Source organism: Amblyraja radiata, chromosome 10, assembly GCF_010909765.2.
Source record: "Amblyraja radiata isolate CabotCenter1 chromosome 10, sAmbRad1.1.pri, whole genome shotgun sequence".
NCBI lineage: Eukaryota > Metazoa > Chordata > Chondrichthyes > Rajiformes > Rajidae > Amblyraja > Amblyraja radiata.
The window spans coordinates 36,343,844-36,408,169 of record NC_045965.1 but is presented as its reverse complement, the minus strand read 5'-3'; the positions used below and the strand labels follow the sequence as shown (position 1 = coordinate 36,408,169).

The 64,326-nt window shown below is 41.4% G+C and overlaps 1 protein-coding gene and 2 long non-coding RNA genes across 3 annotated transcripts; 1 reads left to right on the top strand and 2 right to left on the bottom strand.

The window, feature by feature from the left end:
* The first annotated feature begins 10,934 nt into the window (after positions 1–10,934).
* LOC116977790 lies at positions 10,935–16,326 on the top strand. The gene is made up of 2 exons (XR_004413303.1): positions 10,935–11,292; positions 15,795–16,326. It is a non-coding gene; the product is annotated as an uncharacterized LOC116977790 (long non-coding RNA).
* A 7,092-nt stretch (positions 16,327–23,418) lies between these two features.
* On the bottom strand, positions 23,419–25,923 carry LOC116977788 (forkhead box protein D2-like). The gene has a single exon (XM_033028555.1). It carries the CDS (start codon positions 25,370–25,372, stop codon positions 24,314–24,316), a length of 1,059 nt encoding a protein of 352 aa, XP_032884446.1. The 5' UTR covers positions 25,373–25,923; the 3' UTR covers positions 23,419–24,313.
* Positions 25,924–28,270: 2,347 nt separating this feature from the next.
* LOC116977789 lies at positions 28,271–29,668 on the bottom strand. Its single transcript, XR_004413302.1, has 2 exons — positions 29,409–29,668; positions 28,271–28,704 (listed from the first exon to the last, which is right to left on the bottom strand). It is a non-coding gene; the product is annotated as an uncharacterized LOC116977789 (long non-coding RNA).
* Between the last annotated feature and the right edge of the window lie 34,658 nt (positions 29,669–64,326).

The window sequence follows — 64,326 nt, the reverse complement described above, 5'->3', positions numbered from 1 at the left end:
ACATACAGAGGTCACCTGTAGGAACATGTGGGAAGGTCACAGGAAGTACATACAGAGAGCACCTGTAGTCCGGATCAGACCTGGGTCTCTGGCGCTGTTAGGCAGCAGCCCTACTGCTGCGCCACTGTACAGCCTACAGTGAACTTTAAGTATAAGCCTCCATGGGATGCCCCAGATTGAGAATGATGCATTCTTTTACTTATTCATTTATATAATGTGAATATCATTACAAACCATCATTGATGGTTCAACCATATTTGCCCTTCTTGAACTGCTACAGTCCTTCTAGTGAAGGCTTTCCTATATGATGCAATTGCATAGGGAATTCCAGGGACTGTAGACCCAGCAATGATAAATAGACTCCAATATATTTTCAGGATGGGAAGTATGTCTTAGTCCTTCTATTTGGAGGAAATGGAAATATACAATAATTTGTATGCGTTACTAAGTACATCAACTGCTGAGTTAATTAGACAGTTGTACAGGTGGCAATAATCAGATTTTATTTAGCATGTGCTATACAAAACCATAACATAAGTAGAGTATTGCAACCAGGAAAAAGGACTGGCTTTATTTGCAAAAGGAAGCATTGGAAATGCACAGCAGGTAATGATTTTTTTAATTACGTTTTTCATGTTTTCTGAAGAAATCAAGCCACCCAGCTTTTCTGCTGTCAATGAACTATGTCAGTGTTGGAGCATTATTCATTTTACTGGACATGTTCTTGTGTGGTCTACTTCTTGGCAAATGTTTGCAGTCAAATGATACTAAAATGATTACTAAACCGTCTTCTTTTTTAGTCTTCTCTCAAACTAAAATGTTCTAACTTGTAAACTGACTGTAACTTCACGGGCAAGTTAACGCTATTACTTTACAACGATGCATACTATTAATGCTGCAATTTTGCCAATGCCAATAGAATTCATGCCACTTTTTCTTATATTCTAATCCTCATGTCTCAAAATTCAAAGGTCAGTTGTGACATGGTTGTTTCAGTTCCATAGCTTTTTTAGTCCAAAGTTACCTTTACTTTTTACACAATGTAAACTTTCTCCTCACTCTGGGAGAACAGAACACCTAGGGCTTACTAAATCCTCCATCCATAAATGTACTTTAAGCTTTGCAGTTTCATATGTTAGCTAAAATCAAAGCTGGCTTTATTGAAGCCATATACTTCCCGAACAGAAGCCTTTGTAGGATGGTGCAAGGATCTGGTAAAAGACTACAAAATTATCTTCTCAACATTATTTACCTTCATTTGACCCCCAATCTTCATCTGCTCAATCTTCATTTCTACTAATTCCAGGAGAAATTAAAATCAGTTTATTTTAGAATGGGCAAATGATCCACAATACCAGTGTTACATTGCATGGCAAGTTGATAAAATATCCCTTTAGAATTATTATCGTTGTTTCCTGAGCTATTCATTCAACTGCTAGAGGATACATCAAAAGATTAACAGGGTTGAATTAATTATGATAATTTATTGGTGTCTGCAACATTTGTGTTCTTTTTGCAAATCGAAATTACAGCCAAATCTACTGAAAATAACATCAAATGTATGTCAACTACTTGAGAAAAGAAAGTGAATGGAATTTAACATGTGGATGACACGTAAGTTTGTGTTGTGTTTAGAGAGAAAGGTTTTCTAAATCTACAGCTGGATATATAGATAGAACATTGAGCGATGTTGACAGATAGAATATAATCCTAACAAGTATGGGGTGATACATTTTGATAAATTCAACAGGGGTTGGACAAATACAAAAACTGTGAGAATGCTAAGAAATGGAGAAGACCAGAGAGACCCTGGGTTTAAATCCACAGTTAGACAGTTGTGGAAAAGTCCTATAGTATATATATGTTCATATCAGGCACATAATATAAAGAACCCACAGAGTGCTGGTCAGGCAGCATCTCATGAGAACAAGGATATGCAATGTTTCCAGTCGAGACCCTTCAGACTTATTTTAGAGGGGGTGGGGAGCTAGAAAAGAGGAGGCACGAAAGGCTAAGACAGATGAGGAGGATTATTGGATAGGCAGATGGCTGGACGGAGATGAAAAGACAGAAGGTAGAGGATGAAAGGATTGAAGAGTTGCAAATTGTGAAGCTAGAGGATGGAATGTAGGTGGAAAGGGAGGGGAGCGGAGAAATATGTGGGAGTCCAGGTGGAGCACAGGTGGGTCACAGGGGAGTGGAACAGGGGGAAAGAAGGCGGGGTGTACATAGGAGAACATAGGGGTATACCTTCTGTCTTTTCATCTCCGTCCAGCCATCTGCCTATCCAATAATCCTCCGCACCTGTACATAGGAGAAGAAGGGAGATGGGGCGAGTTAAATAGTTACCTCAAATTGGAGAATTCAATATTGATACCGTTGGGTTGAACCACCCCATCCTTTCTACCCTGTGTCCCACCTGTGCAATGCTCCCCCATGGTGCTTCACAGAAAAGATTTCAAGCACAAAGCCGACCCACAGTTATGTAAAAAAATATTAGGGCAGAAAACCAAAGGCTTGATTTATGGGACTTCTTAAAGAAGTAAAGAGACGTAGAGAGGTTGTTGACGTCAAGACAACACTTGACAACGTGTACTGCCAAGGAACCTTATTAAAACTCAGCAACGGGCATTGAGGAAAACTATCCCATTGTTGGAGTTATATCTTGCACAAAGGAAGATATTTTGTGTATGTTGGTGCTAATTATCTGGCAACAGAATATCACTGCAGGAATTCATTAAGGCACTAACCCTGCGTCAATCATCTACAGCCTCTTTATCAATGTCCGTCCTTCCCTCATGAAGACAGAGGTGGGGTATTCACTAATGATTCCAGAATGTTAAATTTAACTTGCAGCTCCTCATAAAATTAAACAATTCATGCCTACATGTCAACAGATCTTGCATGAAGGCAATGGTTGTTCTGTGGTCAGTTAATAATAATTAGTCATGTCCATCTCCAACAAGAGTAAATCTAACCATGCACCTTTGACAGCCAATGACATTAGTATCACCAAGTGTACCACACCGACATCTGAACACACTGAACAGAAACTCAAATGGACCAACACATATAATAATATGAATATTGATCTCTCTAACTTCAAGTAACCTCTGAATTCCCTCTCTCTCCATCCCTCCCCCACCCAAGTCACACCAGCTTCTTGTTCTCACCTAGCAAACACTTATAATGGCCAGTTTCCTTTATCATCATTACTTTTTGGCATATCTTTCATTCATCTGTTCTATATCTGTCTACATCACCGTTTATATCTCTCGTTTCGCTTTCCCGTGACCCTCAGTCTGAAGAAGCGTCACCCGTTCCTTCTCTGCAGAGATGCTGCCTGTCCCGCTGAGTTACTCCAGCATTTTGTACCTATCTTTGGTTTAAACCAGCACCTGTAGTTCCTTCCAACACATATATATTGTGGCTACAGGAGCTGAATGCCAGTCCTCTGGTATCTTACAACATATTACCCATCTCCTGATTCCGCCAAGGCATTGCACCATCTTTAAGGCACAAACTAGACTGTAATTGAATGTTTCCAGTTGTCCAGATGAGTAAAACATCAACAATACTCAAGAACCACAATATCATCCATGACAAAACAAGAGGGCATAATTGGCATACATTCCACCACCCTCAATAATCAATCTATCTACCATTGGTTGTGGAATGTGCATCATCCATAAAGTGTACTGCAATTATATGCTTTGCAACTCCAACATCTACGACCTCAACCAGCAGGATGAATAGGAGAAGCAAGCATATAGGAAGGCTACAACTATGCAGGTTCCCCTTTAATTCGTACGCCACCCTGAATAAGAAATAAATCATAACCCCTTCATCTTCACAGAATCTAAATCCAATGTGCTACCCAACAACAGTGGCTTGCAGTTGTTGAAAAAGATAGTTCATCAAGAAGCCATCTTGTTGAATGGCTACAGTTCTTCTGGTGAAAGTGTTCCCACAGTGTCGTTGGCAGAGAGCAAAGCCAAGTCATCTGAGCAGATATACACCCAATATTGGGGGAATACATTCACCAGGGGTTTCACCAGGGAACTGAAGCCATTCTCTTGATTGAGCCACCTTCTAGAAATGGCCCAATGTTGTTGGATAAATGCTTGCAGGATTTGACCCTGCATTGTTGAAGATGTGTTAATTTATTTCCAAAGGAAGTTAGAGATAGGTATTAAATCATTGGCTTCCCAGCCTATGGCCACATCTTAAGAAAATTAATTAAAACAAAGCAATGCATTTTTGACAGATTAATAAATGGCCATTAAATTTGGTGAACTCAAAAGCATAAAAGTTAAGGACTGTAATTTACCCTGACGTGGAACCAGAGGAATAAACCAGGGAGAGATTCAAAAATAAGAGGAATAGGATTTAGAGGTCTGTTCTACGAATGTTGAGGTGGAATGTAGGGACTTCCAGAAATCTATACTGAAGCCTTAACTTTTAGATGGGTATATTAATTACAAGTGAAGGAATAGAAATATGAATTTCCAAATTCCCCAACAAAACTTAAGTTCGGAGACATGATAGGTTGTTTGGATGAAAGGTGCAAAGTGACCGTTCCAGACTAAATAAGCTGCACATATTTATGCAGATAGATTCAATATGGAAATTTGTGATGTTAAATATTCTGGATCTGCGAAACATAAGTAAGACTTTGAAAATAAGAACGATAATGCAGTAAGTAATTCCACTTAGATTAATAAATTGCCAAATGCTAGAAGACAGACACAAAAATTCCATGTGAGGAATGGATGTTTAAGTTGTTTAAGGAATTGGTTTCACATTATCTATTGATTTAGACTTAGTTCTGGTCATTAAATTATGTGAAAAGTATACTACTCTTGGTAAATTAGACTGCTTGTAAAGGGGGTTAAAGGCAGGGAAGATAGAAATGTCTTCTTGTGGGTGAATCAGAGCAAGGGCCAAAACAATTTTAGAGTTGTCATCAAGAGGGAAAATCAAGGTAGCACAGTGTCGCCGCGGTATAGTTGCTGCCTCACCACGCCAGAGATCCGGGTTCAATCCTGACTACGGGTGCCGTCTGTGTGGAGTTCATACATTTTCACTGTAACCATGTGGGTTTTCTCTGCGTTCTCTGGTTTCCTCCCACATTCCAAAGATTTGTGCAGGTTTGTAGGTTAATTGGCTTCTGTAAACTGCACCCAATATGGAGGATGCGAAAGTGGGATAACAGAGGTCTAATGTACAGGTGATTGAGGGACAGCGTAGACTCGGTGGGCCAAAAGGCCAGTTTCCACTCTGTATCTCCAAAGCTAAAACTGAAACCAAAACTAAAACTAAACTTCTTTATACTTGCGAATTTGTTTTTATAAAGCTCATAATGAAAACACAGCGAAACGTAGTGATTACTTCGATTAAAAACTTTTTACAAAGGGAAATTTCGGATAATTTTTTGGACAATTAATGTTTGTACCACAAAGCCCAGCTAGTTCAAAAACAGAAATAAAAAAGCTGGAGGCAGATTCTGGAAATCTGGAATAAAAGCTGGAATGTTGGAAACACTCAGCAGGTCAGGCTGTCTCTTCGGAAAGAGAAACACGGTTTGAGGTTTCAGTACCAGTGCCTTTCATCAAAAGTTGCGATGAAGGGTTCCAGGTTTGAAGTGATAATTGTTTATCTTTCCACACAGTAATGAGTGAAGGTGAAAGCAAAGTGAAAATTATTAGACAATAGACAATAGACAATAGGTGCAGGAGTAGGTGATTCGGCCCTTCGAGCCTGCACCACCATTCACTGTGATCATGGCTGATCATCCACAATCAGCACCCCGTTCCTGCCTTCTCCCCATATCCTTTGACTCCGCTATCTTTAAGAGCTCTATCTAACTCTCTCTTGAAAGTATCCAGAGAAATTACAGTCCCGCCATCCAGGGAATTAACTCAATAGCAAGAATGTCCTTCCTCAAATTCTGAGCCCAAACCTGCACACAATACTCCAGGTGTGGTCTCACTAGAGCCCTGTACAACTGCAGAAGGACCTCTTTGCTCCTATACTTAACTCCTCTTGTTATGAATGCCAACATGCCATTCATTAGCTTTCTTCACTGCCTGCTGTGAGCTGCATGCTTACTTTCAGAAATGTTTTATGTCCACATATTTGTCCTTTTTTGCACAATATCAAAGTGAACTCTGGTGTAAGGCAAATTGCTTTGGATTGAGGAATCAACAACATTTTAAGGCTATTGATTTATATTTTTTATTTTATACAGTGTATTCCAGTTTCCATAACCTTTCTAACCTGGGATTTTACCTCTGTAATTTTTTAAGCACTTCAAAGGTACAAAGGAGAGTGTTTTATATATACTAGATTGAATGTTTTATTTGACTGATTAGTCTTCGGTGTGTAATTATAGTCTGAAATCCTGCAGATTTCACACGTTTCAGATATAATGTGGAGACTCATGTGCTATTAGGCTAATAATGCACAGCAGCTCTGTCTAGCATGCGTTGTCCCAATTCAGATTTTCAATTACTTCACCCTGTTATTAACTACAAAATAAAAGAACCTGTACTTGAATAGTTCCTATAGGTCCTTAAATCTGCCGAATTTCAAGAGGTTGTATCATTGGCGGAGCAAACTAAATTCAAATTGTGCAGCCCGGGTTCCCTCACATTATACTCTTTAAATGTTCTCAGACAAAAGAAAGCTTAAGCCTTCTCATCAAATACCATACAATGCATCGTGCCAATCATTGTGGGATAAGCGGATCTTTAGAGTTTCATTTTATTCAAAGTTCAAACATAGTCTTGCAGAAGAACATTTCACTGCCATTTACTTGCACGTGGAATACGATCAAGGTAAAAAGAAAAGGATTTTCAATATTAATTGTTGGGCTTCTATTGATTTGTTTATATTTAAACAGAGCATAAGGCAGGATACCTTGCCCCTTTTCTTGGGCAAAATCTATATCCAAGAGAAGATTAGATCATCTCAGCATTAATCGCCAACATTTCCTAAAATATTCCTAAATATCAAATCTAGTCAAATATTTCTTCAGAAGCCATTGTAGTACCTAAAGGTGTTCCTATGTTGATTAACTACAGGTGATAATTACTGTTCCTTTACTTTAACCAGTGATAAGACAAAATCAAAATGAGAACATTGTATTTCTGTTTCAGTTTACTTTGAAGAGAATGTACATGATATGTGTATATAAAACTGTGGGAAGTTACCTATTTAATAATGTTACATGCTGTCTCTTTTTGTGCATACGTGGATGAGAATTTTGTTCTACAAAAAAAACACCAGCTAAATAATTTGAACACTTGTACTCTTTACAATAGACAAAATAGTGTGCTGTTTCCCAGTTAATATTCCCAGTGTGGCTTTTGTAAAGAGCTGATAAATTACCAATAAGATGAAAGGCTGAACTAGATGCTAAGTGAAATTGTACTGATGAATATGCTTTAATAGGACAGATGCCTGGTCAGGTTGTTAGGTTATATAAATTGTAATATAAGATGAATATAAGTAATATATATTTTAACTGTAGTGAAATTTTGTTTTTGTTAACCTCATTCAGAAATATTGATGGAGGTTTCAAAGTTGCTGCTGCATAAATAATTATATGAGTTAACTGTTCATTTTGCTCATCACCCAAATTTCCCATTGATTAAATGAAAAGAGCAAATTGGGCAACTGTTCTAATTTCACAAATTTTTACACTAAGTGTGGGGTCATTATTAACTATTTGAGACCTTCCTACAGACCATTCAAAAAGATCAAACATCGACATCATAATCCCCAGAAACTCCTAAATTTAGGATTTAGCTCCTCCCTTTGCAACTGGATCATTGACTTCCTGATCCATGGGTCATAATCAATAAGAGAAAGTGACAAAACATCCCCTGTGATAATTCTCAACACCTTTCTACACTCCCTATATACTCATGACCATGCGGCCAAATTCTGCATGTCTCCATTTACAAATTTGCAGAGGTGAATCATGAGTGAGATCTCGAACAATGATGGGATGGAGTACAAGTAGGAGATGGAAAGTTAGTAAAATGATGTCAAGCCAACAACCCTTCCCTCAAAGTTAGTAAGATGAAGTATTTCTACCTCTTCTTCTTCCATTTCCTCATCCTCCTTTTCTTCTTTTCTTTTTCTTCTTCCTTTCTTCTTCTTTTCATCTTCTTTTTGTCTTATTTTCTTCTTTTTCAGCAGGGGCTGACATTGCCTTGTCTCCAGTGGATCCTGAGGAGTTAAATGAGATCAATGTAGCAACTACAGATTCTACCACAGTTCGGGCAGAAGGAGCTTACTAGGGCGAAGGTTTTGGTAGTTTGGAAGGTGATGGGCTCTTTCTGTCATTCATGCTGGGGTTCTATGTGTTCTTGACATTCAGACTAAAGATCTTGCTGCCATCTTGAATGCCCATTCACCATTTTAAGAAGTAATATGCAATGGGTCATTATGAATTGGTAGGGATGTTACACTTTTGAAATCAGGCTTTGAGAAGATCCTGGAAATATTTCCTCTGTTCTTCTAGTACTCTTATGTTTTGATAAAGTTTAGAACAAAATGCTTATTTTGGGATATTGGTGTCATATAATGTGATCTGCCCAACAGGGCTAGCTGAGTGTACTGAGAGACTCAATGCCGGGAAAGGATACTGATGTTAGTTCACTTAGTCTGCAGTTTTTTAAATGATTTGGTGCTATCTTCCTTGTACTTTGAGGTACCTGTTGCAGGTAGTGCTTTCTTTGAAGCTTACAAGAAGCTGATCGTCAATGCCATCAGAAAGAATGTGAGCTTTGTACCAGGTTTAATGTCTTGACCTAAGGCACTGTTTTGTCCAGACAGCCAGAGGCTGTGCTGATGCACTTAAGATGAAGATGAATTTCATGATAGTTCACTAAGACGTGCCTCTCAAGATATAAAAATTGGTCCATATTTTCCAACGTCTCATGAAGGCCCTTTATTGTCAATGTCAGTGTTGCACAGTGGTGAGAGATTTATAGAGGATCTTTGCTTTGCAGATTTGGTATTCCCTTAGACATTAGTGAATGGTTTCATTATGAATGATTCTGAACAAGTGCTTAATGAAGTTGTGTCAACCTACAACCACTTATTTCCTGAGCAGCATGGAGTCACCTGAGTGGAACTACATAAGTTGAACAGATTCTGAAGCAAAAAACAAACTGCTGAAGGAATTCAATGGGACTGGCAACATCTGGAGAGGGAAATGGAGAGATAACATTTTGGTTTGGGACCCATCTTTAGACTGACGGAGTAGAAAGAGATAGAAAGAGGCGAGAGAAGAAGGTGACTAACAGCTGGCAAGCGAAAGGTGAATTCAACTAAGGATTGATTCGCAGATAAATCGAGTGGGGGAGAGAAGGGTAAAATGGCTGTTACCAATTTTAAATCCCCTTCCCATTTCCATACTGCCTGTCCTCAGTCTCCTCCACTGATAGAGTGAGACCACCTGCAAACTGGAAAAATCGCATCTCATATCCCACTTGGATGGCCTACAACCTAAGGAGAGGATCATTGAATACTCAAATTTTCAGGTAAACACCCCCCCCCCCCCCCCCCCCCCCCACCTCCCCCCCCCCTCTCCCACCACTTCTCCTGATCTATCTAACTTCCCCACCCCTGAACACATCGTTCCTTACACTCCCTCTACCCTTGTTACCCAGTTCCTTTTCCCTCCTCCACCTCCACTGTCCCTTCCTACTCCAGGTCACCTTTTTTTCCTTCCACCTCTCCCCCATTCCCTGCTCTCCACCATCTTGTTCTTCATTTCACTTTCCACCTACCTTTCCTTTCAGATCCCATCATTTGCATCCTTTTATATTCTCCACTTATCACCTCCAGTCCAGGATATTATCTCCATACTCCTCTCCCCCATCTGACTCACCTGCCAAGCAACTCATCCTTGCCTGGATCCACCTATCACCTGCCAGCTCTTGCGCCACACTCCTTTCCTTCACTTCGTTCTACCAGCTTTCGCTCCTCTGCTCTAACAGTCAAAAGAAGGTCCCAGCCCAATTCTTACCTCCAAAGATGCTGTCTGACCTGCTTAGCTCCTCCAGCAGAAGAATTTGCTCAAGATCCCGGCATCTGCATTGTTGTGTGTCTCCTTTGAAAAGTTTCTCTTATTGATTATTCCACTCCACCAGGAACCAGGGGCAGTTGTGGTGACGGACTACTGGATGGAGGGGACGGCTGCAATGGACCCTTGTGGCCAGCTGCAGGTGGGACTGTAAAATGGTGCCAACTGGCACCTTTTGCATATGGACTCATTGGACTGTTCTGTGCATACTGTACTGACCAGGGGATTGTGCTTATGTACGGGGATAGTCTTGCTGAGCTGTCTGCAAAAAAATGTAATTCACTGTACCTGGTACACATGACAACAAATAAACCATTAAACCATTGAACCTCATTGGAGATGTTCTGTGAAAGGCTAAATAATGGGGGAATAACTCAGCCTTGCTTGTCTACATTGTGATTGGGTTAGTGGTACACCTGCTGGTTAATATCATGGCTTGCAGGCCACCATTGCAGTTTCAGAGGACCTGGCAACATTAACTAGCTGAGGAGAACATACCACCATTACCATCCATTGATAAGACTCACCTTCCAATGTTTTTTATTTGCATATTTAAAGGACTGAAAATCCTTGGTGCTTGCATTACCCGGCAGTTTGGTTGTTCTTTAAAGTGGCAGCGAGCCAAGTGTTGCTCTTGGTGGAGATTTAACTCCACACGCCCGATCTCTGGGCCACGAACCAGCTGTGTAAACGTAGCTTTAGAAAAGATCCGCTGCCTGTTTACCTTTTTATTTAAAATGTCGACTTCGAATCGTTTGAATAAATTAAAACCAACACGTTCAAAGCATCTTGAAACAAACTTGTGTCAATTGTGACTGTTTCGTGAACGTTTTGACCTTATTTATTTAGGAGAATGTTGCAATGTTATTTCCCATGAAAGGAAAACAACCCAAGCCATCAGACTCATGATGTAATATTTTTGTTACGAAGAATTACCTCCAGCAAACGTTTAATTGAATGAAAAACATTTGACCCACAGCAACACGCTTATTTTTTTCCAGTCTAGTACCGAATGGGGATTTTTTATCGTGACATTTAAACTGTGGTACAGCGGAGGGAGGTCGCCAGCGGTGCGTGAACCCGAAAGATTGCAGTCTTCCCTTGTGGGGGACCCCACAAACATCGGCCTAACGTTTATATTTTCAGCGAGTTCTCATTCTCGGTCCACAAAAGAATGAAACCGCAGAAAGGTAATGGGCGGTTTGTGTTATTTTTGTTAGAAAAAGTGATTGTAAATCGTTACTAAGTTAAAGAGAACTGGACACCCTCGACCCCGTGGTCATTTTTTTTCCTAAGACGAGAAAGATTCCGATGGTTTTTCCAGTTGTACAAACAAAAATAAATGTCTCCACCAGGAATTATGTAGAAACAAAACATCGAACGAAAATGTACTTGGGCCGCCGGCGCAGAATGACAAGAGGAGAAATGAATCATTGGATCTACCCGAATCGAGCAGCCGTCCTGGATTGAAAGCGCGACTAATGGAGAGGGGGAAGACTGCAAATCTCAGCATGGGCATTTAAAAATAAAGCACAGCCGGTTGTCATCTGGGAGAAAAGGGGGAAAAAAGAAAAGCATTTAGGAACATACCATGATATGAAAATAATCGGAAAGTATATATGCTTAATAAGTCGGTGATACTTTACACAATATTTGAATGACATGACTTATTAGTTTACATTGAACTTTCCCCTGTCGAAGCACCAGGAGTCCTTTTCACTTAATAAGAAGCGACGTTTTTTACAGGCGGTAATGGCGATTTATGTTCCTCGAGCTTTATATTCAACAACATTTGCAAGCTTGGGTTAGAAGCAGTTCTATTTGTTTTATTTCGGCAGAAAGAATGAATTTGACCTCGGTGTTGCCCGGCGATTCTGCGGACCTTTCTTTGATATACCCTTGCCAATACGTTGTTTTAATACCTTATAATTTTCAGGCAAGAATAAATCTTGGGGGTGGTGGAGGGGATCAAACAGTAAATTACAGATATCGGATATTTTCTTTTTAAGAAATCGCTCGGTTGTTTTCTCCGCAAGGAACTTAATCTCAACTGCTGTTTCTTTGGGAGGGGAGTCGGGAGCAGAATGATACATGCGTTTTTGAGTGCTACAACTGGTTAGTGATAGATATTGATAGGAGTTTACTCTGGCCCTTGGCAGACCGTGCTGTTGCATTGGCTGTTGCGAGTCCATCTGGAAAAGTTATTAGAATCCAGGCACAGGGGCACAAGTAAAACGAGGCAGACACCAATCACTCTTCTAAATAAACATTAGTCTTAAAAAGTTTGCACTCTTGACCTCAACCATTGGTTTGCGTTTATTTCTGTAAAACCGCGTCTTTTTTCCCCTGCGCAGCCTAAATATTTTTCGTTGGCAGTGAAACTAATTTTTCGGAATATTTATTTAACTCTTTTGGGTCTGCTCCCCACCTTCTCTTCCCCCAGCCACCCCCACCCCTCCGCCCCTCTCCCGTCCCACGCCGGGGTCTTTGCAACAAAAATGTTGACTTTGTAAAGTTAACGATATAACCGCAGTCCCTTTGCCGTTCTCAACTATCCAGTCATTTTTTTTAACACATTAAACACCGGCGTGTATATATGAACTGGAATAACAGTAAATCAAAATACATGGGCTGGATGTGCAGCGAGTTCGAGCGACGTTCAGTTGCCCGAACGTGTTGTGAATTACGGCCCCGGCCTGTGGAAAATGATCATTAAGGGTGTTGGAGCGAGATAACAACTCCACTCTTCAACAAAACAACACAGGGAACATTTGGCGTTTGTCAGTTGTTGAACCTCGCCCTGATGAGAACGCGTGAAGGTGGCTGTTGAGGGATTTGAGTTGTTCGGTACTATTAGCTTTCGTAACCCGGGAAAGCATTTCATTTAACTGGTATTGCGGTTATCAAAAGTAACTGCGCCGATATATCCCCGATAGATAGAACGATTAATATCGGCGAAGAGGCAGACATAGATCGTTTTGAACCGGTGATGTAACTTAATGATGCAAGTAGCAGGCTGTTTAAGTCCGCACCGAGTGAAGATGAAACAAAAATGACTCGTTACATAAAGATGAGGTTTGTTTCCAAGTACCTGCATCGTGCTTTAAGAAAAACTAATATGGTGAACTGTGTTCGGGGTCCAAAGATTATTAATCTAGGAAGGGAAAATACACCGTGTGCCAATATATATCTATATACACATAGAAACATAGAAAATAGGTGCAGGAGTAGGCAATTCGGCCCTTCGTACCAGCACCGCCATTCAATATGATCATGGCTGATCATGAAAAATCAGTACCCCGTTCCTGCTTTGTCCCCTTATCCCTTAATTCTGTTAGCCCTAAGAGCTATATATAGCTCTCTTGAAAACATCCAGTGAATTAGCCTCCATTGACTTCTAAGGAAGAGAATTCCACAGATTCACAACGCTCTGGGTGCATTTTTTTCTCGTGTTAGTCTTAAATGGCAAACAGCTTATTCTTAAACTGTGACCCCCTGATTATGCACTCATTCAACATCGGGAATTTTTTTCTTGCATCTAGCCTGTCCAATCCCCTAAGAATTATATAGAAATAACAAATAAATATATATGTATTGCAAGGTTCTGGGCCTGAAACAACTCAAAACTCATCCCACTGCTCTTTTTAACACAGCAACATCGAGAGCTTTGGATGTGGCACCAGTCCCGCAAAAATAATCACAAGTGGGCCACGTGTTCGTTCTAGCTGTCCAGAATATCTTCAGTGATATTTGATTTGCTGGTACTGTGGTTCTGTTAATGTGTGCAAGTACTTCAGGCGAAAAAGCGAAATATTACATATTTAGCTGATTCCCGTGGCGTTCAAATAGGAGTTATGTACGCTTGATTATCGTTCTTTTATATGGGTCATACCTAGACTTTTATCCAAGTGCTCTTGTAAATTTCTGGTCAGTGTCTTACCGAATTACAAAAAAAAACACATTATATTTTATTCGAACGAATATCTTAGAAACGTGTTAGGTGAGTAGATGGTTTTATTGATAAGTAAAAACCCAGATGAAATGATTTTAGAGATTGCAGAGGGAATGATGGGATCGATAATTTGAATTATCGTTTCTTCATTTAAGTAAACTCGCTGAAAAGATGAATCCGTTCCGCACTGCAGCAAATCTAAAGTATTTGACTGATTGTCTTTGGAAGACTTCAAAACTAACAGCCACGATAGTAGTTTAGTGAAGGAAAACGCGGAAGCACAGATGATCAGTTAAGACTACATCTCTTCGCAGTTTAATCACCAACGCGTTTTTTGTCTGATGTCAAAACGCGAAGGGCAAATAGTCGGAATATTCTCTTGTTCACTGAAAGAAAATCGTCCCACTGTGTATCCAAAGTTTATTGCCACGCTTGGTGGTTGGTCTGTTCGTTTCAACTAATGGTCTGGCTGACTTAAACTGTCGAGCAGTTTGGTAAAACACGATAGTGCCGCTTTATTACGTGAAACGTATCTATTCTATTTGAGCAAGATTTTGTCTTGAGATCACTACAGCTACTCAAAGAGACGATCTCAGCTAAGATCAGGTTGAATTGCCGTAATTGCAGAAGGTCACGTGTTAAACCTTTCAGTCATTTAGTTAATATCTCAGCCCTCACACTGCACATTTGGTGACTTTTTCCCAAGCAGGAACCACACGCACACAGTCAACCGTTTCATTCGAGAAAGCATGGTTTAATCCATTCCTCGGGTTCGTGGCACTGCTACTAAAATACAAGGGTCTAACCCTCAGACACTGTTCCCGATTGGGATCATTCCTATTTCGCATCGGAAGGAAACCAGTTGATGGAAGTGTGGACATATACAAACGATACATAGAGTTGCCCTATGAATCACTCACAGAAGGCAGTTCTTTTTAATGATCTTTCGTGGAAAAAAAAAGCCTCGAAATGGGATAAACAAAGAGGACAGAAAAAACAGAAGAGACACTCCAGGGACACACTGGTGCAGTGGTTTACACATACTGATAGGCACACGATACGCCCAATTACACATACGGATAAGCGCAACGGCACACATTTACAAACGGCGAGTAGCTACAGACATTTCACATTTTTGTATCCACTTTTACGAAGGAAAAGTGCTGGAACCATTCACTCGCCCAGTGGTTTTTGCGAAGGTAAAGTCGTTGTTTCATTTTGACGACAATCTGTTCGCAACCGAATGCCACCAGCTGTTTTTTCATCTTTCCACAGATGCTGCCTGATCACCCGAGGATATTCCCTGGCAGTATTTCAGAATTCCAACATCCTTGTTTGTACTTTATATGCACTGGTATTAGTGTTGATTTTAGGTACATACATACAAAGATTAACGCACACACAGATAAAAATAGAAACACATCTTCTACGCTGATACACGTACGGGTTCGTCGATGTAAGGAAGTCCATAGAACCGTTGGTCTTTGCGAGCCATCATAATCGCACATAACATCCTATACTTCCACTTTAACATGACTACTACATTAAGTTGCGCGGCCTGGGCAGAGATAGTTTCAAATAAAAACAGAACCGAGCAAGGAGAATGCCGTTGATACTGGAAATCTGGGGGGAAACAAAACAGAGAATGCCGGAAAAGTACAGCAATTCATACAGCATCGGTGAAGAAAGAAACAGCGTTGTCGCTTCAATTCTGACCCGAAATGTCTTTCTTCTCCACAGACACTGACGGACTTACTGAACACTTGCAGCATTTTCTCGACATATTGACTAAAACGGAATTTGGCTGTAATCCTCAAGCAGGCCTGGAAACCTTTGGGGAGAGGAGTAATTAAGGTTTCAAGTCGACGATGGGTTATCTGTCGTTTTAATATTGCTGATGGACTCTACATTCGCTAAAATCCCTGATAATTAATTAATGGAAAATTAAATATTAGTCTTGTAATTCCAACTATTTATTTAGTCCTACGGCTTTTGGCTGAAAAGGGTAGATAGATTTTCCAGTTCCACAAGATATAATAACGTGCAGATTACTACGTGGTCTGGTCAATTTTCCTGGCACCACTTCATCCAAGGCACTGGGCTGAGGAATGTATTATTCGATGTTATATGTGCCTACATTTGAAGTGATTTTGTTCCATTGTCCTGGTGTATGTATGTAAAAGCGGGCTTTAAAAGATCATCTTTTCCTGACGTTTGCCTGTTCAGAAGTGCTGTATGACCATATGACCAATAAAATATCTTTGATGTTCAATCGTGGTGGACCATTTGGTTGGCGCCAGCCAATTTGCACGCAGCATCCTTCCAAGTGCCCAGTTGTGTGGTAATAGTAAGATAATCATATTTAGCTATGTTTATTGAAACATATGTACGAATTTGCTTGATTGCCTTCGAAATAGTTTTTTTAAATTAACTTCACAGGTGAAGGCGGACCGATTTTGGTTTCACGTCGCACCAGAAAGTTGACACTTTGGTCAGTGCAGCAGATGCAACGCAACGCGCTGGGGTGACAGCTTCGATTTCTGAGCGAAATGGAATCATCAGAGTAAATATTTAGATGAATAAACTAACTCTTGTCCCCAAAGCTCAAAATGCTGGAACAGTTATTAAACGGCCACAGAATCTTCAGATTTTTTTGTATTTATATACCTATTATCCCTGTAATTAAATCTAATTAAAGAGCATCCGCGTGTGAAATGAGAAATAAGAGTTGGATACATGCCACGCGAGACCTTCATCAGAAATGATGAACATGTTATATTTCCGTTGGTCAGATACATTATCGATAGACAATAGTGAGTGCATTGGAGTTAAAAATAAACATGATTAAAGGTAGTAGGGGTGGGGAGCGGTGTAATGGAACAGCATTGCAGGTCAGTAAACTGGATGAAGTTAAAACCCAAAAGAGTTAACATCACAGGTGGTTAACTTGTCCCCAGTGGCCGAGTTGCTTTATTTTCTTTGTGACAGTGTCTATACATTGGACCCACTGTACTACAAAGGCCTGTCCATTTGCTGATCAACTTTCAGAAAATACCATATGTTGCTACAAAACTAGTATATCGCAGTGCAATTCATAATACAGGAAGGTATGCAATTGGAGACCCGATTGAATAAGGCCCTGAAAATCCAGTTTCTACAAACTTGATGGGGTAGATGGCAAGTTTTTGAAGAAAGTATAAATGTTGCAGAAAATATAAATATTAAATATAAATATAAATTATCCTCGCTGGGCAAGCAGAAATATATAAAGTTTTATTCGTGGCTTTTGGTAGACACTCGGGGAAAGTCACGTAGGAAAGAAAGTCAGTAAGAATGCATTTCTCCTTAACACTGTTAATTGTATAGGGACGCCTGTTGGAATTATGTGACATTTATCGCTTATTAAGAAATGGTAAATTGGCGGTGGGATTGAAGTATACTGTCGAAAAATAATTACCACGTGCGAAAATAAAGAATTCTTAAAATGAGATGGGTAAGGGCTGTTGATTTGTCCATGTGAACTCCTGTGTATGAGTACGTGAGTTTAAATAATGATAGAGGGTTTACATGACCACAACCGCGGTTGCGATATTTCTGTATCATCTTAATCTCTGTTATACTGAGTACTTTTTTGTCAAAACAATGGTAGAAGCTTAAATGTATTCCAAAATTAGGTCCAAAAGACCAGCAATCCAAGAAGATTCCTCTTGGATGAGGTGATGCGGACCGATGCACTTCATTTGCTCGAACAATCAAGATAAAACTTGCAATAATTTCAGAATCAAGTTTTTTCCGAAAGTAATTTTCTCAATAAAGTCAACACATATCACGTATTCGTATAGCAGCCGCAGTATAGAAACACTGCGATTTTTAGCGGTAGAATTCTTCCTCCCACCTCCTTTTAACTGTAGAAGTTTTTACTTAAACTATACACTTGGGTGTCGTGTTGCTGTATAAACACCATCGTTACATTTAGAAGAGTTCTACGAACGTGTGTTGCCTCAGTTGGCACAAAACGTAAAGTCATCTTTAACTTTATCTTTATTCTTACCATATTTTCAACTAACATTTTATTTTTAAATATATGTGCTCCAAAATCGTATATATTCATGTTTCCTCGTTTTGCACAGGGGTAAGCTATGGAAGCTAGAGAGTGCCATGGACAAGAAGGGTAGATACCTGATTCCCTACAATTCTGCTGCTAATTGGTTTATGCTTATTGTGCAGGTGAAGCCACTTTGTCGAACCAGATAATACCAAGGGATATTGTCCAAAGGATTGAAATGAGTTAGTCCTTTAGAAAAATTTAGAATAATCTCTTCGGGGTTGTAAGATAAAGTCCATCTTAGACAACTGAAAGACCAGCGAGGTTCTAGATATCCCAGACCAGGGCGGCATATGTGGCGCATTTAGTGGAACTGTTTATTGCTTTTCTAGCGACTGCAGTTCTAGCGACGCGGCTTCAATCCTGACCTCTGGTGCTCCTTGTGTGAAGTTTGCACGTCCTCTCCCTGACTGCGTGGATTTCCTCTGGTGCTCAGACAGAAGACCTGCGAGTTGGCCACTACAAATTGTCCACCATGTGTTTATGTGAGTGGTAGAATCTGGGGAATGATGATGGGAATGTGGGAAATAAAGATTCATCAAATGGATGCTGGGTGGTCGGAGCAGACTCGGTGGGCTGAACCGGAGGTGAATTCAAGGAGGAAAACTCAGGACTTCTTTATTCTCAACAATCAATTGGTGACTACTTTACAATATTCTGTATAGAGTAGGAACAATATTTTATTCATACTTTTTATCCCCCAAAATAACACATATACCATAAAATTGTGTGCAATTTAGCATCATTTGAAAAGGCTTTCACACCGACTAATAAACTATTAATTGAATAGTTTGGTAATTGAATTATGGCAAGCGATAGTTAGTTACTTATAATCATCAAACGTTGCCCAAACTCCCGCATATTTTGATGTAATTTGGAGATACTTGGATCTCATTTTGCTGTTCGTTTTTTTTTGGTAATCCTGACGAACAACTCGGTGGCCGTTCACTGCGACCCCTTGCAGTTGTTTGACACATCTTCGACGAGATCAACCCATTCATTCTCATTTCGAAAGTAACGGCATTCTAGCAAAAGGACGTGGGACACCTAATCGCGACAGGTTTTTGTAATGATAGGTTGCACTGCTAATGGATTTTTAAATATATATAAACGTAATCATCAATTTTCATCCGAAGTAAATTTGAAACAAAAATAGCGGTTGAATTATGAATTATATGTATATATATATTACAGCACAAATTATTGTGGCATCAGGTGATAATAGAACAGATGTAAAGGTAAAAAAAAATGCAGCACCGCATTTCTGAGGTATGTCAGGTCAATGCCCATTCTATGTGATTAGCAAACTCGGGCAGGTGTCTCTTAGTTAAACAAGTTGAAAACATATTTTAAAACAACCTTGTTGTATTCCTTGCATGCCTTGACATGCACCATCAATTTATTGAAGAAAAATTAAAGCGCGTGGGGTTGAAAGCAATAGTGTGAATTGGAATTCTGAACCGCTTGAATATTAGCACATTTGTGAGATGGATCACTACTTCCTAACATAAATACTTGATATTGAGACTACCCTGATTTGTAAACAAAAGGACTTCAAGATATTTTGACAAGATGCGCTTTGGTTCTTCTGAAAATCATAATCTCATCTTATTTGCATGAAAGTTAGCATCTCCAATGCTGACAATTTTCATTTTCCGATCGCAGGTTTATACGTGGAAAGAATCATCAGAGAAAACAGATAATGACTTTTACCATGGTAATAATAATAAATTATTCAGCCAATGGATATCCCACAATATTCCACTCCGTACTAATCAACAATCGGGTTATATTATTTTAAACACTAAAATAAAAAATAAGCACAAACATTAAAAATATAGATAGACGATTGAAACACTTCCCAACTGACTGATGCTCTGCTCGTTTTTCTTAGGATAACTTTCTCCTCGACACACTTTCTCTTTTCCTTTAACCACCCTACTCTTTTGCTGACATTCATTGCGAGGATCCAATGACATATAACCCATTAGAGTAACTGCGTTTACGCACCACAAGCTCTAACCCAACAACAATCGGCGTACTTGGACCACTCTCTTCATCTGAGCAGGAATCGACACCATGCGATCTGTTTTCAATTCGCATAGACGACACCAGCAATCTCAGGATTAAAGAAAGCCCTCTTGTTTGGAGTAAACTCGACACCTGTTGCAGAATTACTGATTTTTATGTTTTATCGGGTTATGGGAAGTTCATTGTCACCTAAATCCAACGCAACTACCTCGTTGTGGGATTTGTTTGCCAAATATTTAACAATGAAGTTTAAATAATGCAATGTTATCCTTTCTTGTAGTACTGCACGCAGTTTTGAGACCGATCACTAATCAGTACCTTTGCTCCCTATCAATGAACATGATTTGCCATTCTTAAGCATATTGGCCATTTTACAGATGAACAAGATCCAAACTATTTGGCAAGCAACGTCTGTCGGAAGGATTCCCCGCCCCGTCCTTCGATTTATTGTAATGAAAAGCAAACTCACATTCAATCAAAATAAACCATATATTTAAAAAAAAAAGTGTTTTCTTGCTGCAATGTTAACGCTATTCCGAGATATGTGGATGCAAAACGTCAGCGCCTGTATGACTTATCCCTGTACTCTAAATGGTTAGCTGTTATGACTTGGTGATAGTAATGATGGCGATATGATTATACACAGTAATATCAGAGTAATGCTATTTCATGAAAACCGTCTATTAGTAGGTTGTTAATTAATCCACATTATACATTTGATATCCATTTTCATGTTGTACATTTGTTTTAGATAACTATGAACGTGGGACACTTTATTTTGATTTTGTATGCAATAACAATATTCACGAAATTTAATTTGACATTAATTTTATTTTTAAAGATGGTTAACATCTCCAAACACATTTCTGTTTACTAATAACCAGAAAATATTGATCAGAATTGGAAAGAACACTGATGACATTTCCTCACATTTCGACCAAAATATTCCGTCTAAAAACAAATTTAGACAGTGTTATTCTATTCCTTAAATTTAATCGTTACTCTCAACTGCATTCGAAACTTAACGCTGCATCGAAGAAGCTGACACGTATGCATTATAGGTCTCACTAAGATGTAGGTTAATATGCTTGGTCTCTGCTCATTGTCCTGGCGTGGGCAGTAAAGCTCACTAAATGACAACCTAATTGAACACACCATTCACTTCGAATACGCGTCCGCTGTTTTATGCATCAGTATAACATCAGTTGTTCATAATTTTTTTTAAATGCCGACTCATTTGAAGAATCGATTCCCTTTTAAAGAACGAGTTCAAAATGGAACGGCGAGGTTATGAATCTCCAAATTCTATTAAGCAGATGATAAGATGTACATTTACTGGCATTTAGTTGGGTTAAAACAGTGCAACATTCAGCTCCCGTGGCGACCCATTGAATATCTTGAGACTTAAAATAACCCATTACAAACAAGTAGTGGTTCTAGACGGGTTTATTGCTGTTGTTGCAAATAATCCCATAATCCTATGGCCTTAAAAGAGTTACACTGAAGATGAAAGCTCCCAGTTCAAGTGTGAGATTTCTTGCTGTGCAAACCGCAAATATCCCATGTGCCCGCATTAGTCCAGTTGTTATGCAAATGTATAATGACAACTCTTGATGCGGATTATTTGTGGGCAATACTCACATATAAACAAAAGAAGACAGACCGCAGTATAATACATGTGAGGGGCGACAGAGTTTTATTACGGTCGATGTCTATTTTAAGTAACTACCTTCGAATAAGGCAAACTATCTATCGCTTTGGCTCCAAATATTTTTTATTAAATAGTGTAGATGTTGGAAATCTGAAATAAAATGGAAAATCGGTTCCGTGCCACATTGTTATCGTTTTCGTTATATTTTCACTCCATAAAATGTCATGTCAGGTCAGTTTCGCTATCCAGCAAAAGTACAATCGATCGTTGTTTTGACAAGGAAATCTGCACTACCAGAACCACCTAAATAAACTCTTCGCTCAAAAGGGAAGCTTTAATTAAAAAATCCAAAATTATTTTTTATACTGACTTGGTTATTTTGTTATTTTGGTGTCCTGTATTTGCCTTTTAAAAACAATACGATGACAATGACAGCAGAAAAACTAAATAAATATGAACCATTAAAAAATATATATAAATTAGATTTCAATTTAGAATTCCGGCCTAGGCAGGTCTAACAGACGGGCAGAGCATTTCTATTAGGCGTGTCCTTTTAATCCTGTGGTTGATCCTTGTAGACTGTCTTCATTCCTTTGCAATTAGTCCAAATTATGCGGCCTCAATGTACAGGTTTACGCCAATAATTAAAGACTGTCCCACTGACATCTTGAGAACTGAACCACATTTTACCATCATCAAATGCTTCAAACGGGTCTAGCTTCGGGTAATGAGCGTGTCAGAAAACCCCCATGCAGTAAAATAGCAACTAGTACGCAGCTCCAGCAAATGAAAGAGTGTTACTATGCTAAGTAAAACATGGTAGTTGGCAAAGCTTTAAAATAGATTCATTGCCCGTCTATTTTATCCCGTGGAGCGGATCTTCGAGTCTTAAACAACCTTTGTACAGGCGAAGAAATACAAAGATAAAAGACAACCAACTGTCTGAGAGAAGATCGCTTTTCAAAAGCGAATGTGTGAGCTGGGCCTGAGACCGCTCACTGGGAGTCATTTATTCAGGACGAAGCATTATCAGCAACATAAACAAACTAGACGGCCTTTATGTGGATTACAGCAGATACAACGCTTCTGCAAATTAGCGGTGTCCAGAAAATTGCATCCAAGGGGAGAGCTACCAACAAGACCATTTATGAGGAGTTGGGAAGAAGCTGTTCCAAACAATACCGTCAGATTAACAAGTACCAGTAAGACATCAAAACTATTTCCAGCTTCGAAGAGCATAATAATCAACGCACAGGTGAATTGATGAAGGCAATTTCCAATTAAACTTAGCGTTTGGAGAGAATAAAGTGTTTTACAAAATGTATGAAACTTTTCACTTGTGCTCTATGGCTCATTTACTTTAAAAAAAAAACGTTCCAACCATTTGCTGCTCTGCACAAATATTTTCTGAAACGTGTTCAGCACATTTGATTCAACAAACTGGCTAGAAGAAAATAACCGGAACACTCCATTATCAGTGGACACCCTGTTTGTTCGTTTGGTTTCACTTCTAAATTGGAATATAGGATTTAAAAATCGAGCAAATACCAGTGTAATCAATTGAAGTTTTCTCTCTCTAAATCTTTACCTTTTGCACAATTCGCTCTCTGGTTTTTACAGTACCAAAACCCCATAGAACTAAATTGAGGCCTGAATTTTCACCAGACGCTGTTAACCATAACAGTGCTATTTACATGACAAAAAATATATAATATTCGAATAAACCAGGATACATTAACTTTGTTAGAATGAAATATTATCCGAATGTGATCGCATTTGATTTGGAAGAATATATGTAAAAGAGTAACAGAATGGCTTTGTATTACCGACATGTTTTAGTCATGTGGCATTGTTACAGATAATAGGCTGCAAATAGTTACAATAAATACGTTTTAAGTTTTAAGAGCAAATAGTATGCACAAATACATGGGAAGGCATGTTTTCAGTGTTAAAAACATTTATTAATTTACACCAAACGACCTGGTGGGTATTTTAAACATATAGCACTGTATTGTTCACAGATTTTCCTCGTAAAATAAATCGATGTACAACCAACGAGACAGCAGGCAGGAAGTGTGAAAGTTGTACATCTTTCCTATACCTATATACAAATAATTACCCAAAACCCCATAAAACCAGACAGTTAGGGATTAAAGGCAACAGAAATATTAGACGATTCGTTTAATTCCCCTTTCATCGGTTTCTTCCTAATTCGCGAATTTTACATCAAAATTATTTCAATAATCCTGAGGGTCCCTAATCGTCCTTCAACAGTGCTCACACAGCATAGTGGATCATATGACATTCAGTACAGACAGCACTAGGAAGTATGACAATGATAATTCAATATTCCCCAGGTATCTTTACATATATACATACGATAAATATATCTTGTCTTCCAGAGCAGAAGCATACTTTTGTGGTTCCAAATATTCAAAAGGTATAATTCCTACCTTACACGGGACGAGAAATTTAATAGTGACAGGTGTTAAGATTTGTGAGTTTACTTGAAAAGGTCTGTCCAGACTGTAGAACATTCTCGTGCGTTAAGTTTAGAGGGTTCTGGGACTGCGTGAGTGCCGGAGTCAACATTGCCAGGACCTGGGCTTGGCTTCCAGGCGGAGCTGAGTAAGGTGACCCGGGGCCATTTGACGGAGCAGCCCCAATGATGTTGTCTATAGAGAAGGAAGGCCTGGACTGGCTGGGGTCTGCTTTCAATCCTTGCAGGTTTGGTAGAGTGGGACTCAGCTGCGGGTAGAAGGATTTCCTGGTTAGGTCGTTGCTGTGTAAAAGCGAAGGGATGGCTGAAGTCGGGAACATTGACGCTGGAGATGGTACCGTACAGTGTGGAGGCTGGAATGGGAAGGTGCTCGGTGAGGCATGGTGATGGGGGTGGTGGAAATTTTGTAGCTGGATGCCGTAACCGCAGCCATAAGGTCCATATCCAAAACTTGGCATGAAACTGCCGTGATCTCTCAAGATCTCGGACGGTTGCTGCCTTTTGAACCGTTTCCTCCTCCGAAGAAAGCTGCCGTTGTCAAACATATCTGCAGAATCGGGGTCGAGGGTCCAGTAGTTGCCCTTGCCGGGATTCCCGGGCTCCCGAGGTATTTTCACAAAGCAGTCGTTGAGAGACAGATTGTGTCGGATGGAGTTCTGCCAGGCGGGAAACTTTTCCTTGTAGTAAGGGAAACGATTACTGATAAACTCGCAGATTTCACTCAGTGTCAGCCTCTTCTTGGGACTCTGGAGAATGGCCATAGTGATCAGAGCGATGTAAGAATAAGGAGGTTTGACCAGGGTACTCTTACACGGTTTGTCATTTGCCCTGTTTGTACTTGGGTCAGACACGCCGGACATGTCCGGCGACTCAACGTTCTCCGACACGTTTCTGGTTAAGTTTTCATCTGAATCGTTGTCAGAATGAAAGTGACCATATTTCCCTTCCTTGCCGTTCATATCACCGACCACATCTATATCCGTATCCTCGGAGAGCAGTGAGTGATCAGACATGTCGGCACCTAGAGTCATTGTTGAAGTGATTGGCCCAGTGTCTTCAATCTCTCTGTCGGTAGCAATGCTCCAGTCTCTCAGACCCCCTAGTGGAGCGGCTCAGAATGGCCAAGGGGAGCAGAAGTCGGTACCAGAGAGCCCGCACTCCTTGCTAAGGGGGTCCCTCCTTCTCTTTTATCCTCATCGACAACTTTGCAGATCCACTTTGCAGACTCGTCCCAGTTTGTTCTCGCCGCTCCAAGGATTGATGCGGACTGGTGCACGCGGACTCGTAGGTCGTTGCCCGACCGGTTGACGCTGGGTGCAAAGTTTCTTTATATATATATATATATATGTGAAAAAAGAAGTAAAGTTGGCAGAGCCGAGGCAGGCTGCGGAAGCCTTTTCTGCTCCTCAATCTGCTGCCAATAGACATTTATCCGACAGGGGGCGTCACGTGGCTGTGACGTAAGGGGGAGCTGGGTGATCAGCTGCGGGCTCTTCTTAAAGCGAGAGCGGACAGGGTCAGCGGCGAGACGCACTGGGAAGTCTGAACGCCCCCTACAATGCGCCAGCAACCACCAGCTCCGCCCTTTGCTGCTTTACTCACAACTCAGCCCGAACCCCGTGGTCACTTTAACATTAACATTTTAAGATCTACAATTTCTGCGCTTGTATCTTTTTTTTTAAAACTCTGGGTGTGTTAATATCACGCTTTCCACAACGCACTTGTGCCATGACCATTGATAGACACAAAATGCTGGAGTAACTCAGCTGGACAGGCAGCATCTATGGGGAGAAGGAATAGGTGACGTTCTTTTCTTCTATCCAGAGATGCTGCCAGTCTCGCTGAGTTACTCCAGCATTTTGTGTCTATCTTCGGTTTGAACCAGCATCTGCAGTTCCTTCTCACATTGTCCCACGACCATTCCTCCTTTCACATTGTGACGCCCTATTCAGCATCTGGGTGGTCGTGACTCATCAGGCATATTTGTTGTCAAAACGTTTAAAAGCTCCTCCCTTGCCCTCGGAATGAGTGCTATGTGGTAAAAGATGCTTGCATTTTTTTTTCAACCTACACAGACAATCCGACAACACACCTTTCACTCACTGGAGAAATTATTAAACGATGCTCTTGACATTAGAAAGTAGCTCCAGTAATGTGTACTCAACTAATGTTTACGCCAAAAATAAGACAAAAAATCCTCTAGTAACTCAGCGGGCAGGCAGCATCTCTGGAGAACACGGATAGGTGTCGTTTTGGGCCGACACCATTCTTCAGATTGATTGTCCGCAATGGATGCTGCCTGGCCCGCTGAGTTACTCCACCGCTGTGTGACATCTTTTTGTGACCCAGCAACTGCAGTTCCTTGTTTCTAATGTATACGCCGGTTCTTTCGTCAAATTATTCGCCCTATTAACAGAAGAAAATATGTATTAGTCATATATTAAAAAATAAATAATAATTCGTGGATCGAAGCCGGTACCCGTGGTAACTCGGTTTGACAGTAGAGAAGGTGAGTAGAAATGAGTCTGCACGGACGCAGTGGGCCGAAAAACCTATATGTGTACTGTATCTGAGATTCTATGATCACATTCTATGATCACTTCAAACCTGCCGAGCCCCAGAGCAGCAGGAGAAAATAGGAGCAGGATAGTAACTTAAATGCGAAAGAGCACGAAACAAGAAAGAGACCCAGAGGACATTATCCGTTCACTTCGAACTTTTCATCGTAACTGTTCTTGCGAGTTCTCACAAAAGACATTAATTTTAGGATTATATTTTGGGGAAGGCAGAGAGAGGGGGTCGATAGGGAGAACATTAGTAAGCTGTGCTTCGCCGGGTGCTTCCTCTTGAGAACCCATCCATCGATTGAATCGCGCAAACACAGATTTGGTTGTGTGGATTACTTGTGAGACACATATTACCCGCACAATAATTAACCGCAGATAGAAATATATAAATTATTATTTTAATTTTCTTAATTCCAAAAGTAATTTAAAAAATAATACCCAATTTCAAATATTTTAATTATAAAGGTCACCTTGAGCGTGTATTTAGAACAGCTATCTATAACTGTTATTATGAGTCTTTGAATCCTTCCCTCATCTAAATCTTGATGGTAGATGTTATAGCATCACGTAAGCACTCCTTTTATCTGACCAAATTCCCGACGCCGCTTTGAACACTAAACATGAAAGGGAATAACTATTTCCTTTACCACCACGAATACCGAACCTGCTGATTTTTGGTGCTCTCCTTCGTCTCGATTGTGCGGTCACGGTGGCGCAGCGGTAGAGTTGCTGCCTTACAAGCGAATGCAGTGCCGGAAACCCGGGTCGATCCCGACTGCGGGTGCTGTGTGTAGGTAGTTTGTACGTTCTCCCCATGGCCTGCGTTGGTTTTCTCCGAGATCATCGGTTTCCTCCCGCACTCCAAATACGTACAGGTTTGTAGATTATTTTTTTTGTGGTAAATGTAAAAATTGTCCCTTGTGGGTAGTGTTAGCGGGGATCGCTGGTCGGCGCGGACCTGGTGAGCCGAAGGGCCTGTTTCCACGCTGTATCTCTAAACTAAACTAAACCAAACTAAAAATAAACACCGTGAGAGGAAAACAAACATAGTTTCAAACTTTATTAGATATTGGATATAGTCACAATTTATCCACCACACACCCGAGTTATTGTATTGTAAGGAGTTACTAATGTGTAGGAAGGAACTGCAGATGCCGTAGATACCGAAGATCGACATAAAATGCTAGAGTAACTCAGTGGGACAGGCAGTCTCCCCAGTGATGCTGCCTGTCCCGCTATGTTACTCCAGCAAGTAGCTACTAATGGTTGCTTAATATCTGCGGTTGTTTATTAATGGATGTGCATCATTCAAATATATCTTGTTATCCAAAATAATCCACAATTAAGGCAACGTGCTCTGTATTCAGACAACTCATCATTTTATTTGACTGGCAAATTAGTTTTGATCGTTAGCTACACATGCTGACTATATTCAAGATACATTTATTGCTTGTACTTTCAGCTGTGTAAGGGTATCAGGCTTATAAATCATAATTGAGCAGATATATTCAATGTGTTTATTGTATTTAGAATGTGTACAATTTTGAATGATTTGTTAAAACGACTAGCTTCATTTCATCGCTGATTACTCTTGAGGGGAAAAAATGTTCAAATTCACTGTTTCAAGCAAAAACATTTGCTGCAAGTAAAAATAGCCCGGTAGGCCCCGGATTTCAGAATGTAAGAGAGGGAGGGTGTGGGCTGAGCACAAATGGGCAGCTCAGCGCTTTAATCGTCGTCTCGACGTACTGCTACTCCGCAACAGGTGCCGCGACGACATTCTCACCATGGTTTTCCTGTAAGACGGTAGTCAACATAGTCAAGCAGCTGCCAGTTCCACATGCCACACGGCCTTCAAATGCCAAACAGTTCGTACTTTCTAAATGGTTATCTCGTGATCAAAGCGTTCCAATAAACACATTGAATCACATACAAGTTGATTTAAACTTAATAGAGCCAACACACGCCCTATTAAAGGAATGGAGATCTACTAAACAAAGATTAAGGATTAGGACAGTGTAGTGAACAAATTTAGCTGTAATCTCCCCGTATCTAATGATATATCCACAGACCAGCCCTTCCTTCAATACTTGCATGCAAGGAACCCTTAGTGTTCAATAAAATGTTCTTAAAATATGATTTAATTTATTGGGAACGTGATACAATGTTAATTTCCTTGTTTATTTGAATTTATTTTTTACTTCTTAATCTATTAAATGTGGACCTGTTGAACTCAGCGACCTTTAAACCATACCGGAAACCACACTAATCCTGGTCTTTTCATTTAACTAGTTAATGTGGAATCAGATCTGGGTGTGATTCTGGGCAGATTTTCACGAACTGTTCCGGTGTTCGATCACATCAAAGGAGCAAAGGTCATTCCTAAAACTGGGAACAACAGCCCTCGCATCAGTGTTTATTATTTTTAGAACGAAATGCGTTTACATTTTCTGCTAAAGTAATTTTGATTTGCATCATTAAAGAATCAAGAACATTTTACCTGGATCTATTTCGCCAAGTTTAGGTGGCACTATCCCAACGACACCGCGATCTCTTTCCATTGTCACATGCAGCAGGGACTCACCGTTGTTTGATAATCCTGGTCATTTTCTGCTTCTTGCTTCTCTTTGTTGCTGCAGACCACGCTCTGCGGCTTGGAACACAAACACGACAAATCTGCTGCAATCTCGCCTCCAAATTGAAGGTTCTGGTCGTAATTTTCCAATCGCCGTGTCAATTCATTCAGGGAGCCTGGCTACATTAATAGGCGAGTGTCAAATGCGCCACCTGCTGTCTATTGTGGAGACGGAAAATTGACCATCATAAAGTCATGGAATCACACAGCACGGAAACAGACCATTCAGCCCACCGCATCCATGCTGACTAAAATACCCCATCTAAATTAATCTCATATACCGCATTAGCCCATCCCCCTATAAGTCTCTCCTAACCAAGTACCCGCCCAAGTGTCTTAAATGTTGTTATTGTACTTCCCTTAACTACACCCTCCAGCAGCTCATTCCATAAATCCACGAACCTGAGTGAAAAAGCCGCCACTCTTAAACCTAAGTCTCCTTGATTCCCCTACCTCCACCTTAATAATAACCTTCCTAAAGCAGGGTGACCAAAATGAAACATGATACTTCAAATGTGGCCTCACCAACCTGTTGCAAAGTTGTAACATAACATTGCAACCTCTATACTCAATACCCTGACTGATGAAGTCTAACGTATTTAAAGCTCTTTTTGACCACCCTATCAATCTGTGGTTCTACTTGCGAGGAACTTGCACTACTTGCACTTCTTGCACTACTAGATCCCTCTGATGCACAACACTCCCCAGAACCCTATCATTCACTGTGAAGGTCCAGCCTATGGTTCACTTTGCAAAAATTTAGCACCTCACACTTATCTACATATAATTCCATCATCATTTGCTCAGTGCATTTGGCCAGCTGATCAAGATCCTGCTGCAGTTTTTGATAACCACTGTCTACAATATCACCTACTTTTGGGTCATCTGCAAACGTACTCATCATGTCTTGTACATTTTCATCTAAATCATTAATATAAACTACAAATAACAATGGACCCAGCACTGATCACTGAGGCACATTGCTAGTCACAGGCCTACAGTTGGAAAAACAACCTTCCGCCACTACCCTCAGCTCCTTTTCTTGACGTCTATTCTATATCCAGGCAGTTATAGAAAAAAAGGAAGCGTAGATGCTGGTTTACACAGAAGAACACAGAGTAACTCAGCAGGGCAGGCAGCATCCCTGCAGAACATGGTTAGGCTACATTTCAGGTCAGGATGCTTCTTCAGACTGGAGGAGAACCTCCTCAAAGTGGACGTTACGTTCCTTGAGGATATCTTGCAGTGGAGGAGTCAAAATGTAGTAACAGAGAACTGCAGAAGCTGGTTGTCTGTATCCAGGCAGTCAGCTCTCCCTGAATGCCATGTCTTCCAGAGCGTACCTCCATGTGGAACCTTATCAAAAACCTTGTTGACGTCCATATTGATAAATTCTATAGACTTGCCTTCGTCAACCTTCTCAGTTACTTCTTCAAATATCTTCATTTTTAACATCATGAAAGAACAGTGAGAATAGTCCGCGTTCTAACCCACCAATTAGTCGTTCATTGTAGTTAGGAAAGGTTGCCAACCAACATGATTAACTTAATCATGTCCCAATTTATTCTGCAAGCTGAGAAAAGAACACAAGGTTGTAGATATTTAAGGTCCCAGTGAAAATTGTCTATTATTCCCAATGCACACAAACACAAAATCATAAACCAGCTTCATTTACTTTTAATGATATACTTCACCGGTTCAGTAAATTAAAGGCAGACATGGTCACTGAGGGCCACTCGTCTATTTGTATTTGACCAACTTTAGTCAAACCTCAGGGCCTTGTTGAATTCTAAATCTGGGTGCCTGCCACAATATTTGTTATATCAACATGATGTGATTCATTAAAGTAGTCGGAGTCATAAACATACAAATAGAGTAACATAGAAAAATCAAAACTGGGAGCAGAAATTAGCCAGAATCATGAGCTTGGGCCTTTTCCACCCTTTCACATGATCATGACTAACCATCTACATCAGTATCTTACCCCTGCTGCCTCCTCTTATTCCTGATCCCCTTGGCATTATGTAACATCTACCTCTTTGCTGAATATACTGTATTTATTAATTTGGGTTCTACACCTTTCCATAGAATAGAATACTACTGATTCACCACTCTCGGGTTAAAGCCATTTCTGCTGATATTGGTTCTTAATCCCATGCATTGTGGTGTAATATTTCACATAGGAATTTTGAAAATACAAGAATTTTACTTTACTGGGGTGTCCTTTACTACTCTTGTTTGGCTGCTATGAATTCAGTAATGCTGAATAAGTGATAACCAATTATTATCACTTTTGGATTCATTCTTTTGATTCCCACTCTCCCTTATCATTGAAGGTGCTGAATTCTTGCTCCACTGTGGACGTTTTCTAATTGTGCTTTGCACTAATATCCTGCTTTTGCAGTATTTTTCTTTTCACTGTCTTGTAGAACCTAAGTTAATTATCAATAATTTATATTTTCATGTGCTGGCTGAATCTCTGTGCCTGTGTTGCTACTGCACACAAGATTTTCATTGCATGTGTACCTCAGCATTTTTGTATAGAAGATAATATATTCGGCTTGACCTGAGGGTATGCCCCCCAATTCTAGTGACCAGCCACCGTAAATATACATCCTGCATCTATTTTGTCTAATCCTGTCAGAATTTTATACCTTTCGATGACCCTCTCATTCTTTCATACTCCAGCGAAGAAAGGCCGAACCAACCCAATGTCTCCTTGTAATCAGTACTGACATTGTACAAATATGTCAAGTTAACCTTTATTATGTTCTCGCCACAGAAAGAACATTCTTCCTCAGATAAGGATCCAAAACTGCACCTGATGTGATCTTACCAAGGCTCTGCACAGTGCAGCAAGACATCTTTGCTCATGTATTGAATTCTTCTTGCAATCAAGGCCAACATACCAGGTTCTTTTGTTACTCCTTGCTGCACCAATTTGCTACCACGTTTCATACTTATAAGATGTGTATTTGTGTGTGTGTGTGTGATGTTCGTGTGCGTTTCACATCTCCTCGAAAACATGACACGCCAATGGTGAAATTTGTACATATTCCGATAGAGATTTACGCCATGATGTCAAAATCGCCTTATCTGAAAATTTCATGCATTATTTCTCGAGTTATTTATGAAAATGTTCAAAAATTTCAAATAACTTGGAAAAAACAAGCTGGTCTCGCTGATGATGCCACAATCTCCGCCCTCTCTCTACAACTCCCTGGTTAACTCATCCCTTCCACCAAAACAGCTCCTCAGGTATTTTCCCCTGCAATCGCAGGAGATGTAACACCTGTCCTTATACCTCATCCCTCGACTCTTTCCAGGGACCCTGACAGTCCTTTCAGGTGAGGCAGATATTAACTTGTAACTCCTCCAACCTCATCTACTGTATCCACTGTTCCAGGTGTGGACTCCTATATATCGGTGAGACCAAGCGCAGATTGGTCGATTGCATCACTGAACACTTCCGCTCAATCCACCTTGGCCTACGTGATCTCCTTGTTGCCAAACACTTTCACTCCCCTACCCATTCCCATATTGACCTTTCTGTCTTGGGGCTCCTCCATTGTCAGAGTGAGGCCAAATGCAAATTGGAGGAACAACACTTCATATTTTGCTTGGGCAGCTTACAACCCAGTTGATTTTGATTACAACCCAGAATATTGATTTCGCTAACTTCAAATAACCTTTGCAACCCTCTCCACCCCTCTCTCTCCATCCCTCCCACACCCTAGTCATTGTACTAGTTTCACTGTTGTCCTGCTGAGTTCCCTGTTTAGATCACTTGTTATCACCTTCCCAAGAGCCAATAATGGACCATTATGGGATTCTTTGATCATCGTTATGTTTTGTTTATCTTTCAGTCATTTGTTCTATGTACCTTCAATATCTCTCATTTCCCTTAACTCTCAGTCTGAAGAAGAATCTCGAAACAAAATGTCACCTATTCCTTTTATCCAGCGATGTTACCTGACCAGCTGAGTTACTCCAGCTTTTTGTGTTTATCTTCATTTACATGGTTTTGTTAAAGCTGACACATACTGTACTTTGATTAACTGATCTCTGTTTGTGTTGGATGAGGGGTTGGGGTGGAGGTGGAGTGCCTCTATTAATATAAATAGAGGCAGAGGTGGAAGTGAAGTGCCTCTATTAATATAAAATTGATAACTTTCACAATTTATCAAATTATAAACCGTTCCGCTCCCAATCAAATGTTATCTTTATTTACGCACTTTAGAGATTGAAATGTTTTCAAATTTAAACCTCTGTCTGTGCAAGACCAGCACAGAATCAAATAGAACATCATGGCTTTGGGATACTTATTCTGAATTTGAGGGGTTCAGTTCAGATTAGTTTATTGTCAAGTGTATGGAGGTACAGTGAAAAGCTTTAGTTGCATGCTAACAGTCAGCGAAAGACAATACATGATTACAATTGAGCCATTTACAGTGTACAGATACATGATACGGGAATAACGTTAGTGCAAGGTAAAGCCGATCAAAGATGGTCCAAGGGTCACCAATGAGGTAGATAGTAATTCAGGACTGCTCGCTAGTTGTGGTCGGATGATTCAGTTGCCTGATAACAGCTGGGATGAAACTGTCCCTGAATCGGGAGGTGTGCAGTTTCACACTTCTATAGCTTTTGCCTGATGGGGAGGAAAGAAGAGGGAGTGGCCAGGGTACGACTCATCCTTGATTATGGTGCTGGCCTTGCCGAGGCAGCATGAGGTATAAATGGAGTCAATGGAAGGGAGGTTGGTTTGTGTGATGGTCTGGGCTGCGTCCACAATTCGCTGCAATTTCCACTATAATCTGCTGCCCGTGCCTTCACTTCTGTGGTGGTCTATTGGTTTTTGAATCTATGTTACATGATGACAATGTGCATGTTGTCATCTATTGTGGTTTAGCTGATTTATATATTATGCTGGCACATGTTCTAGCCATTGGGACCAATAGTGGTGCTGACCTACTCTTTGGTGATCTAATAGCATCACAGAGCCATTTCATTACCATGTTAAACATACTTGAAAACTGCACTCACCAAAAGATACCGCCTCAGTTTATAAAATATCAATGGTATCTGAAAATTAATTTATATTTGATTACCTTTAGTGAAGAAGTTGCCAGCCTTCATTATTTCATTCATAATTCTAACAATGTTCATTCTTCTTCTCAAAATATTGTAGCTGAATAATACTTGGCAAATACAGGAGGTTTGGGTGTAGGTTTAGGTTCATTATTGTCGCATGCGCCAAAGTACAGTGAAAGATTTGTTTTGCATGATATCCAATCAAATCAGATAATACTATACATAAATACAATTAAGCCAAACTCAAGTATTATAGTTAGAGTGAAGGGAAAGCTGTAGAGTGCAGAATATAGTTCTTAGCATTATATCGCTGTAATTCCAGAGACAAAGCCCGATGTTCGCAATGAGATAGTAGAGAATCAGACTCTATCCTAGTTCATGGAAGAACCGTTCAGAAGCCTGATAGCAGAGGGGAATAAGCTGTTCCTGAGTCTGAAGGTGCACACTTTCAAGCTTCTGTATCTTCTGTCTGATGGGAGAGGGGAGAGGAACAAATGACCAGGGTGGGAAAGGTCTTTGATTATATTGGCTGTTTTCATGAAGAAGCGTGCAGTGTAGATGGAGTTGGAGTGTGTGGGAGGTCTGGTCTATTTAAGGGACTGGGCTACTTCCACAACTCTCCACAATTTCTTGCAGTGTTGGGCAGAGTTGTTCCCAGGCTAAGGTGTGATGCAACTCGACAGTATGCTTTCTATGGTGCATCTGTAGAGGTTTGTAAGAGTTATTGGAGACATGCTGAATTTCTTATTTCCTAACGAAGTCAAGGCTTTGGTGTGCCTTCTGGGCTGTCGCTTCAATGTGTTTGGTCCACAACAGATCATTGGTAATATTACACCAAGGAACTTGAAACTCTTAACTATTTCCATTTCAGCACCATTGATGCTGATTAGAGCATGTACTGCAACACAATTCCTAAAGTTGATAACTAGCTCCTTCATTTTGTAGCCTGTTATCGCATGAAAGTCTTGCCTAAATCTCTGGGGCACCCATGTTGTTGCCTCAGGACTCCAGCTTGGTCCAGAATTCCCTCAGCATCGAATGGCTTTGCTAAGGTTGTAGATTGATTTCTTGTACCACTCAGGATCATTTGACTTGAATGCTACAGTCTTTGACTTGACTTGGGAGTGATGTTTGCAGTTTATTCATGAATTCCAGTTAGGGAACATGTGTATTATCTTTTTGGTAAGCATTACTCTACACATTAGCTGAAGTCTGTGACAGTAGCTGCATAGTCATCTCGATTAGCTGCAGTTTCCTTGAATATGGACCATTCCATTGAATCAGAGCAGATTCCCTCCAAACAAAAATATAAGAACTCATTAGTTTTTCATAAATTCTTCAGATCTGTGATGTAAAGAGTTTCAATCACTTTTCCTCATTTGCATTAGAAAAATTGGTCAAGTGCCACGATCGGGAACTTCCAACCCAGCACTCAAGGGTGAAAACTTAATTCCCACTACCGAGGAACACAGTGGAGCACTAATGCACTTGCAATGTAAACCATTTGTCTGACGATTTGTAAATTAATCTTTCCAAATACATTTTACATAACTTCAAATTATTTTCACAGGCACAATCAAAATGTGGTTGTTTTTCAGACAATAATAAGGAATTGAGAAATAGAATCGTTGAATGTGACTGATAATGTGCACAAAGGAAATCATAAAAGAACAAATGAGTTTCAGGGAATGATTAAGTAACTTCTGATGGCAACAGATAAATGATGATTGCATCAAAAGAGAAATGCTTCAAGTGTTCAGCAGATGCTCTATGACTTCATTAAATTTATTTGTTATTTAACTTCATTAAATAATTGGCACATTTTGGGATTAGAATATTTGATGCTTAATATAAGGTGTGCCTCTAGAACATCATCATCAGCGGTCACTCGAAACGAGTATGACTGTCCTCCTCTCCATAGGGTCGTCAACTTGTGGATCTGCAGATGTCTGTAGAGGCCGATTCGTGATCCACACACTTTGGTGCAACATGGGTAGTGGAGACTGGAGGTGGTTGGTAGTCGTCGAGCCCCCTTCTCTCTCTCCTTATGGTGCTGTCACTTTGTCTGTGCGACACGGCGTAGTTCCATTTCATGAAGTGCAGCTCCTTCCTGCACGTGTTTCCTCCAGGAGCGCCTGTCCAGTGCAATGTGCTCCCAGTTAGTTTGATGTGATGTGGAATTTCTTCAGACTGTTCTTGATGTTGGCCTTGAAGCGTTTCTTTGGCCCGCCGGGGGCTCGCCAACCTTCCTTCAATTGAGAATACAAGATTTGTTTAGGGAGACGTGTGTTGGACATGCAGATGACATGGCCGGCCCATCGAAGTTGATGCTGCATTATTGTGGTGGTGAAGCTGGTCATGTTGGCTTCCTCCAAAACGCTGATGTTGGTGCCTTTGTCCTCCCAGCTGATCCTCAGAATATTTCGTAAGGATCTTTGATGGTATTGTTCCAGGGCTCTCAGGTGCCTGCTGTAGGTGGTCCATGACTCGGCTCCATACAACAGGGTAGCAAGGACAACGGCTCTGTAGACCTGTCGTCTCTAGAACAAACTCTCCTCAACAATAACATTGCATGTTTGGAATATTATATTTATAATGCAGAGGGCGAGACTGATAATGCAAAATTAGCTATTCAGTTATAATAGCTCTCAGCTATTGTATATTTCTGCATGGTCAACTTTAGGGCCACATTGGCATTAGTGAAGCAGCAGGTATTGGAAAGTTAAGATGAAAGATTATTAATTAAAAACATTAACTCTGTTCATCTTCCACAGATGCTGCCTTACCCACCGCATGATTCCAGTGTTTTCAGTTTTTATCATAAAAGTATGCATTAAGCTTCCAAAAGTCAGCAATATATTTGGAAGATTAAATCCAAAAAGTAGGAAGAAAAAAATAAAATAAATGCCTGGTTGTCATAAAACAATTTCTTACTTTATTTTGAGTAAAGCATATTAGTCATAGTCATAGAGCTATACAGCACATAAACAGGCTCTTCCCCCCTGCCCTACCCTTGTCCATGCTTACCAAATTGGCGCATGGGGCTAAGTCCCATTTGCCTGCATTTGCCCCATAGCCCTCTAAACAGTTCCATCCATATATCTGTCCAAAGGCTTTTAAAAGCCGTAATTGTATCTGCTTCTTAGTTTCCTCAGGCAACTCCAGGTGTGGTCCCACCAACAATTTGTACAGCTGCATCATGATATCACAACTTTTGTACATTACTCTTCCCATTGAAGGTAAGCATGCCAAGCGCTTACTTCACTACACTGTCCACGTGACTCGCCATTTCAGGGATCCATGCAACCATCTCTCTGTTCTGTAACAATCTTTCAGGATTCTACCATTTACTATGTAAGTCTTGCTTTGAGGATTGGTGCAGAAATGTCTTCACTAATAAGGGAAGAGATTTGGTAGTAACACTGACAGCTGGATTTTCTTACGTGCTTAATCTAACATGTAAATCATGTAGTTATCAATCACCGAGTGGTCATCAAAAGGTTGTTTGCTATGAAGATTCACACAGCAAATATTTAATTTTCCAGGATGTTTTATTTTTCAATAACATGTACATCTTGTACTTACCACCCAGATTTTCCATTTCCTCTAATTTACCTTCTCCAGATCAGAAAGACCAATCCAACTGGTCTGGAATGACCCAGCAAGGTCCCAGATAACATTATAAGCAATAATGTTATCTGGGTGGGCGGCGCGACTCACGTCGCAGCGGCCTCTGCAGTCCATCTGTCTTTTTTTTTTTTTTGTCTCGTTTAAATGTAGTTATAGTGGTTTTTTTTTTAACTGAGTATGTGTGTGGGGGGCGGGGGGTGGGGGGGGGGTGAAACTTTAAAATCTTTTCCCTGTACGGAGAACCCGACCTTTTCTTTGTCGGGTCTCCGTTGTCGTTGGGGCCTAGCACCGTGGAGCGGCCTCCAACCGGAACGACCTGGGGCTCCAGTCGCGGAGCCTGCGGACTTACCCACCATCGCGGAGCTGGCCAAGTTCGGAGCGGGAGGAGCTGTGGTGGCGCGCTGCTGCAGCCCGACCCCGGCGATTGGGAGGCTCCAACCGCAGGTCTGGTGGACAGTAACACTGGGAGCCCGTGGGTCCCTGGTGGGAGACCGCTTTTCGGGGCTTCCGCAACGGCGACTTTTCCCGCCCGAGTTGCGGGGTTGAAAAGTACCTGGAGCAGGGCCTTACATCGCCCGGTGCGGCTTTAGCGGCCGTGGGACTTGCTAGCGCCCGTCGGGGGCTCCAACACCAAGACCCGGAGCGCGGCATTGCATCGCCCAGCGCGGCTTTAATGGCCGTGGGACACTTACCATCGCCCGCCGGGGACTTTGACTCTGACATCGGGAGGAGTGCAGGGGAGAGATAAGACTTTGCCTTCCATCACAGTGAGGAGGAGATTCACTGTGATGGATGTTTGTGTAAATTGTGTTGTGTCTTGGTTCTTTTTCTTGTGTGTATGACTGCAGAAACCAAATTTCGTTTGAACCTCAAGAGGTTCAAATGATAACAAATAAATTGTATTGTATTGTATTGTATTGTATTGATAAACTGAAAAAAGTCCTGCCCATCAAGCTCCTACATCTGTTAAAGCTATCAGGGGTTTACAATGTTTTTGATACCTCTGACGTTCAAATCCATCTAAAAACTGTTCAAAATGCAATAAATAACTTTAATATGTACTATGTAAGTAAACAAATGTTTAAAACACTAACTTTAAAATACTTTAAAAATCCTTTTTTTTAGAGACAGTGTGGAAACAGGCCACAGGGCCCACAGAAGTCCACGCTGACCATCGATCACCTATTAACACTAGTTCCTGGTTATTCCACTTTCACTACCTACACAATTTTACAGAGGTCTGTTAACTTACAGCTCACATGTCTTTGGATTGTGGGAGGAAACCAGAGCACCCAACAGTCATAGGAAGAACATGCGAACTCCACACAGACAGCACCCGAGGTCAGGCTCAAATCCCGGTCTCTGGCACTGTGAGGCAGCGGGACTACCCACTGCACCACTATGCTGCCCAAACAATTCTTCTAAATAATTAATCTATACTATTACTAAAACTCTTCATCGTGTTTGTAGCTGTCTATGTGTATGTGTGTGTGTGCCAATTTCTATTTTCCTACTTTCTTCCAAACACTAGGCCACAGCATTTCCATTTTCACACATTCTACTCACATTTTCCCATCGAGCCGATAAACATCTTCCCGCCACATTCCAACAGACAATAGACAAGAGACAATAGGTGCAGGAGTAGGCCTTTCAGCCCTTCGAGCCAGCACCACCATTCAATGTGATCATGGCTGATCATCCCCAATCAGTACCCTGTTCCTGCCTTCTCCCCATATCCCCTGACTCCGCTATCTTTAAGAGCTCTATCTAGCTCTCTCTTGAAAGTACCCAGAGAACCGGCCTCCACCGCCCTCTGAGGCAGAGAATTCCACAGATTCACAACTCTGTGAGATAAAGTGTTTCCTCGTCTCCGTTCTAAATGGCTTACCCCTTATTCTTAAACTGTGGCCCTGGTTCTGGACTACCCCAACATCGGGAACATTGAAATTAAACTGCAGAGTGCACAAACACATGGCACTACACAATCTGATTTCTGGTCCCTGTTCCCACTTAACCTGTAGCATTGAGTGATGCATGCTACTGCAACAAAGGTACATCAGCAACAGCCTGAAATCCACTGTATACCTCACGAAATAAAATATGTGTGGTCCGCAGTTGGAAATTAGTGCACAGTTAAAAATCGCAGCATGTCAATAATCAAACACAGTTCAGCATTCAAAATCTCCACTTACAAAAATTAGATTTGACTAAAGATTGTGTTTTTTCTAACAGGCATAATGCTCGTGTGCTTTTATCCGAGATCTGAACACATATTTCAGGCTTGACCCTTACCTATCTGGGGTTGTGCATGATATAGGGAGGCTCAAATAAGAGTAATCAAGAGTAACTTGTCCCACCCATTCATTCCCTCTTTTCCCTGCTCCCTTCCAGAAGAAGGTACAGAAGCATGAAAGTGCATACCACTGGACTTAGGAACAGCTTCTTCCCCTCTGTTATTAGGCCTCTGATGGTCTGAACATAATCTAGGTACTGTCCAATTCACCTCTACCCCATTGAAGACATTGGACTTTGTCTATGGAACTGTTGAGCTAGAATGCACTACAATGTTGAGAGCCATATTCTGCACTATGTATCTAACCTTTTGCTCTACTTCAGTCTGACATGATTGCATTTTTGTATGGTATATCTGATGTTTGGATAGCATGCAAAACAAAGCTTTTCAGTGCACCTCGGTACACGTGACAATACAAACCTAAACCTAAACCAGACCTATTCCTGAAATATAGGAATTTACACCATATATGTCAATGAGCTTAAAATGTTAATAAATTGGTTGCTTTTCTCATCTCTGTTATGCAAAAGAAGATATCTTTCAATGATAGGAATAAGACAAATTGTTGGGGCTAATTACAGAATATGTGCGTAATTGTTCAATTAACAAGCTCGGATTCATCCCACATGTCACCAAGTGCCAAAAATGGGGAGCAATAATTGGTTTGTAACCAAGAAGTCCACTCAAAAATAACTTGCTTCAGCAGTTCTGATATCTTAATGCCATAACTGGCATGCCATCGGGTTGAAGATACATCCTCAGGCATCACTGAGTCTGAGCTGTACCATCCAGAGGAAATACTCTTTAATTGATACTAAATTACCAAGATCATATCTTGGATGCTAATTGTTTGAATTTACAGCTTAACATCAAGATAGATCATGACTAGAGATGTCAGGTAACCACTGAATATTTAACTAAATTGTTGAGCCTTCTGTTTACAGCTTATTTGCTAGTCCCTCGGAGGCATTGCTTTTCACAGTTCACCGGCACCCTGTTCACCTGAATTTGTAGCTAATTCAGATTGACTGAATAATTTGCTTATTTTTCTATTTGTCTGAAGTATTGTTGAAAAATGTAACACAAGAAAAACATATTGCATTTTACAACGTTGATAACAACTGTTCAAGAATATTGTTCACTACCTCCTTCTAAGGGCAGTTGGAAATGGACATTGAATGCTGGCCTCTCCAAGGACAGCAACATTCAGCAAAGTAATTGTAAATGTCAAACAACTTTTCAAAGACTCAATGGATTTCATAGCATTGTCAGGAAGGAAATTGATATAGAAGTCTTCCATTCCCCAAATTAATTCCCATACCTAATGATTTTCTGTTTTAAGGAGTTAAAATGTCACTTTGGAATAAATCCCCTGAATGCAGGCTCTGAAAACAAATTACTCTCAAATTCCCCAATCTGTTTACCACCAAGCCATTCTTAGGTTAAGTACAGTATTGTATATACTCTCTGTTTCCTAGATATACTGGTTCTAGCTGCTGGAATACATTCCACTCATCTGGTTTGCAGTCTAATATCTGGCCTTATTATTCTAGGAGAATTAAAGACTCTCTGGGATAATGTAAAATAAGTTACTCTGTAACAAATTTGACATCGGAGGTCAAAGGATCCAGATATTGTGATATCTCAACAAGGGCAACTGTCTCATGTTCTGCTGTGTGCAGTATGACTTCCTGCTTCTCAGACTGTAGCCCACTCCAGTGAGCCATCAAGCTGTAAATAAGGAGGAGGATTGCACTCTTGGGATAATATACCAAACATGTGCAGTTTTAAAGTTGCTACATTGTAGCAATAAAGGATAATTCAGCTGAGATTATTAAATCCAATGGATTGTCCACAAGGGAGAGCATTTCTAAACCAGGTCACATGAGTAACGTAGGTCTGTTATAGAAACATAGAAACATAGAAACATAGAAAATAGGTGCAGGAATAGGCCATTCGGCCCTTCGAGCCTGCACCGCCATTCGATATGATCATGGCTGATCATCCAACTCAGTATCCCATCCCTGCCTTCGCTCCATACCCCCTGATCCCTTTAGCCACAAGGGCCACATCTAATTCTCTCTTAAATATAGCCAATGAACTGGCCTCAACTACCTTCTGTGGCAGAGAATTCCACAGATTCACCACTCTCTGTGTAAAAAATGATTTTCTCATCTCGGTCCTAAAAGACTTCCCTCTTTTTTTTCTTCTTTTTTTTAAATTAATAGTTTTTTATTGGAGGGGGAAAAAAAATTCACAGTACATCTGATGTATGGCATTACATTTTCCTCCATTTTGTTTTTTATAAATAATAATAATAATAATAATATAAACAAAATAACCCTAACCCACCCTCCCTAAACACCCCCTGGCAGCTTATTTTTTCACAATCCAAATATATCACAAAATGAAATGCACTTTTTAACAATAATAAAGTAACAAAACAGAATAAAGGCGGATCCCCACTTACTGTCAAGTGCCCTCAGTCAATAGGTAGTTCCTTTAGACCCTCAAAGTATGATAAAAAGGGTTCCCATTTCAAATAAAACTTTTTCACAGACCCCCTCAATGTGAATTTAATCTTTTCTAACCTTAAAAAAAACATGACGTCTTCCAGCCAAGCAGCGGCAGATGGAGGAGTGGTAGATTTCCAGACCAGCAAGATTCTCCTACGGGCCAAAAGTGATGTAAATGTAATGATATCAGACTGGGTTGTATTTAAACCCAAGGTTTTATCTGTTACACCAAATACAGCTACAAGCGGGCAAGGTCTCACTGTCATCCCAAGGACTTCACTGATGGTTTTAAAAACCACTGCCCAGTAGTTAACAAGTTTGGGGCAAGACCAGAATGCATGAGCTAGATTGGCTGGAGAGAACGAGCAGCTGTCACAGCAAGCGTCTGTCCCTGGATATATGTTAGCAAGCCTGGCTTTGCTTAAATGAACCCTGTGTAAAACTTTAAATTGTATGAGCCCCAATCTAGCACATGATGACGAGGAGTGGACTTTTTTCAGCGCTTCTGTCCAGCATTCCTCAGACAGATCCATACCAAGGTCATCCTCCCACCTAGCTTTAACTTTGTTCAGGTTTTGATCTCCTAAATACATCAATTGAGAATATACGGCAGTCCTTTATTTGCAAAGGTAAGAGTGAGTTTATCCAACACTGTGACAGGAGGGAGATCAGGAAAAGAAGGAAATTTTTACATGACAAAGTGGCGAACCTGAAGATATTTAAAGAAATGATCATGTGGGAGGCCATGTTTTTTGTGTAGGTAGTCGAAACTATCAAATATGTTGTTAGTGTATAAATCCTTCATGCACATAAGACCATTCAAACCCCACTGTCGAAAGGTTGAGTCAAGTGTAGAGGGGGGGGAATAAATGGTTACTATGAATGGGACCCAGAACTGAAGCTGATGTAAGCCTATAATGGCAACGAAATTGGTTAAACATTTTGATGGTGGATAGTACGACAGGGTTGGATGTAAATCTAGAGGGTTTCAATGGCAGGGAGGAATATACTAAAGCTGGGAGAGACGAGGAGTAACATGATTGTGATTCAAGCAGACACCAGTCTGTATCTGGCCGGTGGAGCCAGAATAATATCTTTTGGATATTGGATGCCCAGTAATAATTAATAAAGCTAGGAAGGCCCAGTCCACCTACTTCACGACCTCTTTGGAGAGTACACTTATTGACCCTTGGAACCTTGTTACCCCATATAAAGGAGGTTATAGATTGGTTAACTGAGTTAAAAAATGACTTGGGTAGGAAAACCGGCAAACATTGGAACAAGTAAAGAAATCTGGGAAGTACAGTCATCTTCACTGACTGCACTCTCCCAGCCATAGTGAGTGGCAGACTACGCCATCTCTCAAAGTCAGTCTTCATTTGGCTAACTTGAGGCATGTAGTTAGCTGCAAACAGGGATGTGAAAAAGCGGGTGATGTGTATTCCTAAATATACAAAACCTTCTTGAGATATGGGAAAGGGCAGGGTTTCCTGTTGGATCTGTAGGGCTAGGTTGATGGGAAAGCATTTGCTTTTTTGGAGGTTTAGTTTATAGCCAGAATAAGTCCCAAACTGATCCAACAAGGACACAATTGCAGGGCCACTGGCTGTAGGGTCACTCACATAAAGAAGAAGGTCGTCGGCATATAGAGACACACGATGTTCCCTGTTTCCTCTCCTAATGCCCTGGAATAATGTGGTTGACCTAAGTGTAATAGAGAGGGGCTCAATTGCAATCGCATAAAGAAGCGGAGACAAAGGGCAGCCTTGACGAGTGCCACGTGTTAATTGAAAATAATCAGATCGCAAATAATTTGTCTGTACACATGCTAAGGGTGAATGATATAATAGCTTAACCCAGGCTACAAATATTTTGCCAAATCCAAATCTCTCCAAGACTCTGAACAAATATGGCCACTCCACTCGATCGAATGCCTTCTCCGCGTCCAAAGAGATAACAGCCTCTGGGCGCGGAGAAGCACTGAGCGAATAGACCACACTGGCCAATCGGCGGATATTAGAAAAGGAATGATGATTTTTAATGAAACCTGTTTGATCTTCTGAGATTATTTTGTGAAGTTGGCATTCTAAACGGCAAGCCAGCGCCTTCGCCAAAACTTTTACATCTACATTCAAAAGTGAGATGGGGCGGTATGATCCACATTGAGTCGGATCCTTGTCTTTTTTAAGAAGAAGTGAAATAGAAGCCTGTGAAAGAGTGGGGGGTAATGAACCTTTTTCCAAAGATTCTTGAAACATTTCTAAAAGAACAGGTGTGAGCTTATCCTTAAATTTCTTATAAAATTCTAATGGGTAGCCATCAGGGCCCGGGGTTTTACCACTCTGCATCGCCATTTTTTTTTTTTTTTTTTTTTAATTGTATTTTTATACTTATATTCCTGTGCAGCTGGAGGACTGCTCCAACAGAATTTCGTTGTCTTGTACAATGACAATAAAGATTATCTATCTATCTAATGGCATTATTAATCTCTTCCTGCCCAAGGGGTTGGTCTAGATTTTCTGCGTCTTCTAATTCCAGAGTGCGTATTTCCAAATCGTCTAAGAAAGTTTCCATATTCATAGTATCCAAGGGGAATTCTGAGGTAAAGAGAAGAATAAAAGGCTGTGAAAGTATTGTTTATTTCTTTTGGATTGCTTGTTATGTCTTGGTGTATGTCTCTTATCTGAGGAATAAGCCGTGACGCGGATTGACGCTTCAGTTGGTGAGCCATAAGCCGGCTCGCCTTATCACCATATTCATAATAAAGACCACGAGTCCGGAGAATTAGTTGTTCTGATTGATTAGTAGATAAAAGATTGAATTTCGTTTGTAAATCAGCACGGCTTTTGTATAATTGGGTGGTGGGTGCTTCAGAATATTGCCTATCCAGGGTCAAGATGGATTTTAACAGGGTTTCCATTTCCTTCTTGCGTTCTTTATTGGCGTATGAAGTATAAGATATGATTTGACCTCTTAAGTAGGCTTTTAAAGTTTCCCAAATTAAAGAGCAGGATACGGACTCAGTTTTATTAATTTCGAGGAATGTGTCTATGTTAGCTGATACAAAACTGCAAAAATTTTCATTGGAAAGCAAAAGGGGGTTGAGTTTCCAAAGAGGTCGTTCTTTAATATTTAAAGGAAAGCCTAGGTCCAGTATCACAGGTGAGTGATCTGATATTACTATAGCAGTATATTCAATTTTCTTAACCCTAGGAATGAAGGGGCTGTCTATAAAAAAATAGTCTATTCTGGAAAAAGAATGGTGAACATGAGAAAATAAAGAGAATTGTCTAGCAGTTGGGTTCAGAAATCTCCAGGTGTCCACATAACCATTTTGTAGCATAAACAGTGAGAAGGTCTTTGCCATACCAGAAGGTGTCCCCTTAGAACTAGACCTATCAAGCAGTGGATTAATAGCACAGTTCAGGTCTCCCGAAAAAATTAGCTGGTGCGTGTTCAGATCGGGTATTAATGACAGAACCTTATTTGCAAAGTGAACATCATCCCAATTAGGGGCATAAACATTCACTAAAACGACAGGTTTTTGAAAAAGACACCCGGAAACTATAATAAACCGGCCATTAGGGTCACTGACTACGTCAGACGGTGTAAACTGTATTCTTTTGTTGATTAATATTGCCACACCCCTGGACCTACTATTAAATCTGGAGTGAAAAATCTGACTAACCCACGTTTTACGCAGTCTATTATGATCTTGCAGTCTTAAGTGAGTCTCTTGTAAAAGTAGTATATCTGTTTTTAGTTGTTTTAGGTGAGAAAAACTTTAGCTCTTTTAACCGGACCATTAAGCCCCTTTACATTCCAAGATATAAACCTCACAGGATTGCCTCCATCAATATCACCATTAGCCATATTTCAAAATATGATTCAAAAAATACATACAGCGTCTGCCATCCAGAACCACGCGAAGGCTGCATGTGAGAGCCCACATGGGGGGGGGAGAAAAAAAAAAGAGAAGAGTAAAAAAGCAAAAAAAAAGAAAGTCGAGTGCATTTGTAACAATCAAAGAATGAGCTGCCATTACCCCAAAACCTTTCCCTCATCCCCTTATAATAACAAAAAAAATAAAATGTAACCCCCAAAAACCTAGATCTTCTTCCCCGACTGAGGATGATCGCAGGCATTACAAAACAAAAAACTTCCGAAGTGTTCCCTAACTAAAATTTTCGATCCAATTGAGGGTGGCTCCCTTCTTTGAAAGTTGTACAGTCATTTATTCTACTTTTAAGATATATAGGCTAAAGATAACCCCGGACAAGCAAAGCATTACGAGAAAGAAGGAAGTGAAAATTGTATCCCAAAGAGTAATCATAGACATTTACATTTTGCTGGCTAAAAGTCCTCGACTCACTACCCAAAATATGTAGCATTGCAGTTCAGCTCAGTCGAATTCCACAAATTAAACTGAAGAATAAACAAATCTTCCAAAGATCACCGCCGCAGGAGGCCGTGCCAATACCGCATGGATATCCTAAAAGGTCATTGTTCTTCACGGCTGTCACCTCCCCAGCGCGAGTAGTAAAACTTTTTGGCAGTCTCTGGTGTATTGAAATAGTGCTTTTTACCTTCATGAGTGACCTGGAGCCGGGCAGGATACTGGAGGCCAAACCGAACCCCTTTATTGTAAAGCAGGGATTTTATTTCCCTAAAAGTTGCACGTTTTCTCCCCAGCTCCACGCTGAAGTCCTCATAAAAAAACACCCGGTGCCCTCGGAAGAACAGCTCCTGCCTCCGTTTGGTGATGATACGATGTTTATCCTGGAAGTAATGAAAGAGAACCAGGAACACTCTTGGCTTAGATGGCTTGATATTCGGGACGTCTGTTGGTGTAGGTCCAATTCGGTGGGCACGCGAAAGCATAAGAGGTCTTGGGAAGAAATCCGCCCCCAGCACTTCTTCAAAAAACTCAGTTATAAATTTAACAGGGTCCGAGCCTTCCATCTTTTCAGGAATCCCGACCACCCTTAGGTTGGATCTCCGCGACCGGTTCTCGAGGTCATCTAATTTCATTTTCAGGAGTGTGTTTTCACTCTGTAATGCAGCTATAGCAGTTTCGGCGCTCGCCAGTCTGTCACTGTGGTCATTCAGGCCATCTTCAACCTCGCAAATGCGTTCATCATGCAATTCGTGATAGGATTTAACTTGCTCCAGACTGGTGTACACCGGCGATAAAGCCACTTCAAGTTCTCTTTTTAGGACAGAGTTAATTGCTTGTGTCATATCAGCAAGGAGTGCTGAACGAAGCCTCTCCAAATCCTCTGGTAGTTCAAGGCCAGCTTCCGGGAGCGGTGCCAAAGCTGCAGCACTCTTGCTTGAGATTTCACTGTCTTTTCCCCCGGATTTAGTTCGACCGCTCATTTTACTTACTGTTTCAGATGCTTAATACTGTCTTGAGTCCTTCATAGTGTTTAATAGTGGGTTATCTCAAAAATATAGCAAAGATAAACGCGTAGGCTTGAGCAGTAATCGGGAGCCACGCTCACACACAGCTGTTCAACCCATGTTCAACCCGGAAGACTTCCCTCTTATCCTTAAACTGTGACCTCTAGTTCTGGACTTCCCCAACATCGGGAATAATCTTCCTGCATCTAGCCAGTCCAACCCCTTAAGAATTTTGTAAGTTTCTATAAGATCCCCCCTCAATCTTCTAAATTCTAGCGTGTACAAGCCGAGTCTATCCAGTCTTTCCTCATATGAAAGTCCTGCCACCCCAGGAATCAGTTTGGTGAACCTTCTCTGTGCTCCCTCTATGGCAAGAATGTATTTCCTCAGATTAGGAGACCAAAACTGTACGCAATACTCCAGGTGTGGTCTCTTCGACCACCCCGGGCCGCGGTGTTTGAGCCGCGGGACAGGTTTTAACATCGCCCGGGGGGTATCGCCTCAGCGCAGAGGGAGAAGAGGAGGGAAGAGACTGGAGACCTAAGACTTTTGCCTCCATCACAGTGAGGAGATGTTGGGTGGACTCACTGTGGTGGATGTTAATATGTGTTTATTGTTGGTTTTTATTGTATTGTATTGTATGTATGACTGCTTCAATTTCGTTCAGACTTCGGTCTGAATGACATTAAAGGTTATCTTATCTTATCTTATCTTATCTTATCTTATCTTATCTTATCACCAAGACCCTGTACAACTGCAGTAGAACCTCCCTGCTCTTATACTCAAATCCTTTTGCTATGGATGCTAACATACCATTTGCTTTCTTCACTGCCTGCTGCACCTGCATTCCTACTTTCAATGACTGGTGTACCATGACACCCAGGCCTGTGACTGAACTAAGGTTATAGTCAATATTTTAGATTGTCTGTTGTTGCTTGTTGATGTGAGCAACTTGTAAAATCGAGATACAGCTGCAAAATGATAGAGCTGGTGCAGTTCCAGTTCCATTCCAATTCCAGTTCCAGTTCCATACACATTACTGCATAGGGTACTGTGGAGGAGTATTTGCTTGCTGAGACAAAACGAATCCTGTACATTTAGCATGCTCCACTCACTAATGTGGAGACAATGGTTAAGAGAGAGTGTCAAGAGTGTTTAATTATTTATGACCAAAACAATAACATTTCTTTTAGCTGCAGTTTTACAGGCAAATTGATGTAACAAAACAACAAACAATTATACAATAATATACTGAATTATTAGTTTTACTAGGGACCACATTGTTGCAAACCAAAGTGCATAATGCAGCCTTATACCAAGTCCAGCTTGGTGCTGAGGGTAGGATGTGATTAGGATTATACATTGCAGATGGTTGATGGGAAAAAGCCGTTCTTGAACCTGAAGGTAACAGCTCTCAGAAGGGCACAAAGTGCTGGAGTAACTCAACGAGTTAGGCAACATCCCTGGAGAACGTGGATAGATGACGATTCGGGTTGAGACTCATCTCAGGCTCTTGTACCTTCTTTCTGATGGTTACAATGAGATGAGATCGTGGCCAGGGTGGCATGGTTCTTTATTATCTGCCTTCTTGAGGCAGCGCTTCCTATAGATCCATTCAATGATGGGGAGGCCAATACCCCATTCAATGATGGGGAGGTCAACACCCCATTCAATTTCTGCAGTCACCTTTGATCTTGAGCATTCAAGCTACCCAACCAGGGTGTGATACAACCAATCACCACCTGTAGAATCTCTGAGGAAGTAGAGGCATTGACAAGCTTTCTTTGTGATCTGGGCCGAAGATAGATCTTCAAAGATATGCATGGCCAGGAACTAAAAACCATTGACTAATTCCACCACCATCCCATATATGAAGACAGGTGCATGGACCCTTGGCTTTCCCCTTCTGAAGTCAGCAATCAGCTCCATGTTCTTGTTATAATTCTGAGTGCAGGATTGTTTTTCTGGCACCATTCAACAAGATTACCCAGTCTCCCTCCTGTACTCTGTCAGCATTACCCATTATTTGCCGAACAACGGTGATAACATTGAGAAATTTAAAGATGACATTGGAGCTATGTCTGCCTATGCAGCCATAGTAATAGATAGAGTAGAATAGAACATAGTGCATGCACCCCTGAGATTTCCCAGTCCTGTTGTTGACGAACAGCAGATTGGAGTAGGCATTCATGTTGTCCAAGTGGTCCAGCATTAAGTGGAGAGCCAGTGAGATGAATCTGGCATTTTTGTATACTCCACACCGATCTCACTATCCTCCATGCCCATACACTTGATGAATATTGATGCAAGATGCTTGTTTAGTACCTCGCCTACATCCTCTAACTCTAAGCAGAAATTATCTTTATCGTTCAGTAGTCCTCCCTTTCCCCTGGTTAGCCTTTTGTTTTTAATGAACATATCATAACATTACAATAATATTTCCAGTGCACCCAGTAGGTTTAATGGGAGTGTAGGAAACAGCATTTTACCAGTATATAAAATCAGCTGGTGAACTATGCACCCCACCTTAGCCTCACTAAAGCTGCTCAATGATGTTCACCTGTCAGGCATAGTGAGGATCAATCATCTCCTGTGCGACTTAAGCCAGGAGAATGCTGTTATGTTCATGAGCGATGAGTTTGGAAAGGGTTACAGTTCTCTGTAGGGGGCTCAGTATTGGCAGCAACACATTGATGAGATGACTATCTTAAAGCTCTGTTTCCTGGGCTTGGTTTTCACAGCAGATGGGCGTCAGCAACAGCTATTTTCAGGATCATATGGGAGTCACTCAGCCTCTGTACAATGAGGGTAAGCACTTTGTACACAAACTGTACAAGCTCATATCAAAATGTTTGATTTCAAGTCTTCCAACTGGACTCTGATCTGTATTTTCTAAAAGGACCTAACACCCGATTTTAGGTAGATATATAAGAAATTACAAATGCTGGCATCACGAGTAAAACATAAAGTGCTGGAGGAACCCAATCGGTCAGGCAGCATTTCTGGGGGATATAACCAGACAATGTTTCAGCTTGGGATCTTTCTTCAGACTCCTGTTCCTGTTTCAGCTCGATACTTTGAACAAGCAGAAGTCAATGCTGCACACTTCCATCATAGCTTGAGCATAATAAATCATAACTTGATGCTGGGAGCTCTGACATTAATATAACACCTGAGAAATGGACAGACTGGAGGTGAATTAACCTACCAGCGTCTGAAAAAATCTCATTTAAACAAACTTCCCTGCACATGATCTCTATTAGTTTCAGTGACAAATGTACATGGGTATATTTGTCAGACTGTGACTGGAGGTTCCAGACTACAGAAGTAAGGGATTGCCCCTTACTGGCGTGTTTCCCTGCAACACAATGCCTTCAATTTTTGACTGTGCTCATCATGTCTTTAGATACTTCAGGAAATTTGTTTAGAGAGATGTTCACCTTTTTGTCCAGAGATGATTGTTTAATTTCAGAAATATAGCTTGTACACTTCTGTACTTTATATTTAACTTACTGAAGCTCCCACCCTACTTCATTTCATCTGCTGCTGAAGCTTTCCTCTGAGGCATTGTCACCTCCAGACTTGGCAATTCCAGCAGATTCATGGTGGGCAGGCCTCCCTTTCCCATTCCCATTTATTTCGAGGTTGTGCAAAGATCTTTTGCCTAATTATATCATCTTGTTCATCCATCAACTTCCGGCTTGTTCAGCAGTAGCTCAAATTTGGACATTCATATCCTCAGCTTTCATATCCCTCATTTGCAACAGCTCTCTCTGTCTCTGTAATCTTTTGGCCACATAACCTTTTCATTTGCCCACTTACTCTCAGTGTTCTCTCAAAACTGAATGAATTTTTTCCTTCATTGATGCCCGTGCCTTCAGCTATCAAGGCTCTAAGCATAGGAATTATTTCCTTAAACCTTTCTCCTCCTTTAAGAAATTGCTTGCACACTTCACCTTTGACCAATCTTTTGGTCAGTATTCTTTCAGTGTAATGTCACCTTCTTGGCTTGTTGTAAAACACCCTGAGCAGTAACTTGGAGCATTATTGCTATGTTATAAGCATTACTCACAGTAGTTGACAAAAATGGTGGTGAAACTCAGCGGGTGAGGCAGCATTATGCAGAGAAGGAATAGGCGACGTTTCGGGTCGAGGCCCTTTTTCAGACTGAAGTAGTGATTGTTTTGTTTATTTTGTTACAGGGAAGAGAGGATCAACATTTATTGGCATTGCAATCCCGCATTATTCTATCATCAAATGCAATTTAAAGTGGAAAATGTTTGTATTCATTTAAGATAAATAACACTAGTCTCAGAAACAATATATTAGCTGCAACTTAAAGAGACAAAGTCAATTACTGTACCTGTAGTCTGAAGAAGGGTTTCAGCCCGAAACGTCGCCTATTTCCTTCGCTCCATAGATGCTGCTGCACCCGCTGAGTTTGCCCAGCAATTGTGTGTAACTACTGTACCTGTAACAGTGTTTGCTTATTGTTGGTGCTGTGAGCAGTACTTTGAATTGCCACATGGTGGCACACATAGCTTGTTACACATCACCCCGTCAGGCTGGGTTGAGAAAACCATACTGGGCAATTTTAATTCACTTCTCAGCCTGGAAACTGGGAAGAACAGAAGTTGAAATCAAACTTTTTGTAGCTTTCTGATAAGTGTATCCTTTCTGCTTTTGCTGGGGAGGTGGAAAGCACCTGCTTATTTTAATCAAACATCATGTCAAATGATCCTCATGTACAAAGGACTCCAATAAGAAAAATCTATTTTGGTCTCTCCTTTGAGATGAAAGCAGCTGAATTGAAGGAGTAACCTTAGCTGATATAAACTAGTTGTTTAATGGATCAGATTCAATGAACACGCATGCTTTTATATGTGTACTAGTGAGCATCAAACACCTACTCACATTAATCTAATTACATTCTTCTCAATTCTCCCTCTCCCTTGATTCTACTGGTTCATCATCAGCAGTTTTACTGTTAGGTCCCTATCTTTTCCCTTTCAAAATTGGAACTATAAACAACCTTCTAAACATAAGTATAGTATCGTGTCCTAGAGTCATAGAGTGATACAGTATGGAAACAGGCCCTTCAGCCCAACTTGCCCACACCGGCCAACAATGTCCCAGCTACCCTAGTTTCACTTGCCTGCGCTTGGGCCCTATCCCTCCAAGCCTGTCCTATCCATGTACCTGTCCAACTGTTTCTTAAACGATGGAATAGTCCCAGCCTCAACTTCCTCCTCTGGCAGCTTGTTCCATACACCCACCACCCTGTGAAAAAGTTACCCTTCGGAATCCTATTAAATCTTTTCTCCTTCACCTTGAACCTGTGACCTCTGGTCCTCGATTTTCCTACTCTGGGCAAAAGACTCTGTGCATCTACCCGATCTATTCCTCTCATGTTTTTGAGTACCTCGATAAGATCTCCCCTCATCCTCCAGCGCTCCATGGAATAGAGACCCAGCCTACGCAACATCTCCCTATAGCTCACACCCTCTAATCCTGGCAACATCCTTGTATATCTTTTTTGGACCCTTTCAAGCTTGACAATATCTATCCTATAATATGGTGCCCAGAACTGAACACAATATTCTAAATGCAGTCTCACCAACGTCTTATACAACTGCAACATGACCTCCCAACTTCTATGCTCAATACTCTAACTGATAAAAGCCAAAATGCCAAAAGCCTTTTTGACCACCTTATCTACCTATGACTCGACCTTCAAGGAACCATGCACTTGTACTCCTCGATCCCTCTGCTCTACAACACTACCCGGAGGCCTACCATTTACTGTGTAGGTCCTGCCGTTGTTCGATGTCCCTAAATGCAGCACCTCACACTAAATTCCATCAACCATTCCTCCAGCCACATGGCCAACCGATCCAGATCCTTCACAACCGTTCACAACCATCTTCACTATCTGCAAAACCACTAACTTTTGTATCGTCAGCAAACTTGCTAATCTTGCCCTGTATGTTCTCATCCAAATCATTGATGTAGATGACAAACAGTAACGGGCTCAGTACCGAACCCTGAGGTACACCACTAGTCACATGCCTCCAGTCTGAGAAGCAACCTTCCACCATCACCCTCTGCTTCCTTCCATGGAGCCAATTTGCTATCCATTCAGCTATCTCTCCTTGGATCCCATGCAATCTAACCTTCCAGAGCAGCCTACCATGTTGAATGCCTTACTGAAGTCCATGTACACAACATCTACAGCTCTGCCCTCATCAACCTTTTTGGTCACATCTTCAAAAAAAATCAATCATATTTGTGAGACACGACCTCCCACGTACAAAACCATGCTGACTGTCCCTAATCAGCCCTTGCCCATCCAAATGCCTGTATTTCCTATCCCTCAGAATATTCCCCAGTAACTTAGCAACTACAGATGTTAAGCTCACCGGCCTATAGTTCCCAGCATTTTCCCTGCAGCCCTTCTTGAAAAGAGGCACAACATTTGCCACCCTCCAGTCTTCCGGCACCTCTCCTGTATTAAAGGACGACTCAAGCAGGGCTCCGGCAATTTCCTCTCTAGTTTCCCACAATGTCCTTGGATATATCAGAGAAGGCCCAGGAGATTTGTCTACCTTCAAACACCTTCAAATACCTTCAGTACTTCTTCGACAGTAACCCTGACTGCTCTCAAGACACTTCCAGTGACTGCTCCAATTTCCTCCTTCCTACTGTCTTTCTCCTTGGTAAATACAGAGGATTTCCTTTTTTTATTTTACTCCTTTGTTCTCGAAATTCCTCCAGGGATGCACTTGATCCCAGCTGCCTATACCTGTCCCATGCATCCTTCTTGTTTTTGACTAACGTCTCAATTTTCCTCATCAGCCAAGCTTCCTTACGTTTGCCTGCTTTGCCCTTCACGGGTACGTACACATCCTGAGCTTACTTCAGTACACTTTTAAAAACATCCCACTTGGCCGATGTTCCTTTCCCCTCAAATAACCTGCTCCAGTCAACTTGAGCGAGATCTTCTCTCATACTCTCAAAGTTGCCCTTGAGCATTTTAACACATGGACCCTCTCTGTCTCTATCCATAACTATCTTAAACCTAATCGAACTGTGGTCACTGGTCCCAAAAGGCTCCTCCACAAACACTTCATTAACTTGCTCTTCCCAATGTCCCAATACTAGATCCAGTGTTGCCCTCTCATGTGTGGTGTCCTCCACATACTGCTAAAGAAAACTCTCCTGAACACTTTTGAGGAATTGCACCCCATCTAAACCCTTCACGCTATGATTTTCCCAGTCTATATTGGGAAAGTTAAAATCCCCTACTACAGCAACTTATTTGACCTGCAGCTGCCTGCAATCTCCCGACACATTTGTTCTTCTAATTCCCGTTGACTATGCAGGGGCCTGTAGTACACCCTCAACGAGGTGATTGTCCGTTTCTTGTTCCTCAGCTCCACCCATATAGCCTCACTAGACAAACCATCCGTAATGTTACCTCTGAACACAGCCGTGACATCCTCCAAAACGAACAATACAACCCCCCTTCCTTTCTTTCCCTCACCGTTGTCTCTCCTGAAGCTCCTGTACCCCAGAACACTGAGCTGTCAGTCCTGCCCGTCCCTTAACCAGGTTTCAATCATGGCTACAAAGTCCCAGTCGCTCATACCTATCCATGCCCTAAGCTCATCTGCCTTACCCATCAGGCCCCTTGCATTAAAATACGTGCAGTTTAAACCAACCCTCCTTCCTCGCTCTCTGCCTTTCTCCTGCCTATTCTGACTGTTAACCTTTCCCACACCACCCTCCATGCCAACTTCTAGCCTCTCACGTGCCTCTGTCCTGCATGAGTATCTTACATATACAGGAGATGGCCATTGTGCCATTGAGTTCATGCAGGCTGAAAAAGATCTGTTTCTCCAATCTCATTTCCTGGGTCTCGATCCTTTGCTTTACAGATTGCCTTACATCAAATATTCAAGGATTTTTGAATGCATTGAGAGTTTCTGCCTCCACTATCCAGTGATGTAGCTAATGATGTTGCTGTGTCACATTTCAAGCAATCCAGAATCAGTCCTGCACTACGATGTTATCAGCACAGTTCGCAGCTGGTACAGCTACTGCCTTACATCACCAGAGACATGAGTTCGATCCTGACTTTGGGTGGTGTCTGTGTAGCGTTTGCATGTTCTCCTGTGACCACATACCCGTGGGGTTTCTCCGAGTCCTCTAAATTCCTCCCACATCCCAAACACTTGCAGGTTTTGTGGTTAATTGACTTCTGTAAATTGCCCCCATGTGCAGGGAGTGGATGCAAAAGTGGGATAATAACATAAAACCAGTGTGGACGGGTGATTGTTAGCTGGCATGGAGTCAGTGGGCCAAGGGCCTTTTTCCATGCTGCATATTTCAATCAATCAATTTGATCCATCCCTGTGACTGCCTTGGTTAACTCCATTTGCTCTGGTTTCTTCTCTCATCCCAAAGGCAGAATGCAGAATTAGATATCCATTGGTCATTGTGTATTGCTCTGGGTGTGTACGTGACTGATGTTTGGTGCATACTCAGAAGGGCTTGTTTGTGTGACACAATAGCTCACCTTTACAGATAGTGAGTTCCAAATTGTCAACATACACCCAGGGTAAGAAAACAAAACATTCTTAACTCATCCTTAATCCTTTTGCCAATTATCTGAAAGTTCTGCCTGCTCATTATTGACTTCACCGCTTTGGGAAGTAAATCCTTCCAATCATTCCATTTAATTCTCTCTTCATTTTCACCACCTCAGTTAAATATTTGCTCAACTCCTGTTCAAAGAAAATAAACCTTACCTAGCTAACCCGCTTAACAAAAAAATTTCCAGGCTTGACAATACTCTGGTAAATCTTCACTGGGCTTTTGCCAGTGCAATTACATCTTTCCTTTAATGTGATGGATAGAACTATATGCTAGACTACAACCTGCAGCCCGCGCCTGTACATCTTCTGTCCTGCCTATTATCGAGACCAATGTAAACCACTGGTAAAAGACCAGGAATATTAAGGTGCAGATTGCTGTTGTACTATATTTAGGTTTCTTCTTTATCTAAGCTAAATAAATCAGGATCTGATTATTATTTTGACCCTGCTAATATAGGCTTGCATTTCCATATATACTGTAGTTGATGCATGATACTTATTGATTTTTTAAATTATTAAAACATGACAAGCGATAATTTATTCTGTCTTATTTCAATAAGCTCCACATATAAACCTGTTCTCCTTTGACCATCAAAAATGATGCTGTGTGTTACTGACAGAATACATATTCCCGATGTTTTATGTTTTACTTTCCAAGTTAATTTACCTGTCATGAGTTTGCAAGTTACAAATACAGGCCTTGGATTCCTCTCCCCACTATTCTACCCTCCCCCCCTTGTGTGTTTGGGGGGAGGTTTGTGTGTGTGACGCTCTCTCTCTCTCTGCCACTCTCTGCCGCCCTCTCTCTCTCTGCCACTCTCTCTGCCCCTCTCTCTCTGCCCCCTCTCTCTCTGCCCCCCCTCTCTCTCTGTCCCCCCTCTCTCTGTGTCCCCTCTCTCTTTCTGCCCTTTCTCTCTCTCTCTCTCTCTCTCTCTCTCTCTCTCTCTCCCCTCTCTCTCCCCTCTCTCTCCCCTCTCTCTGTCTCTCTCTGTCTCTCTCTGTCTCTCTTTCTGTCTCACACTCTCTCTCTCTCTCTCCCTCTCTCTCTCTCTCACTCTCTCTCTCTCTCTCTCTCTCTCTCTCTCTCTCTCTCTCTCTCTCTCTCTCCTCTCTCTCCTCTCTCTCCTCTCTCTCCTCTCTCTCCACCCCCTGCCTCTCCCTCTCTAGCCGTGCCTGCGAGTTGGGGGCTATGCGTGAGTGGATAGGGTGGGTGATGGGGTAAAAGGAGCGAATGAATAATAGTAACATAATATCAAGGGGGTTGGTTAGTGTGTGTGTGGGGGGGGTGGTTACTGTGTGTGTGTGGGGGGGGGGGGTGGTTAGTGTGTGTGTGTGATGCCTCAGGCTGCCCCCCTTCCCCACAACCTTGCATTGAGGGGACGGCATCTGACGGGTCCCACTTGCTATAGTACCTATTAAAGTCTGATCTTGGGTGTGTGTGTGAGTGTTTATTTGTTTTTGTGTTATCACATTTTCTCGAAAAAATGACTCGCTAACGTTAAAATTTTTACATATTCCAGTAGAGATTTCCCCCTGGGAATCCAAAATCGCCATATCTCAAAACCTCATCTTTATTTCTCGAGTTATTAATGAAAATGGTGAAAAATCTGAAAAAACATTGGAAAAAAAAAGGCTGTCATTTTGCTCGGCGAGAGACATCACCCCCGCCCCCCCGACCACTCCCCCCTGGACTCGGGCGCTGCCTGGATCTTGGAGCTGGGAGCGAGGGAGTATTGCGTTCGGAAACCAGCCCTCCCCTGTGATGACGCATCCCCCCCCCCCCATCTCTCATACTGTATCCCGTTCCCTCTCTGACCACCTTCCCGCTCTCTCTCTGACCTCCACGCCTCCCGTCGGGGCTACGGGTAGGGAACGGGTGTGTTGGGGGAGCAGACCCAATGGGTCTGCACTTGGTCTAGTTAATAATAAAAATAACAAGATGTCACTTCAGAAATACACCTGAAGGTGAAGCAAAGCATTTAAAATTAAATTTATGAAAATAACTAACTACCTTATAAGAAGTGTTGTGTTTCAGCAATATACAGAGTAATCAAAATAAATACACAGCCGATATTCAAAATGTAACTGAGGCTTAAATCGGGGAGATTGTGTATGAGAGCAATGAGCTTCAATGGGGCTGACAACTTTGTAGATCCCAAACCGCTCAAAGCTGGAGGATGGGGCGGATGTTCGGCAACTGTGGCAGGGTCTGAATGTCATCACCTCCTACAAGGTGAAGCCAGGAGGCAGCTCAAGCGACAGTGAAGCATCAGTCCATTACGAGCTCAATGCATTCTACGCATGCTTTGATAGGGAGAACACTGATGTGCCTTCCCAAGCCCCCACATGGCCTGATGGTGTTACAGTCGCAGTCACAGAGGCCAACGTCTGAAGATCCTTCAGTGGGGTGAACCCTCGGAAAGCGCCTGGACCTGATGGTATACCCGGTCGAGTTCTCAAAACCTGTGCAGAACAACTGGCTGGAGTTATCGTGGACATTTTCAACCTCTCACTTCTGAGGTCTGAGGTTTCCACCTGCTTTAAGAGAGCATCAATAAAACCAGTGCCCAAGAAGAGTAAGGAGACGTGCTTCAATGACTATCGACCAGTGGCACTAACGTCTGTGGTGATGAAGTGCTTTGAGAGGTTGGTTATGGTGGATATGAACTCAACAAGAACCTCAACCCTACAGTTTGACTACCGTCACAACAGGTCAACGGAGGATACAATCTCACTGGCACTCCACTCCGCACTGGACCACTTGGACAATAAAAACACTTACTGGCTGTTGTTTATAGACTACAGCTCGGCGTTCAATACCATCATCCCCTCCAAACTGGTTACCAAACCCACCACCCTTGTCTTTGGACCTACCATCCTCATATTTTAACCCACCATCCTCATAATTGGACCCACCTTCCTCAACTTTGGACACCCTGTGCGTAGGGGAGATGGTAGAGCCGAAGATGTCCTGATTGGGTTGCTCCTGGGCCTGGCCACGTCCATGCCCGGGTGGTGTTAGAGAGGGACTATGCGCTGCCCACGGGTGCCCTGGTGGATTTCCGGGACCACTCGGGGTGGAATGCATTCTTGAGAAGGATTGTAAGATAGTTGTAAAATAGTTTATCGTTTGTCGTGTATTATGGTGGTGGGTGCTGTTTGGTTTTTACTGTACTGTAAATATTATTTTAATATAAGAATAAATATTTTTGATTTAAAAAAATATATATTAAAGCTGGTTACCAAGCTCACGGAACTGGGTCTCCCTCTGCAATTGGATTCTCGATTTCCTCATCTACAGACCACAGTCTGTTCGAATTGGCAGAAATACTTCTTCCACATAAACAATCAGTACAGGAGCACCTCAAGGCTGCGTGCTCAGCCCCCAGCTCTACTCACTCTATACTCATGACTGTGTAGCCGGACATAATGCGAACTCCCTCATCAAGTTCGCTGATGACACCACCGTTGTATGACAAATTACAGATGGTGATGAGTCAGAGTATAGAAGTGAGATCGACTGATTGACCAAATGGTGCCAGCACAACAACCTGGCTCTCAATATCAGTAAAATCAATGAACTGATTGTGGACTTTGGACGAGGAAAGGTGAGGATCAACAATCCTGTTTATATCAACGGGACAATGGTGGAGAGAGTCAAAAACATCAAATTCCTGGGCGTGCATATTTCCAAAGATCTTTCCTGGACCCAGCACATTGATGCAATTATAAATAAAGTACATCAACGCCTCTACTTCCTGAGAAGATTACGGCGGTTTGGTACGTCAAAGAGGATTCTCTTGCACTTCTACAGGTGTACAGTAGAGAGCATATTGACTGGATGCTTCATGGCGTGGTTCGGCAACTTGAATGACCACGGAACTGGCTACAAAAAGTTGTGAACACTGCCCAGTCCATCACTGGCTCTGACCTCACCAACATCAAAGGGATGTTAAACACTACAACCTCAAATTAGCTCTTAACTTCAATAGACTATTATTATTATTATTATTATTATTATTATTATTATTATTATTATTATTATTATTATTATTATTATTATTATTATTATTATTATTATTATTATTATTATTGTTATTGTTATTATTATTATTATTATTATTATCATTATTATTATTATTATTACACTACTATTGTTTGTTTTTTGAGTATGTGTGTATGTGTACCTATATATATATTATATGTATATATGTATGTATTTGTGAGTAAATGTGTATATTTTCACACTACTTTTTTTTCTCTCGTTTCTCATACTGTTTACAATGTACTGTGTTTACATATTCTGTTGTGCTGCAGCAAGTAATAATTTCATTGTTCTATCTGGGACACATGACAATAAAACACTTGATTCTTGAAAAAGGATTATTGCAGCAGAAATGAATGGATGTGGGGAATGTGGAGGGGGACATTTCTAATGGTTTAGGGTTAGGGTTAGGGTTAAGGTTAAGGTTAGGGTTAGGGTTAGGTTAGTGTTAGGTTAGTGTTAGGGCCACAGTTGTTACTAAGTGCCGGGAGTCTTCCTGCAGGTGGTGAGTTCGAGCCGGACTCGGGCATCAATGTTGCTCCTACAACTGCAACCTGCGTGTGCAGCCAAATTAACCCCCACACTATCAAGGGACTGATGGTGCGGATAAAGGAAAGGTCACCGATCAACTACCTAAACCTAAGATGGACACAAAGAGCTGAAGTAACTCAGCGGATCAGACAGAATCTAGCTACCCGTTTTCTCCAGAGATGCGACCTGACTCGCTGAGTTTTTCACGCACTTTGTTTCTATTTGGTATAAACCAGCATCTGCAGTTCTTTGATTCTACCTGGACCTGTTAGCGTTACATTGATGCCGCCAATGAAGGGACCCGGCCCGTCCGTCCACTCCCCTCCGCCCTCCGTCCATTGCCCAACGCATCACCGATTCCTCGCTCCCCTCCATTGAGTCTGTCCAAAGCAAGCGTTGTCTGCGGAGGGCGCTCAGCATCGCCAAGGACTGCTCTCATCCTAACCACGGACTGTTTACCCTCCTACCATCCGGGAGGCGCTACAGGTCTCTCCGTTGCCGAACCAGCAGGTCCAGGAACAGCTTCTTCCCGGCGGCTGTCACTCTACTCAACAACGTACCTCGGTGACTGCCAATCACCCCCCCCCACACTTATTATTATTTATTCAAATCATTTGCTATGTCGCTCTTCCAGGGAGATGCTAAATGCATTTCGTTGTCTCTGTACTATACACTGACAATGACAATTAAAATTGAATCTGAATCTGAGATGCTGCCTGACCCGCTGAGTTCCTCCTGCAGCTTTTCTTTTGTACTCCAAATTCCAGCAAGTGCAGTCCGTGCTGTCTCCTGACACCGGTACCTTTCTTAATTATCCTCGTTTATCTGTAATATTTACACCTTCACGAGAAAACAATGATCGTTGCTTTTATAAAATATCGTTGATAATATTCCGTTAAAAGTGTATACAGACCAACAAAAATCACCCATTCAAAAATTCTTAAACACTTCAGGTTTTTTTTAATACAAGTTATGGGGTTTGAGGGCGTAATGAGGTGAAGAAGTATTTCAAAGTGACCAGTTACATGTATCTGAGTGTTCAGCGCGGCCAGTAATGCCACTGGAGATGCTGGTCGGTGATACCGGAGCCCCAGTCAGACACTCTGAGCGGCCTTGGCTCCACAACCACTTGAGGTGAAACCAGAACTGAGAGCTGTTACCTCAGTAAAACCTTCAGTAATGCACGCACTTTCTGTCTCTTCGCTGAGTGCACTGAATAAGCGGTCAGATTGTAAACGTGCAATTTCTAATAATAGACAAACAATAAATGAAATAGATGGCTAGGATAGATTTATGCAAAGCAGGTCACAGTTTTGGCAAACTTCTAATCATATTGTATACCTCGTCTGATTTGTATAGCTAACCGAATAAAGTAACTTTAAATTCAAGAGCATCTAACCAGTATAATATTAATATCTCTGCAACTTTTATTTGAATGTTATACTGATCGAGGTCCACGGGTTATTGCCAAGTTTATCTGTTGCCAGATTGATCGGCAGTTTGAGAAATTGAAAACAAGGACGAAAAATTTGATATACGTCACGTTTTTCTAGCGCCGATCATATTCGAGAAAATAATGAATAATTGGCGTGCCAGGTATGCGTGTGGTTACAGTATTTCGCCTCCTTCTTTTATCTAAAGATACTCATTACACAATGTTTTCCCAGGATCATCAAACTCCCTTCCTGCAGCTTTGGAAATCCCAACAACGAGAGAGTAAATAAGTTCCTGTTCAGGTTGTGTCCATTTCAAAGCCATACTGTTAAAGTAATAACATGTACATCATCAAATGCTCTCTTTTGATAGACTACGTGTGTTTTTTTACTCTGGTGCTCGGATGGTACCAGATACCAATTTTTATTTAATTTTGAGGAGCTTTGATATAACCCTTGACACTGCAGATCGACGTGATAAGTTACTGTCAGTCACCAGATAGGCTTCAGCTTCTCTCGAGAGTCTTCTGAGCGTTTCACAGTATTCACCCTCGAGGCAATCTGGGAACATTTTAAACTATTTCAGATTCGTTGTAGTTAGGTGTTATCAAGTAAATACATAATTATATGATTGAAAGTACACCATTTCATAGATTTTCGACCTGGACCTAATTGGATCACTGGGCTAAATCTGTCCAAACCTTCCCAATTATTTGTTGGAGCTAGACACAAAATGCTGGAGCAACTCAGCGGGTCAGGGGGCAGCTCTGGAGAAAAGGAATATGTGCGTTTCGGGTCGAGACCATTCTTCGTCTCACCACAAATGCCTCCACAATCCCTGAAGCGAGTCTAAAGAAGGGTCTCCACTCGAAATATCAGCTCCGGAAATGCTGCCTGACTCGCTAGGTTACTCCAACGTTTTGAGTCTATCTTCGGTGTAAATCAGCACCTGCAGTTCCTCCTCGCGCACTTTTGAAGCTGATTCCATGGTCGCAATTTGACAACAATGTTAAACTTTCTCAAATAGTTACCTCATAAAACTAACACGAGCCTACATCAGAGATACATTAAATTGCAGAATCTGGAACGTTGAGCAAAGCTCAAAATGTTGGCGGAACTCACCGGGTCAGGCAGCATCTGTGGAGGGAAAAGGGAGATAGCGTTTCGCATCGGGACCCATC

What these genes read in the sequence shown, in the direction of transcription:
- LOC116977788 (XM_033028555.1), bottom strand. Translation starts at nt 25,372, where the DNA reads ATGACTCTAGGTGCCGACATGTCTGATCACTCACTGCTCTCCGAGGAT.